We start from the raw sequence: 72089 nt of genomic DNA, 5'->3' as shown, positions 1-72089 counted from the left end.
ACCCTCAGGTGTGTAGCTAGGGTAAAGAACCATTCCTACACAGGACTTGGTGGCACATGCTAATAATTCCAACACTCTGGGAGTTTGAGGAAGGATGACTGCAAGTTCAAGGCCAGCCTAGGTAACTTAGTAGAAAAAAAAATTAAAAGGTTAGGGATGTATCTCTGCACCAGCACTCCCTGGATTCAATTGCCAGTAATGAAAATAACAAGATGCAAAGAAAGATCACTGGTAGTGCAGAATAAACTTTTCTTCCCTTTTTTGGCAGGGAGTAGGGAATGAACCTATATTGAACCCAAAGCCACTAAACCTAGAGCTTCACAATGATCTACATTCCTAAGCCTTTTTATTTTATTTTTTATTTTTGAGACAGGGTCTCATAAATCACTAAGTTTGGGGAAATTTGCAAAAGATGTATCAGATAAGGGCAAAAGATGTATCAGATAAGGGCAAAAGTTGTATCTGATAAGGACTGTTATTGAAAATATACAAAGAACTTTTAAAGTTCAACAATAAGATATGCATCTTGAAGTATAGCTCTTTGGCAGAATATTTGTCTAATATGTACAATACTTGCCTAACATGCCTAATATGCACAAGGTCCTGGGTTAAATCTCTAAAGATGAACAACAAAACAACTCACTTATAAAAAGGTCCAAGACCTTAACAAATATCTCAATAAAGCAGACAAACAGATAACAAATGAGTGTATGAAAAGAAAATACTCCATAACATGTTATAAAGGAAAGCAAATTAAAACAATAGCCCCCAAAGCCTCAGGTGTTTGGAACATGATTGAATTATGAGCATTGTAGCCGACTTGCTGTTGGGGAGTGAGGTCTGGTCTACAGAGGGAGGTCACTGTGGGTGGGTCCTGGAAGGGTGTATCTCCCCTCCAGGCTCCTCTCTTCAATTGCTGTTTCCTGTTTGCCATGCTGTGAGTAGCCCTCTTCCACCTCACCCCTCTGCCAAGCTGTTCTGCCTTGTAACTGCCTGACTATGGACATTTCCTTTGGTAAGTTGTGAGGGTCAGATATTTTGTTCCAGTAGTGAGAGAAATGACTAAGACACCACTATAAACCTAGTGGATGGCCAAAATCTAGAAAAACAAACACTACTAATGGCCAACAGGTATGTAATACTTTTCATTCTCTATTTGTGAGAACACAAAATGGTATGACCACTTGGAAAAGAGTTTGGTGGGTTTTTAAAAATAGAACTAAACATGCTTTTACCGGATAACTGTCAATTACATTCCTTGATATTTACCCGAGACAGTTGAAACCAAATGTCCATGCAGCAACTTGAAAATGAATGTTCATAGCAGCTTTACTCATAATTGCCAAAATATGGAAACCACAATATCCTTCAGTAAGTGAATAGATAAATAATCTACAGTACATCTGGACAATACAATATTATTCAGTACATTGAGCCTTACAAAGATGGAGAGGAAACATAAATGTGTATTATTAATCTAACTATATTGACATTTGGAAAAGGCAAAACTTTAAGAAAAATTAAAATACCCGTAGTTGCATGGGCTAGATGAGAGGGAAAGATGTATAGGTTGACTACAGAATTTTTAGACAATGTAAATGTTTTATATCTTATACAGTATCTAATGATACTATAGTAATGGATGTATGTCATTGTACATTCATCCAAGCCCATAGACTATTCAACACTAAAAATGAACCCTTATCTAAATTAGATTTTAGACAATAATGTTGTGTCAGTACAGGTTTACCACTGATAACAAATGCCACTCTGGTTGGTGATCCTGACAGCAGAGGAGAGCAGAGGATATACAGAAGTCTCTGTACTTGCAGCTCAGTTTTGCTCTGAACAAAAACAAATTTTAAAAATACAGTCTTGGGGCCAGGGGTTTAGCTCAGTGGGGTAAGTGCCTGCTTGGCAAACACAAGGTTGTGAGTTTGATCTCTGGCTCTAAAAAAAAAAAAAAGTATGTTTTATAAAGTTTCACTCTCTTAAGAAAAGAATCATCTATTTATCTAACAAGCTGCAGGAAACCTGCATACAAATGAAAATTTATAATAAGAAATTTATTCACATGTCTCTCCATCTTCTCTCTTTCTGCCAGCTATTTTTCTACCCTTTTCTTCCATTTTAATGAAATAGTTCATTTTATAGCCAGACATGGTGGTGCACTCCTGTAATCCCAGCACTTGGGAGGCTGAGGCAGGCAGATCGTTGCAAGTTCAAGACCAACCTGGGCTACAAAGTGAGCCCAAGGCCAGCATGAACCACATAGCAAGACCCTGTCTCAAGAAGACAACAACAACAACAACAACAACAAAAAGTTCACCATTAAGTCTCCCTTCATTCATTTATCTCTTTGTACCTTGTCTGGCAAAATCCTTAACCTGAAAAAAAGAGCTCCTTAGTAAATAAATCCAACTAGCTGCTCCAATCCTGTCTGTACAGCTGAGCACTGGTGATGAACATCATACAGCAGACTGACTGCACTACAAACCCATGATCACTGATCACAGTCCTATCGTTTTCATTTGAGCAATTCACCATCTTGTCTCTATGAGGCTGAGACTATTTCCTCTAATTTGTGATCCTCTCCATCTCTTCTGTGTCTCTCCAAAATGCTACATATGCTAAAGCTCTCTTTTTGCTCCAGCAACTGCTTCATGCCTTACTTCATATTCCAAATAGACATAATTAAAGACATTCCCTCTTCTTTCCATTTCTAAATATACACACTTATCTCCACCCCTTTCTGTATTCCTCCTGTTGCACAGATCTTTATACCAGGGTGGTCCTCTGTGCATCATAAGAATCATGTGAATCATCTCCTATCATTTCTTTTTCTAACTTTTTTAATAATGAAAATAATCTCTTATAGTGTTTGTACTCTTCTGTGGTTTAAATGCCTTTGAGTTTCTTGTATTCCATTTGGTCTGATTCCTCTGACTAAAAGTATTTATCAAGGAGAGAAGAGAAAATCCATACCCTTTCTTATATCTCTAAATTAGTTAGGAGAGTTGCTGTGTATAGGATAAAACAATCTAGGCTCAACCACTCCTCGTTTATCTCATCCTGTTCCTCAAGCCTCGGCCAATTGTTCTGTTACTTTTATTTTAACTGTGGATGGTGGGGCCAGAGCCTTGATAACATAAGGAAGTATAACATCCACTCTCACTGGAAGGTAAAGGATTGTCCTGGACTTTGCCTTGTACCCAGTTTCCTGTACTACCCAGTATTACCCCACATACAGCAGCATTTGGGCAGGCCTGCTACACAAAACATTTCTACAGCAAATAGCTTATGTAGGGAATGCAGGTTGGGTGTGGGTAAACTGAGGCAGAACTCTCCAGCCTATGTCCTTTCCTGGTTTTTAGCTTCCATCTACTCTATCTAAACATCTCCTTACCACCTTCTTCCTCGCCCCACCATGCATTACATACTCTGTGGGCCATTGCCTTCCACAGTTTAAGTGCTGGTGTTGGCATACACTACGTACTCTCTGGCTTCAGCACCAGGTCTATACTGGAGCTGTTGTTGGCTAGGAGTCACATCTTATGCTACTTAGACATTTACAGGCTATGTTACTTTATAATGTCCTATGTCTTAGTTCCAAATACCTTGTGAACATTTAGTTTTATCATTTAATATAATTCTATATCATAGTTGAAGTTCAGATAATTTATCTGAGGGATGCTCTCAGGAAACACATGCAATGAAGTGGTAAAAATGAGAAGGGGCAGAAAATCACCAAAGAGTACATTGAGGAGCCTCTAACTACCATGGACAATGGAGGCTCAGGCCTGCTGAGATTCTTCTGAGAAAACATGTGGGAAATACCTCTGAACATCAGCAGAGGAAGAAAAATGGAATGTTTATTCATTTATCTTCCCCCATGGTTTGTACCCTAGGACATTTAATGCCCGTACCACAAGTTAGACCTGTTGGCCAGGACTAAAGGTTTGTAATGCCATAAAGAGATCACAAATTCCAAATGTAAGAAGCACTCGAGGCAAGAATCTTCGTGTGCTGGAAACTGTCTACATTACGGACAGGAGAACTTAGTGAGTTGAGTGGGGCAAGGGATATAGCAATCATATCTGCTTACATCTCAGTGACCGAAATAGTGAGAGAACAATGTAAGAGAAGGCAAGTAATCAGAACTTTCATGTCTTAAAGATTAAGAATAAAAAAATGCCACTTGACTTTTGGATTATTCTCTCTCATGAAAAAGCAGACATGGTTTTAACATCACAAGGAAGCCAAAACTAGCAACCAGTCCCACTTGAGCAATGACCCAGCAGATACTGGGGATGTGCTTATTGTGAAAACAGAACGAAGCACAAAAAATTTCCCTCCAAGGACCATGAAGGTAGGATAAATTGGCTGGGTCAGCACTGCGGGAATGAATCATTCCTTTTCAAAGAATCATGTGTCCTGGGCAGGATCTACACCAAGATTAATGAATACATGACCTTAAACCAAAATTTTTTATTTTGAAATTGTTCTAGACATAGAGAAGAGTTGGATATACAGTAGAAAATGTGCTCATACACTTTATCAGGTTTACTTACCATAATGTTAACAATATCATATGTAAGCATAATATAATTTTTATAATTATAAAAATCATGAAATTAACATTGAAGCAATATTGACTAAATTGTGATCTCATTTAAATTTTTAAGTGTCCTCATTAACATTCTTTTTCTGACCCAAGATGAACAAGACATCTACTCATCATGTTTTCTTCTTCTCTTCTAACATGTGACTTTTCCTCAGTCTTCTTTTGTCCTTCCTAGTCTTTGATGAGTTCTTATAGCTCAGGGTTTTTTTTTTATTTGTTTGTTTTTACATTGTTCTTCAGTTTGAATTTGTCTAATGTGCTGCCATGCATAGTTAGATTGAAGTTAGGTAGTTTGGGTCCAAAAAAAAAAAAATCAGAAGTGAAATTGTAATCTTTACAGTGCATCATATCAGGAAGCTGTAGTATATGGAAAGTTTTTCTAATGTAAAGTTTCTGAATTTCTATTTTCAATTAATAAGTATCTTGGCAGGATGGTCTTTCAGACTGTCTTACATCTCAATGTATTTTGCACACTAAATTTAGTATCCAGTGATGGACTTTGTGTATCATTTTATTATTATGTTGTTTTCCTAAAAATAAGTTGAGTTGTGCTGTTATGGAAACAGGCTGATCACCGTAAAGTGCTGCTGTTTCTTTGTAGATTTGGAAGCTGGTGTATCCTGCTTCTGACCATTTAGGGATTGTGATGGCCATGAGGGTTCATGGATAGTAACCACATAGAAGTGTGCCCTTTGAATTATTTCATTTGTGTTTTAAGGTTTATGCCTATTAAAAAATAAAGATGGAGATGGTGCTTATAAAGATGGAGCTTTAAAGGGGACACTGAACTTCTTGCTAACAAAGCAATTAGAGAGCTGAACAATTAAACAAGACAGTAACCATGTTTAAACATGATTTTGAGCAGTGTATTTTGATTACACAAATTCTTATCTGTAAGACAGTGACCCTTTATTCAGTATTATTTGCCAAAAAACTATATGTGACCTCTTACTGACTTTTTTCTATATTCTTGTGTTTCTTCTTCTTGTTGGAGCACTTTGCATAGTGCTCCAATAAGAAGACCAGATTTATTGACTTATATTCTCTGTCCATTTATGCAGCTACATGAAATGAATGGAAAGAAAGCTATGTCTTTGAGCAACTACATTTAGAGAAATTTATTTACGTATGTCTTTATTCGAATTCTATGGAAATTCCTGCACCCAAGACTAGTTAAATTAAGCCAGTGATATTTCCTAACCAGCTGTGGAGCTATTCCTTTCAGTATATTTTGCTATTATACTCAGGACAACTGAATAATGTATTTTTGTGTATGTGTCTGTAAGTATCTGCATCTATTTTCCTGTGCTTACCTGTTTTTATTGCTACTATCACTGAAAAGCAAGTAGCCTCCAGAAATTGCACCCTCCTTTGTAGAGATCAAGCAAAAAGCTTCTGCTATTTTGTTTCTTTTATACATCCTGCTTTGGAATATTGGTTAAGGGGCTCCAGAGAAGATATTCCATCTCTTTTTCCTACTATGCTCCTGTCATCAATTCTAGTACTTCTAAACCAGATAACGTTAGAGAGTTAACATTTGTCTTAAGACTCAGACTGTTCCAGAAAGGAAGTTCTCTTTTGACTCCTGGTATTTGCATTTATTTTCATATGAATTTATCCTTTATATTTTGTGAATTTTATAACATGATCAAACATATTCACTTTGTGCAGTGTTGATAACATTATCTTTACAATTTCTTTGTTGTTGGATTTTTAAGAAGTGATTTGTGTGAAGAATTTTTTGAAAAAGTTCTACTTTTCAGAAGAATCTTTTTTTTTTAAATATAAAAAGCAAGGAGTTTTGGCCATTGGATTTTTGAGACAAGGTTTTTCTATGAGGTTCCTAACCTTTCACTCACTATTAAGCCAAGGCTGGCCTGGAACTCATGGTGATCCTCCTGCTTCAGCCTCTGGGATACTAGGATTACACTTGTGAGCACCACACCCCAATTTTTTTTATATATATTTTTTCTCTTTTTCCTTTTTATCGGTACCGGGGATCGAACTCACGACTGCCTGCTTGCAAGGCAGGCGCTTATGCCGCTGAGCTAAATCCCCTGCCCCCAGCCCAATTTTTTGTAATTCAAAATATTCCAATTGATTTTCATTGCTCAGCACATCCTCTTTTAATCTTCCACATGTTTACTTGAGATAGTTTTAAAAATATATACATGTTTGAAAGTACACATCTAAAAGTTTTATTTTTTAATAGTCGTAGATCTTAAAAACATGAATGCAATAATTCTAAGGGCACATTTGTATGTGATAAACTTACTGATCACCAGATGGCACTCTGGCTCCACACTATATGAAGGCAATGTCGAACCAGAAAATAGAAAAGATACAATGTAATACTGGTTTTGCGTGATGAAACATTTTCGCCAGCAGGGAAGATTTATATCCTCTAATTTATATTCTCTAATTAGGCAATAAAACATAAGATAGAATTCATCTTGAGAGTAGAAAGGAAAAAATGTTCTTGATTGGCTTTAATTACCAAAAGAACAAAGTAATTATTTAAAGCAATTACTTCATAGGTTTCATTTATATTATTAAATTTATGATGAAAGATTAAAGTATTTTCTTCTATGATTTGTTGGAACTGGTGACTTTAAAGGTAATTAAATACAAACTAGAAATTTTTTATAAATAACTTTAAATTATCCACCAAAGAAAGTTTAAGTACTCACTTTCTTAAAGGTCATTCTTTTCCATAGTTTATAAAACAATTGCATTCCATAAATAAGACACAAAATTTAACTTAAGGATTTATAGTTGAAACTATGTAATGTTAACATGTTATATTACATTTCAATTCTAGCATTTATTATGTACTCACACATGCACTGTATAAAGTACTGTTTGAATATTTTAACTTATTTAATTCTGTCAATAAAACTATGAGGTAGATACTCATCACTTCTCAGAAGTAAATAACCTATTATACCTAAGTTTGTGTTTTCAAACCCATGAAGCTATGTCATCAATAAAGTTTTGCAAATTTACAAAAAATGTTTTTTCTTTTTTGTTGTTCATTTTTAAAGTAAAATTTTAATAATTTTTTAGTACATATTTGCAATTAATGAAGTTTACAATCTTCCTGGAGAGTGGTTATGTGTGCATATTATAACTTGTTTCTTCTTTAATCTTCTTTCTTTTCCCTCCCTCTCCCTCTGGTTCCCCTGTCTCCTTTTTCACGCTTGTTGATATTTTTTGTTTTAACGCATACTATGGCATGTAGTGTTTATATTAATCAGAAGTTATTAGCTTCTTGCATATGGTGTATCTTTATTTTCTTTTCCTCTCTTGCTTATCCCTTGCCTTTGTTCCTGTGGGTCACTTCTCTATCACAAGAGATCCATCTCTTTGTTCCTTTCTATCCGTCTTTTACCATTTTCTTTATTTGTACTTTGCCTCACTCAAATAAGATATTGTATGATATTTAACCTTGTGTGTCTGGTTATTTCACTCAACATTATATTTTCTAGGTGCATCCATTTTACTATTTAATGTCTTAAATGCATCATTCTTTATAGCCAAGTAGTATTCCATTATATATGGATACCACATTCTTTATCCAGTTTTCTGTTGATGGGTGTACAAGCTGTTTCTAGGATTTAGCTATTAGGATCTGTTTTGTTAAAAATATAGGTTTGCACATATGAATGTAGCATGATGAATTAAACTACTTGGGGAAGATACCATAGTAGGGGGATAGTTGGTTGTATAGTTTCTAATACCAATTCTTTGAGAAATCGCCATACTGATTTCTACAATGGGTATGCTAGTTCAGTTCTCACCAACAACACAGGAGGGTTCCATTTTCACCACAGCCATGCAAGAATTTGTTTTTGTCTGACTTCCTAAAGATTGTCATTATTTCCAGAGTAAATTGAAAATTTAGCATTATTTTAATTTGCATTTATTTAATGGACATATATGTTGAGCATTTCTTCATGTATTTGTTGACCATTTGGATTTCTTCCTCAAATGTCTGTTCATTGCTCTTGCCCAGTTTTGAATGGATCTTCAATTTTAGGTGGTCTATTTTTTTTATTCTTTGTATATTCTAGATAATTAGTCCTCTAAGGAGTGGCTGGCAAATTTTTTCCCATTCTGTAGGCTGTCTCTTCACTTTACTGATTTCTTTTGCTTTAGAGAAGCTTTGTGTCCTGCTATAATCCCATTTGTTGACTCTTGCTGCTATTGCTTGTGCAACTGAGGTTCTGTTTAGGAAATCTTGCCTCCACCTATGTCTTCAAGTGTTTTACCTATTTTATCTTTCAGAAGGCTTAATGTTTCGTTTCAATGTTCAGATATTTAATATATTTTGATTTTAATTTAGTATTTGGTGACAGATAAGGGTCCAGTTCTATTCTTCTACAAACAGATAATACATTTTCCCATCACCACTTCTTTAAAAATGCTTTCTTCCAATATATACTTTTGGACTCTTTGTCAAAGATCAAATTGTTGAATATATCTGAGAAGGTTGCTGTATCCTAAATTTTATTCCATGGACCCAGGTGTCTGTTTTTGTTCTAGCATCATGCCATTCTTTTGATCATTATTGCTTTGTAGTATAGCTTGAAGTCAGATCTTGTTATGTCACCTGCTTTGCTCTTATTGCTCAAAATGATTTTGATATCTTATATTTCTTCTGGTTCCACATGAATTTTAAATTTGTTTCCTCTAGACCTGTGAAGTATGCTGTTGGAATTTTGATTGGGAGTGCATTAAATCTACATAACAATTTTGAAAGTTTGGCCATTTTGGCAATATTGGTTCTGCCTGTCCAGGGGCAGGAGATATTTTTCCATGTTCTGATGGCCTCTTCAATCTCCTTCTTCAGAGTACTGTAGTTTTCCTTGCAGAGGTCCTTCAGTTTGTTGGCTAGGTTAATTCCTAGACATTTTATTTTTCTTAGTGCTACTATGAATAGTATTATTTTTATAATTTCCTTCTTATCTCATTTATTGTTACTGTAAACAAATATTAGTGATTTTTTTGTGTTGATCTTGTATCCCGATACTTTGCCAAAGTTGGTTATTAAGCATAAGAGTTTTTTGATGGAGTTTTTTGGTTCTATATACAGTATGTCATCTGAAAATGGTGATAATTTGAGTTCTTTTCCGATATGTAGTGCTTTTGTTTCTTTCTCCTGCCTGATTGCTCTCTCTAATGTTTCAAGTACTATGTTGAAAAGAAGAGATGATAGTGGATATTCTTGTATCACTCCCAAATTTTGGGGGAAAGATTTTAGTTTTTCGACATTTACTACAATGCTTGCCATAAATAGCCATTTTCATGTTCACGTACGAACCGAGTTTCCGTAGTGTAGTGGTTATCATGTTCACCTCACATGTTCATGTATGGTCCTTCTATACCTGTTTTACATAAGTTTATATGAAGGTGTATTGAACTTTGTCAAAAGCCTTTTCCATATCTTTTAATATTATTTTATGGCTTTTAACCTTGCTCCTGTTTATAAAATGTATTATATTTATTGACTTATGTATATTTAACCATCCTTGCATTGCTAGGATGAAATTTACTGGATCATGACATACTATCTTTTTGATGAGGCGCTGCATTCTATTTGCTAATATAGGAGAATATTAGGAAATAGATTTTAGCATCTACATTCATTAAACACATTGGCCTAACATTCTCTTTTTTTAATTGGGGCTTTATCTGGTTTTGGGATGAGGGAGGTATTGGCTTCCATAAATGAATTTGGGTATATTCTGTTGCTTTCAATTTCTTTGAAGAGTTTGAGGAGTATTGGTGATAAAATACCCTTAAATGTTCTACAGTATTCAGCAGTGAATTGTTTTGTGCCATATAAACATTGCTTATTTGTGTTTTAAATTGTTTTATTATGTTTGATAAAATGTCTTCCATAATTTCAACAAGCATATTATGTGCTACCTTCTAGTTTTCCTTAACTTCAGTTAGCCTCTGATTGGCATTCTTATTCTCATCTAGTAGCTGCTAGATAGTCTTCCTTTGTTTTCTTATTTTCTTTTTGACTACTTGAGCTTCTTATGGTAATTCACTATTTCAATAGTCAATTTCAGACATCCTGTTTTTACTTTGCTCATTTCTGCAGTGTATAAATTGTGTACTTTTGTGTGTGTGTGTGTGTGTGTGTGTGTGTGTGTACTGTTTTTTATTTCAGGAATTTCTGTCTGACATTTTTTTTTCAAGAATTCCTTATCTTTGTTGATTCTGCCATTCTAATTTTGAACTGTTTTGGTTCGCTTATCTAATTTTTACCCAAAATTCGTCATGGGCATATTGGGTATAATTGCTGTGACCTTTGGTTCATTTTTTCTTTGAATTGCCCATTACAATTTATATTTTCTTTATAAGAACTTTTCATAAATTTCTGCTACTGGGCATTTGTTTTCTTTTCCTTTTACAATCCCTTTCTCTGCCTTGGGAGAGAGTAAGGGAGTTCACAATCTTCTTTTTCCTTATTTTTCCATTTTCCTTCTGGTATCTGTTTTATTTGTATAAACATTTCTGCCCGCTTCTTATATGTTTTACATCTTATTAGAGTACAGCTCCTTGAAGTAGGTATTGATGATCTTCTGGATTTCCTCAGGATTCATTTTGATTTTACCTATTTCATTCCTAACTGCTTGAATTTAAGGTTTTTCTTTCCTTTTTTGATAAGGTTGGCTAAGGTTTTATCAATTGTGTTTAATCATTCAAAGAATCAATTCTTTGGTTGTTAATTGTCTTTATTTTAAAATCTCAACTGCATTAATTTCTACTCTTATCTTTATAATTTCCTCCTCAGTACAAGCCTTAAGTTTGATTTTTCTAGAAGTTTGAGGTTCAACATCAGGTTGTTTATTTGAGTTTATTCTGTTTTCTGATGTGAGAATTCACTGCCATAACTTTTTTTCTTCAGAATGCTTTCATTGTATCATAAGTTTCGGTACCCTGATGGGCATTTTCATTTAATCATAGGTACTGTTCAGTTTCTTCTTTAATTTCATCTGTGACCCATTGATTGTTTGTGAGGCTGTTATTTAATTTCCTTGATGGTTTGTTGTGGTTGTTGTTCTTTGTTTGTTTGTTTTTGGTACTGGGGATCAACTCACAACCTTGCACTTGCTAGGCAGATGCTTACACCACTGACCTAAATCCCCGCCCTAATTTCCTTGTGTTTATGGAAGTTTTATGATTTCTTTTGCCATTGATTTCCATTTTTATTGCACTATTGTCTGACAATATGCATGAGATAATTCCAATTCCTTTGCGTTTGCTTATGTATGTTTTATGGGATAGTATATGATCATTTTGGAGAATGTTCAATGTGCAGCTGAGAAGAGTGTGCATTCCATGTTGAAGAGTGGAACACTCTGTAGACATCTACTTGAGTATGTTTGTTCATAGGTTTGGTTCAGTTCTGATATTTCTTTGTTAATTTTTTGTCTAACTTATCTGTTTACTTGTGCAAATGTGGTATTAAGGTTCCCCATTATAATTACGTTGGTGTTTATTTGGTATTTTTCATGTCCCATAGTATTTGTTTAAGCAGGTGGGTATACCAGGTACATAAATATTTATGATTATTTTCTCTTCTCCATTAAATTTTCCCTTAACAAGTATGTAGTGATTTTTGTGTCTTTTGATCAGTCTTGACTTGAATGAAAGACACTTTGTCTGCAAATAGAATAGCGACCCTTGCTTTTATCTGAGTTCCTATTGCGTGAAGTGTTGTTTTCCATACTGAATTTCCTTGTTTCTTGTATGCAGCATATTGATGGATCTTGTTTCTTGATCCATTCTGCAAGTCTGTTTCTTTTGATTGGTAAATTGAGGGCCAAGGATTTAGTTCAGTGGCTCACGTACTCACCTGGTAAGTGCAAGGTTATGAGTTCAGTCTCTGGTAACAGAAAAAAAAAGAATACTGATTGGTAATTGAAACCATTTATATTGATGGTTATAATTGATACATATTGGCTTATCCTTCTCAAATTACTTACTGTTATTGGTTTCTTTCTCTTCTGTTTAATTGCTTACCCTGCCTGACGGCTTATTTCTGTTTGTGCTCTTAGAATTGTGGTCTTCCTTATCTCTTTCTAAAAATATCCTTCAGAGCATTTTGGAGAATTGATGCATAAATTTATTCACTTGTTCATTGTCATGGTAGTATGTTATTTCTCCACTGATTTTGAAAGATAATTTTCAGGGTACAGGAATCTGGTTTGGAAGTTGTTTCTTTTAAGGCTTGAAATACTTCACTCCAAGCTCTACTTGATGTAATGGTTTGTGTTGAGAAGTCTGCTGTGATTCTATTGGGTTTTCTTTTATAGGTGATTTGTTTCTTTTCTCTAACCTCTTTTTTTCTTTGGTCTTTTTTGAGACGGGGTCTCGGGGTCTCGCTATGCAGTTCAGGCTGGCCCTTGAGCTCACTTTGTAGCCCAGGCTGGTCTCGAACTCACAATGATCCTCCCACTTCAGCCTCCCTAGTGCTGGGATTACAGGCATGAGCCACCACGCTGGCGTTTTTTTTGTTGTTGTTCTCTAACCTCTTAATATTTAGTTCTTGTGCAGAATTTCCGCAATCTTGACTAATACACACCTTGGTATAGATTTATTTTTGTCAAGGCTATTTGGAGTTCTATATGCCTCACTTATTTGTATGTCAAGCTCTTTTTCCATGTTTGGGAAATTTTCTGCCATTACTTCTATGAAGAGGTTTTTTAATGGCATTTGTGATATCTTGGACTTACTCATTTATGCTGATCAATGTTATAATTTTATACCATTGTTCTTGCTTCATCTTGCAGCTGTGGGGCTGATTTTTCATGGTCTTTTGTTACTTTTAAGATATCTTTCTTTTCCTGGTCACTAACTGTAATCCTGTCTTCTATAGCAGATAATCTATTTTTGCCTTCATTCAATCTCTTACATATAGTTTCAATGGAATTTTTAATCTCCTGAATATCTATTTGGATCTTACATATGTTGAGCATTTATGGTTTGTATCATTCTGCTAAGCTTTTTATTTTTATCTGTGTACTCTAGATTTTTGGGGCACGTCTCTCATTTTGATCATCACTTCTTTTTTTTTTTTTTTTTTTTTTGTCTGAGCGATTATTTTTTTCCATAACCACTTTCATCTGTTTTTTCACTTCTTCTGTTATTTCAGAAATTTTCACTTCCAGTTTCTTCTACATTATTGTGCTCTAGATTTAGTCTCAGGTGGGATCAAGTTCTGGTGTTGTATTTTGTTTCTATATCTTGTCATTTTCTAGTTTTTATTTTGTTTTATTTTCTGTGTTGATGCTTATATATTTCTTATAGTAGATTGCTTTATCGCTAGTATTAACGATTCCCTAGGAAATGTCTATTTTTTTCAGAGATGCCCTCTGGTGTAGATGGTTGTTGGTTTTTGTGTCTGTCCAAAAATTTTACCTTCCCAATTTATTAATGATGAAATTTTGCTATTTGGCTCAATACCCAGTTCTTATGAACTATGGTGATGGTTATGACCCCAGACAATAAAGTATTATCATACAAGGGAGAAATGATTACAACAGGTAGGACATCTTAGTTAGAGCAGTACAATTAGCAAAAACAATAGAATCAACCATAGCCTAGAAACTGACAAAATGTGGTAACTCAATTTGGTAACTTTAACCCTAGGAGCAAAAATCTACAGATGTATAATAAAACAACATAAATTGGGAACTTCTGTGCAATGAGTTTCTCTCAGTAGAGTGATTTTACCCCATACTGGGAAAATTTAAGAGGCCTGGAGGTCAAAACAGAGAGATAAATGAAGAGAGATACAGTCAAAACAAGGCTAGAGACCAAAAAATGATTATGCAAGCTTTGAGAAGCTAGAGAAGAAAGCAAAAGAGAAAAAATGAAGGAGAAAGCAAAAAACTATCAAAGCAAACCAAAAAGACTAGAGACAATGTTTACTTACCTGAAGATGTCATAAGATCAAGAGAGACAGTTGAGGAAAGAAAGATAAATAGAACAAAAGTATATGTATAAACCCCCTAAAGAAACAAAAAACAAACAAAAACTCCCCAGCAAACAAGAAAAAGAAAATGATATACACAAACAACAAACACAAAAAGAAAGAGAAAAAAACTAAAATTCCTCTGTTAGTGAGTGTGTTGTGTGGCAGTGCCCAAATCAGAGCCCCTCCAAACCTGCAGTAGGGTGAATGCTGGATAAGGGCCTGTCTTGCCTCCAGATGTGGGGGCGATGGCCAGTCTGTAGTGGATCAGCTTTCTGGATTGCCTGCCCATTTCTCTGTACCCTGTCTGTCTCTGTGTTGCTCTTCTAGTTACTGTTGCACCCTTCAGACAGAGATAGCCCGAGGGTGCTCTGAGTCCCATATGCAGTTGGCTCCTCCTGGACCTTGCCCAGCCTGCTCTGTTCCATTGGCTCCTCTCATGTGCTTCCTTCCTTGTCCACTGGTGGGTGCAAGTTGGAGGAAGTGCTGACTTCCTGGCCCACGAGTGCTTGTTCCTCTGGTTGCAGGTCAAGGAACTGCTAATTTCGCACTCCTTGTCCCCACTGCTGCAGATTGCAGCCTGACTGCAGTCCAAGTCCCACTCTTGTGCTGGTCGTAGGACAGGAGGAGTCATATTGTTTTATTAGCAATCTTCGAGGCCGTGGCTGGTCCTTAACCTTGCTGTTAAGAGGGTCCAATTAACAGTCATGGTGGAAAGAAGGTGGGTACAAAACAGAAGAAAACACAATAAAAATTTTTGAGCTCATCAGTGAAGTAGTAGTCACTAACTAGTCCTTGTGTATGCCAGCAAAATTTGTTGCCAGGCGGCAGCATTCTCTGTTTGCAAGAAATCAAATGACATGAGGGACCTTCTATTCCAGATATATTCTGTGTGGACTGAGCTTGCTGCACATTTTCAATCTCTTCATTTTGGGGAGAACTTGCTGGGATTGGCAGTTCCTGCTGTATTCCTGCCCGTGGTAAACCCACAGGCAGTCCTGGGAACTGGATTGTCATTTTATAAAGTCCTATGCTTATGTTTTGTTTGATCAACAAATCTTTTATTTCAGATTAGAATTAGAATGTAGATGCCTCCCTGACTTCCAATTATCTATGTTTTTAGTTGATTTTCTCTGAGAAGCTACAATGTGACACTTCCTTCCTTTATTTTATTTTATTTTATTTTATTATTTTTGGAAGGGAGGTTACTGCAGGTTGGTACTAGAGAAGTAAGGAGATTTTGTGGCTTATATGAAGATTTTTAATAGGAGGTTGACTGCCCATGAATCATTTGCAGCTTTGTAGGTCCAGTGCTAGTATGTACTCCTTGTTATTTAAAGTGATTTCAACTGTGTCCCTGTGTTTTGTTGAAAAATTTGCTTCTGTTTATAACATCACCCACAAATTCACCCTGATAGCACTTCTATATGATAGTCCTTGCAGTCACTCTTTCCGTTCCATTTGTCTATTCTCTGTGAACACTGTGACAGTTTATTATTTGTGGTTGCTGTGCAGTGAGGTAGGTGAGGTGGGGTAGTGAGAATGGGATGTGGTTGTAGGTGTAGAGTTTGGCCCTAAAGGGGATATTTGAAGGAGAGACTAGTGCTGGATGAGGTGAAAAGATTATGTAGATTCTGATTTTATAGTCCTCTTAGATGAGTTGAAGGTTTATTATTGGGGACTTTCAGAGGATATTTTGCAAAGGCAAGTATGAGATGTGGGAGAAAAAGGATTCACTTTGTGGTTACAGAATGCTATGTGGTTATCAGAAGTTGCTTATAGAGAAGACAATAAAATAAGTAAAATAGAGAAGAGCCTAAAGCTTAAGATGGGGAGGAACAAGTGAAGATAGACGTGACTATATTTAAAAATGTGGGAGGAGGACTTTACATGTTTTCAAAAAGAATAAAGAAATGTGCTAATAATATTGTCTCAAGCATCTGAGATGACATAACTAGACAAAGAGTGAGATGATGCAGTGAACCATGACACCTATTAAATCAGAACCAATGGAGGGGCAAATATACAAAAGAACATTCTAAAAAACACATGAAATCATAAAAGAACATACCCACACATTACTAAATAGTAAATGTACAAAAATTTAAACCAATGCAATATCTGATGGAAACACAGATTAGATATTCCTATGAGACATTTTATAGATGATTCCCAGGTAACTTCTTTGCCCAAGAGTGTAAGAGCTCAACCCCCAGTAATTCTGATCGCTTTACCACAACATGGAAATTAACTCACTGAGAATTTATTTCTTCCAGTTGCAGGCATTCTTGTAGAATGTGATTGAGTCTGAGTTCTTGGGCCAGGTACTCTTGCTGTCTTGCTCCCTACGTGTGATGTTGAATTTGGCAGACAAATTCAGTGGCATGAAATTGTCTACAGAGTCAGGATTATTCCTATGTAATCAATTAAACTGTAGCAGTAACAGATTAATCCATTGTGATATTATCTTTCAGGATTAATTGAGAACTAACACACCATAAGATCCTGTTCAGGTCTCCCTTTATCCTAGAGAAGAAATCCATAGCTATAGTGATAGCATCAAAACAACCCAAGTCTTGACCTATAGTTAATATGCACTAAATGGAATGGCTACTGGCAAAAAACAACATTGAGCAGTAATTATATGGAATCAGTTATCTAAAACCAAGGTGTATAGGGACCAGATAGTACCAGAGTGGGAGGACAAGAAACATGGGGAAAAAATTCAAGCCTTCTGCTCCGTGGTATGGGAAGTGGGAAAAAGGAGCACAGGGGCAAGGGCATCTATTGATATTAAGGGTATCTTGCTATATATTTAGATATATTTCTATATATTTAGAAAGGGAGAATGGGCAAAATTACGTACAAAATTGGTAGTGGGGGACGGGGATTGGAAAATATTCTATAATGAATATATATATATATATATATATATATATGTATATTAGAGAAAAACTTTAGAGGGGACAATTGAAAAGGTGAAGAGGAGAGAAAAGTAAAATTAAGAATGAATAAAACAGCAGAAAGAGATCCGTTAAACAGATATGGATAAAAGCAAGAGTGATATAAATGGACAGGAGAAAATCCCTTTATGCTGTATAAACTATATTGGGAGAATAAAAAGACAATAGCAAGTGAAGCACATGCACGTAGAAATGCTCTTAAAAATGTCAAATAATGGGATAAAAGTGTGGGAGGAAGTTTACAGAGGGAAGAAAATAGCAAAGCGTAGAAAAAACTTTAAAAAGTAAAAGAAAATTTTCTATTGTTTGGACACTTGGCTCCTTTCCTTGGGCTTGGGCTCGTATTCAGGCACAGAGATTCTAGAGGGTCGCTTAGGAAAAAGAGTCTCGAGTTCTTCCTGCTGTTTCCAACTGCATAAAATTCTCCTGGTGCCAGTCTCCATTTCCGTGTCGGTAGAAAAGTTGGTAGTAACACTTTGCCTCCCAGCTGATGGCTACACAGCTGCTGTCACAGCGATGCTGCAGGGTCCCTCTTTAGCAGCAGGTGTCCGTTTATTTCTGTGTCACTTAGTGTTATTTTGTTCTCCTCTGTCAGTTCCCTTGTGGTTCCCATGTATCCTCCACTCACTTATTGTTTTCCAGACTCTAACACTTTGCCAGGCGGAAGCTGAGTAGCTGCCACTCAATGCTCTACCACTTTCTTTCGCTCCACTAGTAAACTTTTTAAGATGTAGAACTTAAATTGCCATATAATACTGTATACATAGTTGAGCAATTTTAAGAGTGATTTTTAGAACTTTGTTATAGGTCAGAAAGTGCCAGGTTGCTAGAGAGGAGAATTCTATTTACAGCTGAGGGTTCATGCACTCTGTGCCCCAAACAAGTGTTATGGTTTGTATCTGGATGTTCCCCAAAGCCTCCTGCGTCGTGGGGTCAGGCTTCTAGAGTTTGTGACTCATTCATGGTCCAACGCTGGGACTATGGTTGTGAGTCCTACACTCAAGTGAGTGTGGCCTTCATACAAAATAAAGGAGAGAAGGCAGCAGGCACACTTTTCCTTTTGCCCTTTCTTTCACTCTTGTTACTTGCAGCCCCATAAACAGTTAGTTGTCCCTTAGCCAGGCCACCTTGACTTGGAGCCAGCTAAGTATGGGCTGAACCTCAAAAAACTGTAAGTTAAGTAAACTTTTCCTTCCTTAATTTGGGGTGTAGGTATTTTTTCCCTGCAATGAGAGAAAAGAAACCAAGACAGCAAAGGAGTGAGTAACCATATACTTACCTGAATGCTGAATGCAATGACTGAAAGCAGACTGCCTCTGTCTTCATTTGACTTCCAGAACACAAAAGCTTTCTATCACTATAAGAAAACACCTGAGAAAATGAATTTATAAAGAGAAAAGTTTACAGTTTACAGTTTTTTTTTTTTTTTTTTTTTTTTTTTACAGTTTTGGGAATTCTGGTGCATCAACTGGTCCTGTTGCTTTGGGCTTGTGTAGCAAGGCAGCATACTATGGTGAGGAATGCATGGCAGAACAGAATTCACCTCATGGCCAGAAAGCAAAAGAAAAAGGAAGGAACAAGTCTCACGCAATTCCTTTCGGAGGCATGCCCTAATGACCTAAAACATCCCACTAGGCCTTACTTCTTAAAAGTCCCATTGTCTCCCATTAGAAAGTAGAAAAGGAACCCTTTAACACATGGCATTCATGGGCACATTCAACACACAAACTATACCAACTAGACATTCACTCCTCCACTAAGTATGAGAAAATTATTGAGAATAGGAAGAAACACCTAAAAATATGAACACCAGGCTTTTCTCCAAAATGGTCCACCAGATAAATTTACAGAGAAGTTCGGAGTTGATAGGCCTCACATACTCAAAATTTCTAATTAGCTTCTTAGCCCCTTACTCAACCAACCACACACCATTATGTATTGCCAGGATGGCTGCTATAAAATACAGTGTAAGGACAACAATAATAGTAATAATAAACAGCAAGTTAGAAGAAACAGCTGTATAACTAGAAAAACAAAAAAAATTTTTTTTTTAATTTTTATTTAAAAGGAAAAAGAGAAAAAACAAAACAAAACAAAGCAGTGTAAGGGTACAAGTAATACAGAACTACAAAAAAAAAAAAACAGTAAGAAATCACCAGTTAATAGATGACACATTATCATCTTATAAATAGTTGCTCAAGTCACAGTATCCAAGCATACAAAGTGGACATTCAAATAGTGAGACTGTAAACATTTGTGTTCAATGATCCAACCAAAAACATTAATATGGTCATCTATTTAACACCCTAAACACACTTGCAGTTATCTCCTTTAGAGCACCTTTTTTCCCTCTCTTTTTTACAACACAATTTACACATGTTGGGATTTATTACTCCTTAGTTCTTATTACTTTTTTTTTTGGAAGAGAATAAAGTCAAATATGGCAAAACAAAGCTGTCAGTCAAAACCAAGAACAGACATAGCACATGATGTAAAAACACAGTACAAGATTATCAACAATGGTTACCGTAATGCCTCTTGCTTCCTTAAAAAGAATTGTCTATCTCATTAGGCATTATAAAGTTGAACAAAACAGTAGAGAACAAGACCAATAAAACCTAAACCCTGTAAACATTACAGGACTTCCAAAGAAGATATTAGTCAAACCAGAATGGGCATCATAGTGAATCTTATTGCCTTCAAAGTAGTTGCCTATATCCTCAAACTTGATACTATCATACAGAATGGAACAGAGTCTAATCAGTCAAAACAAGATAGTGGGAGTATTACAGGACTTCAAATCAAGTTAATAGGAAATCAAAAAAGTTACTATAATATATCCTGCTATTTTTTTATTTTTCCTCTTAATTAAAAAATCATAAAAATAACTAAATAATTTTTTAATGAATAAGGGAGAGATTGAGATAAAAGAGGACATAACAACATAACAATACAGGTCAAAGCAGGACAGTTTCAGCAACCTAGTGCTTCACCACCAAATAACCCGACTTAATAGTAGTTACCATAGTGTCTTTTTCCTTGAGATATTTGAATATAACTTCATATACTATAGCTTCAAATATATCAAGTCAGTGTAAAACCATTCAAGTGGATGAAAGCATTGTAGGGTATTTAGAACCAGCTAACAGAAAACGAACAATGGTTTCTATATTATATCTTTGCCTATAACAATTCTGAAAAACAAAAACTTTAAAAGCAAATCATACTTAATATCCTGTGAGTGATAAAATATTGCAACTACGAAACAAGGAAATAATTAAAGATTTTCAAGGCCAAAAAGAGTTTCGGAAATTAAAAATAGCAGCAGGGGCAAGATATTCAATACAATATTAGAAAATAAAATTAAGTCAATTCTCCCATTTTGAACAAATAACATGAAGGCATGAAAACTGGTAATGAAAGATAAGAAAATTAGAAGACTAATCCAGGACATTCAATGTCCAAATAACAGGAGTTCCAAAAGAGAGAGAAGAGAAATCTGAAGGTGGGAATACTGAAGGGACCCAGATGTTATCTAGCATAATGGATAAAAATTAGACCTGGAATGGAATGAGAGGATTGGTTAAAATACTTACTGTGGCTGATCCTATGAACCAGTTGAGATCCTATGTTACTGCTTCATCAAATGGAGGGGCTGCATCCAGGTTCATCTTCCCTTAAAATCAGTAACTTCTGTCCTTTGACAGAGAGGGTGTTGTGCCTCCACAGATATCTCAGATCTCTGGATATAAGCAGCTGGTGCTCGCATATTAACTGCAGCAAAAGATGTCACCCCCCAACCAAAGTAAGTAGTTGGCCCTCCTTAAATTGCAGCTTGGACATGCTTGCTAATAGAATGCATGAAAATGATGTCCTGGGATTTCCAAGGTTGTCATAACAACCCTTGCAACTTCAGCTGAGGTTCCTTGGAATACTTGATTTTGTAACCCATTTGACAAGCTGGAAAAGTCCCAGTAGCCCTGTGGAAAGGAACTGAGTTCCCCTAAAAATTTCATCTGGGCTTCTAGACAACAGCAAATACCAACTTGGTGGCCAAATAAGTGAATCATTTTGGAGGGTGATCTGCCAACACCAATCAAGCCACTCTAACTGAAGCTATGGATAGCAGAGATGATTTATCTCTGTCTCTAACAAATCCAGTCAAAATTACAGATCCATGAGCAAAATAAATGATCAGCACTAGTATGTTTTCCTTTTTAAAATGTGCCAATGTGGTAAATTGCGTTTGTAGATATTTTGACACTGAAATAAATCCTTTTTTAAATCCTGATGTACTCCCAGAATTCAAGCTCCTTACTGAGCTTAATCATGGAAAAAATAGATTTACCAAACAAATTAATTTAAATAAAATGCATAAAAATATTTCAGCTGTTGCAAAAAATTTCAGGCATTAGACTACAACATCATTACATTGTTCAGAATACTCCTAATTGGCAACACTGCAAACTAGTTTCCCTTATATTACATAATTAGATTTTCCTTAATTTAGAACACTTACTCCAAGGGAGCTAGTTTGTCTTACATCTTTTGACTTATTTTGAATGTTGCACCTGAAGTTCAGTTTTTCTACTTGTCCTTTTTATGATTCAACATGGGAACCTGATTAATAGCATTCCATTTAGAAAATAACTGAGGCGTCACTAATCTGAAATAATCAGATGTGGGTTTTCTCTCTTTTCCTTTTAGTTTCTCCTTATCTCTCTGTCTCTCTGCCTCTGTCTGTCCGTCTCTCTCTTTGTCATATCTCACTGGCTCTTTCATTTTCTGAATGTAATCACTATTTTTGCAAAATTTGGGAAATACAATTGTTATAAGCAGCTGAGTTAGTTAGAAGTATTACAGGCAGTCAGACAGGGATAGGCCCTCAAAGGAGCCAATACAGAAGGCCAGATACCTTGCAACCTTGGAGGAGACAAACATCTCCCTCTGTGGGCCAGATCTTAAGATAAAAGGCAAAGCAAATACACTCACATCCTAAGGATTGATAGTCTAATAGTTCTCTATCACCCTGAGGAAGCCTGGAGCTACCACCCCAACCCCCTACAGGAAGAGTCCCTGCTGTTAAGCATGTCCACTTGTTACGTGACTCGTTTCCCCATTTGTTCCTGATTTAATCAACTTTACTTGAGCAATTAATCTTACTGGTTGAGTTTAGACCTAACCGCACTTTGCAGTTTTGCACTATAAGTCTCTAGGAAAGACAGAGTCCTTGGCAACCCACTTGGAAACCTTTCTCTCTCTCCCAGATAGAAGCTTTCTTTCTCTTAATATATTCTGCTCTTAACTTCCATTGTTCCTAAAATTCATTCTTCAATTTTAGAGAACACAAACTCGTACCAGACATCCTGTAGGTTGGGAGTTTCATTCCCGTTTATCACAATGAGCCTCAAAGATTGAAAAAGAGAAAAAAACTCTAAAGGCTTGGGATTGCCCTAGTGGAAAATTATTACTCTGCTTTTCAGATACACTGTTTAGGAAAGAACCTCACATATATCCCCAGCTCCTTAACGCCTGTGCCCACCTCCACATACATGTTCTCCTAACTTCCCCACCCCCTTTCAAGTGATGCACTTTTAACCTGTTTCCCAGAGCTTTGAAGATAGAAATGGTGAGCCCTCCCTTTCTCCCACCACCTCAACAAACTTTCTAAGAAGAGAGAATATTCAAGCGGTAGCAAATTCTTTTAGGAAGCGATTTCATTTCTAAGGTTTTTCAATAAAAGTTTCCTTTAAAAGATTGCCTGCTTGGAAAAAAAAATTTACTGAAGTCCCAGGCAGTGAGGAAACAGCATTTATCACCAGAAATGACAGAAACAGAGAGTAAAGCTCTCAGCAGGGAAGCTGTCATTATGTAAATGCACCCATGTGATAGCTCTCTGAGGAGGACAAATGACTAGTCAGTGACTTCTTAATCAGCCTGTCTCTAGCAATAATAATCTAATCACTGGTCACCTAATTAAAAATGAAAGAAATTAGTGCCTTTTTCAAACACTAAGCTTGTAGAATCTCAGATTACAGAATGTCATTAAGCAAAGAGCTGTCAGCTGTTTGCATGTCAGATCACAGGCAGACCTTTGTGAGGTGTCTCAGGCTCACACCTCTGATTTGATTACTCTTGGTATCAGTTAATGTGTTGATCTGGATGATTTGCTGCCACAGGCCCTTGTTTATTTATTTATTCATTCAACATTCCTGCCACAAATGTTTATTGCTGGCTGCTGTGTGCCAGGGTGTATATCTGGGGATATAAAGACCAATAGGACACTGATCCAACACTTGGAAGATCTTACTGTGAGGAAAAGATATATAAATTTTTAATTATGATGAAATTTGACCAAGGCATAAAATGATGTCGTGTCAGCCAGAACCAGTCCGCAGAATTAAATATCCTTTAACTTGGGACTTGTGTTCTATTTACCAAAGGTGCCTCCATATCCTTTTCTTTTAAAATTAGTCTGATTCATTCATGTATGTTACCTACCTGTTCCCCGTAAGACTTGAACTATTCAACAGCATGCACTACTGCTAGTCCAGTCTTTGCCTCCTACATTTTCACTCACTGGGACCTCTTCCTCTTGATCTCAGGCATTTGCTCATGTACAGTGTACTCACGGTAATTTTAGTACTTCTAGGCTACACTTAGGCACTGAGAACTTCAGGATTCCCTGAAACTGATGTTCAGATTGTAATGCTAATTGTTTTGGGATTAGGAAACAGACTGTCTGACATGAGTTATTTGAAAATTGCTGAAATTGCCCTAAGACCTGGTTTGGGATTGTTTTTTATAATTATTTCATGAATAACTGAGAATGTATGTTCATTTTTATTCCTACATAGTAAGTTAATATAAACTTAAGGTTTTAAAATGACATCTGATTGCTATAACTTACAGTTTCTGTAAAGTGGGCACTGGTTGTTAGTCTCTTCAGACTGAAACCGAAGTGTGCACCAGCAGTGTTCTCACTGCAGCTGAGGATCTTCTTCCAAACTCATTCAGGTTGTTAGTAGTAATCAGCTCTTGGTGGCTGTAGAACTGATGAAATGCCCGCATTTCCTTCCTGGTTGTTGACAGTGGTTGCTCTCAGCACCTAGAACCCACTCTGGTCCTAGCCATGGAGCCTGTCCCAGATAGGAGTTCACTTTTTCAAAGCCATCAGGAGAATCTTTCTCCCTAGTCTGGTAAGATGGAGTCAGATGTAATGTCCAGAAGTGACTATCCTGTCATATTCAACTGTCCTGTATACACTCAAGGGCAGAGGGGTATAAAGGGCATGTACATCAGAATGCAGTTTAGGGATTATCTTAGAATTCTCTCCACCGCCAAAGGGTCTTCAGCATTTTAATTGCATTACCCAAGTCTATATTTTACTTTTTTTGTGTGCTTGATTAATTTTGATCAGTTGTGTTATTTTGAATTTATCTACTTCTTGTAGTTCCAATCTTACTTTTTTCTGCTCTCCACATTTTGAGAAGATTTTATGAGGTATATGAAGTTTAGAATTGTATTGACCCTCTTCAGTGCAGGTTTTGTCTGATATTAATATAGAAAGCTGAGCTCTCACTTCGTTAGTATTTGCCAATATATTTTAACTCTTTGCCTACCATGTGCCTTCACTGCTTAACGTACTGCTCCAAAACTTAGTGGCTTATCACAACAATAATTCAATTTGCTCACTCTTCTCTAGGTTAGCAGTATGGATTGAACATAGTTATTTTTGAGGTTTCAATTGGGTTTAATCATATTGTTACAAGTAATCTGGAAATTTGAAGCTAGATTATTTGAGATGCTCCTTCAGGTCTGGTGATTGGTATCAGCTGTTGATTGTGTCACTCTCCCTATATAGTCTCTTGGTGTTTTCAGCAGTGTGGTATGTGAAGACTAAGAATAGAAGATGCAAGGCTTTTTGAAGACTAGGAATCCCATAGTTTGCTTCTCTATTATCTCATTTCATCAGTCATTAGCAAAGAGTACATGAAAGGTGCTTGACCTCTGTGTAAACCTTATGGAGAATATAGGGGATATATCAATCAAGATGTTCTTACAGCAGTTCTCTGAAAAGGAGACATGAGGTGTGCCCTTCCATGGTCACCACATAAACGTGATTTGCTACAATGATTAAAACATTTCAAAAAAAAAAAAATTTCAGACGCTTGTTATTAGTGAGAACACATATTTGTCTTACATTTTGTGACCTTAATGTTTGCGTTGTCCTCTCACATGTATCAATGAAAACCATGAGGAAATGAGTATGTACCTAACGAACATCAATTCACCTATTTTTGTGGTGCAGGGGTTGGATCCAGGGCTTCATACTGGGACAGGTGCTCTACAAGTGGGCTGCATTCCTGGTTTTTTTCCTTTTGTTTTGAAATACAGTTTTGGGGGGCTGGAGATTTAGCTCTGTGGCATAAGCACCTGCCTTGCAAGCAGGCAGTAATGAGTTCAATCCCTGGTACCGATAAAAAGTTAAAAAAAAAAAAAAGAAAGAAAGAAAGAAAGAAATACAGCTTCTCTAAGTGCCCAGAGTAGTCCTGAACTTGTGATTCTCCTGTCTGAGCCTCATGAGTAGCTGAGGCTTTTACATCTATTTCATCAGGCCTTAGATTAACCTTTTAAAACCAATTGACATAGCCATTGGTCAATTAACATATAAAGAAAAAATTTTGTTTCTTGATTTAAAAAAAACCTTAAGTACACTATTCTTTTAAACAACTAACTCTAAATGGCTATCATTAACAAAATGTAATTATGTATTAAAGACTTTAAAAGTCATTAAAATAACAACTAGCTTCTGCTTAGCAATTCTGTTTTTCAGCTTAAGGGTATAGTCTTCGGAGTAATAGTCATCCCAATTTTCTCCTTTCTGCATTGCAGTCTACTGCCTCTCATTATTTGTCTTTCCTTTACTTTTTAGCTGGGAATCGATACCAGGAATGAGAATTAGGAATAGCTGATAATAAAGGGATATTGGTGAAAGTGATATTGTGACTTCCAGAAAGTATCTTTAAGAGAAAGTGAATGCTCATCTTCTTTTCACTGTCTAATTGTCTAGAATAGAAAGATGGAGCTAAAGCAGCCATCTTGGGTCACCAAGCAGTAATTATGTGATAAGATGGATGGGCCAGAAAGGTAAGAGCAACTCAATATGATCATTCAATCTAGATCACTGATCTGAACCATAAAAAGACAAAAAATGAAACTCCATACTACTTAAGTCATATTGTCTTGGGTCTATTTTCACTAGCTAGTAAAACTGATCCTAAATGTCTCCTTTTTTATTTGATTTGATTTGATTTGATTTGATTTTTTATACTGGGCATTGAACTCGTGACATCGTACTTGCCAAGCAGGAGCTTATGCCACTGAGATAAATCCCAGGCCCCTTTAATCTTTTTTTTTTTTTTTTTTTTTTTTTTTTTTGGTACGGGGAGCCAACTCAAGATCTTGCTCTTTCCAGACAGGCGCTTATATCGTTGAGCTAAATCCCTACATTGTTTATGCTCACTAAAATAAAATGTTCTGAGAAAAACAGTATTATGAGGGGCAACCAGTTAGCAAGATAAATATGACAGACCTTTTCCAGCCTAAGGAAGAGTGACATAAAAACATAGATCAAAATTAAGAGCAAAAACCATTTTGGGCACAAAACTTACACTATTAATTACTTGTTAAATGAATAAATGAATATAACAGGTGGCTTCCATGTTTTCTAATCAAATGTACTGCCTGTGTAGAGAAGGCAGATCCCTCTCCCAGCGCCTGCATCTCAAGATCCAGCTCAACTGTGACTTTTGTCAAGTTTCCCTCAGCTTCTCTAGGCCGGGGTAGTACCTGCTTATTGGCCTCCCTTGGAAATACCTCTGAGGTCATTATGTTGAAGTACTAGAACAACACCCCTGATTTTCTTATTTATGCTTATAATTCCTTTCATGGCATCTGGAAGGATAGAGGAAAAGCAAGGAAGAAATTCTAATCATACCAAATCACACAGGATTTTCCTCTGCAGTTTTTTTTTTTTTTTAATTTAGGAAATTTATTAGCCAAGCTTCTCCAGAGAAACAGATCCAATAAAATGAGTATATTGGTGGTGTCTGGTGACATAGTAACATTGTAACTGTCTTAATTTCTGCAAGTACACTCTACAATGTTTGCATAATGATGAAATCACCTAAATGATGTACCTCTCAGAATGTATCGATATTGCTAAATGACTCATGATTATATATAAGTGCATCTATGAATTGGGAGAGGGGAAAGGAGAAAAGAAAGAAGGGAAAAGATTATATGCATGTATATATATATGTATAAATATATATGTGTGTGTATATGTATATACAACATAGATAACTATACTACTAATCTCTATTAGTTCATCAGAAAGAACAGTTTTTGTTTTCACTGTTTGTTCTTTTTCTGTGTCTAAATCTAGTAATCTGAACAACTACTTTGCAGATAACAATATACGATGTATTGATCAGTGTTGATTTCCTATTACTTTATTTGAAATTCTGTATCATTTTTATCCTTTTTGTTTTTGTTTTTAAAATAAAAAAATAAGTGCATCTATGTAAGTATGTATTTGTAGAAAGATTTAATTTTTCAGGAAATGGTCATGCTGTTTTGGAAGCTATCAAGTCTGAAAGCTGTAGGTAGGTAGGCAAGTTGGAGACAGGACAGAGCTGAAGTTGCAGTCTATATCCAAAGGCCACCTAGAAGCAGAAGTCCTTCTTCAGACTTTCTCCTAAGACCTTCAGCTGAATGGATGAAGTCAACTCACATTATGAATGTTAATCTATTGGAAGTCTTTAAAAAATAACTCCACAGCAACACCTCAAGTGTTTGACTAAAAACTGGGTACTATGGCCTAGCCAATTGGATACATAAAATCATCACAGGAAGCACAAAGAGAAGTGAGGGGTTTTTTCCGTTTTGTTTTGCTTTGTTTTTGTTTGGTTTAGTTTTCTATTTGTTTGGTTTGATTTTGTTTCTCAGGTACTGAAAAAACTGTGTTTTTAAAAAGGTTTTATGAGCTGCATATAGTCGTGCACACTTGTAATCCTAGCTATTCATGAGGCTGAAATAAGAGGATCATAAGTTTGAGGCCAACCTGGGCAACTTAGTGAGTCCCTGTCTGAAACTTAAAAGGATCTGGAGATGTAGCTCAGTGGTAGAATGCTTGCCTATTGAGGTGTGAGATCCTGAGTTCAGTTCCAATACTACAAAAAATTATGTGCAGATAGTACTATTTAAATAACTTGCCAGAACATTTTTTAGTGCCCGTAGCAAATCACTATGAAGCCAGAAAAAATAAATATTACTTGTGAAATTCAGGGAGAAGTTATATAGAAAACAATTAGAATCAGATGTGTTTAGAATCTGTTTAGAATCAAATTCACCATTAATGTTTAGATGATTAGAGAAAGTTCATTCTCATGTAGTATTGCCATGTTATAAAATTAAGCTAACCTTATGTGAATCAAAAACTCCAGGAAAAAAAGAAAAAAAAAATACACATCAGCAGATTCATTTAAGGTTAAAAGATTTTAGTATTATTAATGTAGAATTTAAGTGTCCCAAAGACATGATACTTCTTTGCTCATAATGTCTTATTCATAACCCAGATGAAAACTATATACAGAAGGAAGGAAGGAAGTTGTCCCTAGAATGCATTAATCTAGATTAATGGTTCCACTCTTCAGTGTAGTAAATTTAACTCCTATTGCTGTTTGTGCACTAAAGGGTACTCAATTGGCCCAGAAGAATTAATGCAACTTCTAAAACTAGGCCAACTAATTTATAGGCAATAGCTTACATGCTAGGAAAAACCGGATCAATAAGTAATATTATATTTATTTCCAAGAAACCTAGCAATGTTTATGTCATTGAAAAGTGAGTGGAAATGAAACCAGCCCGAAAGTGCTTTTTCCTGAGGGTGGAGGATAAATAGAATGGACATTTTCTAGCTCGACAAAAGGAAGACAGAAAAGTCTCAGATGTTGGGTTAAAATTAAGGCCAACACCAAGAAAGATACAATAGTCTTTCTTGGTAATGTGAACACTAGAATCTCATACAGTCCTTGTTTTCTCCATTCTTTCAGCAATCTTCATTTATTTGACTATTTTTGTTGTTGTTGTTTGGTACAAGATCAAACTCACGGCCTCATGCCTGACAGGCAGGCATTTGTGTTGCTGAGATAAATCTTTGGCCTTATTTGGCTATCGTGTATGAGCATGTACTGTGCTACCGGCCAGATCTAGGATCTAAGGCTGTAATGCGGCAGGAGAATAAGGCAGGGCAAAGTGGCTGGCAATTGGGTGTGACCTGTTAATTACCGAGATGTTTTAATCATGGAGAAAGCCATTTTCAATTCTGGCCACAGCATCAAGCCAATCTGCACCTGATACCAGTCTTCTGGTACACAATAAAGTGAGTATTTAATGAGACAGCTTAGAACTGACATCAGAAGAGGGTTATAAAAGAGGGTGGCCATTAAACTCTGGGTTCCTGAGCCTTCTCAACAGCTGTGCACTGCTTTCCCTACTTTAACTGGCCAGCACTCACTCTAGAGAGAGGTTTTTTCAGAGTATTTTTTCTTCTTTTGCATTTTTTCTTTTGTCTTAAGTAAATATTAAACTTTTACCTCTTATTTATTACACCAGTTCTTCAAACAGAACAATAAGATCCTAGAAAGACCACTGCAACACCCAGTAACAATAGCAGGTGTAGACAGTGCTGCTCTTTCCCAGCCCACATCCATTCAGTTTTCTCTGGACGTTGCCCACACAATCTCTGCTCATGCCAAAGGTCTTTGCCAAGTGAGTGTGATCTCAAGGGTGGGAAGTGTGTTTGGAGGTACATTAATTCCTCTAAAGAGATCCTAGTCTAATCCAGTAAGGTATGGAAACTTCTCCATGTCTTACTGGACAATTCTGAGGCATGTTTCATAGTTTCTGAGAGGACTTCCAGGAGGATTGATGCCTGGCTTGTCCACAGTAGTGTACTTCTCATCAGCACTCTTCCTCATTCGCTTTCCTTTTTCCCTGTCTCATGAACCCCCTCCACCTCTTCCAGTGTTTCATAGACCCCGGCTTCAAATTACCTTTCATATAACCAAACCTGTACCTCGTTTGAAACAACAGGGAATGAGGCAGACAAAGTCCCTGTTCTTGTGGGATTTATATATCACTTGAGAAAGGCAACAATTAAAATAAGTATAAAAGTTATTGGGATAGAACTCAAAGAAAGTAACAACCATAATTGTGGGAGAAATGGAGAGTAGTGAGTCTTTTTGGAGTAAGCATGAGGGCCCTAAAGAGAATGTAGCTGATCTATTGGCTAAGGCCTGAGAGGAGGGAGCTAGGAGGCAGCTGGTCCCAGGATGTCTCGCCTAGAAACCTGGAAATACTGATCATGGGCTGGGAGTGGACAAGAAGTTATGCAAAAGAAAAGGAAAGGAAAGGAAAGGAAAGGAAAGGAAAGGAAAGGAAAGGAAAGGAAAGGAAAGGAAAGGAAAGGAAAAGAAGGAAAACAAAAGAAAATAAAGAAATAAATCTCTGCTGTGGTGAGCTCAGTGGTTACCAGGGCTCGCTGCTGTGCACTCCTAGTTCTTAGGTTCCTGGGGCCTCGCCTCCTACTTACTGGCCTGATGTCTACTATATTTGCTATGCTTGAACTTCAGAATTGATGGGTACCCTTCTCACGGTTCCTTGCTTAGCTTCTTTTTTTTTTTTTTTTTTTTTTTTTTTTTTATTTAAGAGGAAAAAGAGAAAAACACAAAACAAACCAAAGCGGCGTAAGGGTACACGCAATACAGAACTACAAAACAAAACAAAACAAAACAAAAAAACATAACAGTAAGAAATTACCTGCTAGTAGATTACACACTATCTTCTTGAAAATAGTTCCTCAAATCACAGTATCAAAGAACACAAGGTGGACATTCAAACAGGGAGACTGCAAACAGCTGTGTTCAATGTTCCAAAAACATTGATAAAGTCATCTTGCTTAGCTTCTGACTACTATTTCTGTCTTGATCACACACAAAGCCTTTTCTTTTAGGGAAAACATTTTTAGCACTACTATAAATGAATAAATGAATAAATGAATGAAATGAAGTGAAATGGAAAAAATGGAAAAATTCCATTACCATGAAATTCTTTTTTCCTCTACTAGAAGAAAGTTATTAGAGACCCTTCTCTTCCCAAGCTGCCTTTCATCTCCATAGGTTCCAAATGTACCTGATTGTGGTAGCATTCTTTGTTCTGGACCCTGGACTGTATCTACTATATGGGAATGTGGAGCACAGAGAGGGCTTTTGTGCTTGGCAGCCAGGCATCCACATTTAGGATCGTCCTGAAGACCCTGCCTTCCAAGAGAGATGCCTGAATCTCTGAATCCAGGATAGATGGGCTCTGCTATAGTCTGAGTTCCTGCTGTGGACCTGTAGGCTTTCTAGATCCATCCCTTTCCATTTGTGTACAACTAGCGTGCTCTTATTTTACCCTTTTTCCCTCCCTAGGAGGCTGGAATGAAATAGGGGAGGCCCCGTGCCCATGACTACTAGTGCTTCTCCCCTTGCTCTCTGCTGACCCTGGGACTCTAAACTAGAGTTTCTTTATTATGCCACTCTGGGTCAGTCTGGATAAAGGAGAGTATCTGAAGCCAGAGCAAAGGTATTTCTTAGCAACAGGCTTTTTCTTTATTCTTCTTTCCGTCAGTGGAGAGAAGTGTCAGCTTCTCAGTTATGTAGAATCTTGGAATCTCCCTAGGAGAATTCTGATTATTTCTACAAAATACAGTTTGGGGGAGAGGAGGGCAATAGTTTATTGAAGTTGGTAATAAAGGTATGATTTAATGCTGGGGATACAGCTCAGCAGCCTAAGCGCCTGCCTGACAAGTGCAAGGTCTGATCCCCAGTTTAAAAAAAAAAGACATGAATTTATTAGCTGGGTGTGGTGGCACATGCCTGTAATACTGGCTCATCATAAGCTGAAACAAAAGGATCCAGAGTTCCAGACCAGTCTGGGTAACACAGCAAGGCATCATTTTCAAAGAAAACAAAGTACAAACATTTTTTGACTTTATAAGGAAATGCTGTTGCTTCTTTTAAGAAAATTCCTTTCCATCTTAAAGAATTATATCAGTAGAGACTGAGGAGGGTTTTGCCATTTTTAACTCATAAGTTGCAATCTTGTTTCTCCATTTTAGGGCACACTCCAGGTTCCAAGGGTAAAGCCAAAGGCAGGAGTAGAGTTAGAAGTATAGACAGAACTCAAACTCGAGCCAACTAATGACAGAATGTTTTCATTTAATTTCTAGGTGATACTGCCTGTTAGAATAGACATAGCATCCATATTAAAAATATAGAAATATCTCATTACAGTAGAAAGATGGGATACCCTCTGCACACTACCCCCCCTTTATATTCTCCTCCAAGTTCTGGCTTCCAATCTCGAGACAAAGTGTGTCTGAATCTAGAGACTAGAACCTAGACTTGCATCTAGAGAGAAAACTTCTGGACTGACCAGCAGTCCCTCCTCAGAGGCTGGATCTCAACAGAACCAAGAACGTGAGCTCAGTGTTTGTTCCTAGGAATTGCTCATGCTGTATAACCACCAGGTTTGGAGGGGACAGGAGTGGGAAGGAGGTTGTTTTGTACTCAGGATGACTTTTGAACGAACAATTTCAACACACATACTAGTTTGGAAATGAGATAACAGTGTGTTAGGAAGGAGTGGGCAGAGAAGAAACAAAAGACAGAAGAAAAAGAACTTTCATTTGAGACCCTGGGAAGATTTTAAAAAGGGTGAGGGAAAAAGCCAATAAAAGAACAGCCATTGGAGGGATCGATGAGGTGAATGATTTTTTAAAAACTAATTTAGAGGGTGTCTGGGCATATTAAAAGGAGAGAGACTGAAAGAGGAGGGAATGACAATACTGGAAATTGGAGAGAACTTAAAAGAGGGAGCTTCCCCAGTGTCTCAGGCTCCGTCCTGTTTGTATTGTGGTGATGACCTGGTTCTCATCATTTCTTTTTCCTCTTTGTCCTTCACCTCCTTATCCTTCTCCCTCTGTTTGACTTGGTATCTCAGGACAGATGAATAGAGGGAAAAATAAGAACATATACTGTAAAGGGTAAAAGTCTCAGAACCTGCAGCCTACCCCTGAGATAATCGCTTTTGTCAACAATTCGATGAATACTTCTATAGATCTTTATCTTTGTGAATAGAAACTTAAACTATTATTTTTGCAATAATTTAGTTTAGAAATAGCAAATCATATCATTGTTATGATATTCTTAGCAACCCATCTTTCTACTGTAATGAGATATTTCTATATTTTTAATATGGATGCTATGTCCATTCTAACAGGCAGTATTACCTAGAAATTAAATGAAAACATTCTGTCATCAGTTGGCTTGGGATTGGGTTTTGTCTACACTGCCACAGGCAGTCCCGTCTCTGCCACAATTTTATTATATACAAATTTTAATTGTCATGCTCTAGTTAAATAACACCAGTCTCCCAGCAATATGGTTCTGATTTTGGTATATTAACTGTAATTGCATAACAAGCAAATGTTGTTCCCAGTTCTTTAAACCGCCAATCACTGCACAAATAACAAGTATACATCACCAGTGACAACGCATGAATTCTTTTAAAGTCCTTTGATGACTGATCACTGCCCCAATTCATTTTACACGAAGACAACAAATCTATCACCTTTTTTCTTCCATTGACTAACCCTATACCATTTTACAAAACCAGTGATTAAAAAAAAAAAAAGAATTGTTCTACGAAAATGAAAGAGCAGTACAAAGTCAATGCTGGAAGTAAAATTTGGGCAGAATTAAAAAAAAAAACTAGCATGGAAATCTTTATTCTGTTGCCATCTCAGGGACTGTAAGATAGGCTTACAGAGAAATGTGGGCAAGGTGCACTCACCCGTAAGAGGAAAGTGATTGTGAGAAAAAGATGAAGATGTCCCAGAGTGACCTAAGCAGAAACTTTGCATCATGGGAACTCTTAGAGATATTCCACAACATTAAAAGCACAAAGAAAAAATATTGGAAGATGATCCACACTTCAAAATAAGAGTAATGCCAGATGTGGTGACTCACACCTGCAATTCCAGCACTCAGCAGGCTAAGGCAGGAGGATTGCCGTGAGTTTGAGGCCAGCCTGAACTACGCAGCAAGAGCCTGCCTCAAAAACACACTAAAAACTTTTCAGATGGAAAAAAAAATGAGACATAGTGACTTGAAGCAACCCATTTAGTGTACTCAGCTAAACACAGGCAGTCCATACCTTACATAGTAGAGCTAGCCTGTAAAATATTCATGCTATGAAGTATTCTTAATAATCAGTGTGAAACTTATGCTTTATTAACTGTCAAAACACTCACTAAGGACATCTTGATCAACCAGGCAGAAAACTATAACATCATATTCATCTTTTTTTCTTCTCTTAAGAAACATGTTATTAGTCACAAGTTCCTACTGGTGCTTTTTTTTTTGTCTTTTTAATTTTTATTAATATAGTACATGTTTGAGGTATACAATGATTACATTCTTCATGGTGTGTTGGTGCATGTACATAACACATTTTAATTCTTTTTTGTCCTGTTTTCTTTCCCCTCACTCCATTTATTGGTCTCCTTCCCTTTTACAAAAGACTTACCTATTTCCTATTACTAATCTTTTATTTTACTCTTTATTTATGTTTTGGTTTTCTCATATATGAGAAATCATGTGATATTTAAACTTGTGTGTCTAATTCATTTCACTTAAATTATGGTCTCAAGTTATATCCATTTTCCTACAAATGGTTCCAGTGTATCCTTCATGGCAGAGTGGTACTCCATTGTGTATAAATACCACATTTACTTTATCCATTCATCTGTTAATGGGCATAAAGGTTTGCTCCCAACATTTAGCTATTATGAATTGTGCTGCTATCAACATGGGAATGCATCTATTTGCAGAATCTTTCTAATCTGTTTCTCTATGGTTCTTGCACCCGTCATAACTAAGCTGAGGTACTATAGTTGCCTCCTAACTAGTGCTCTTGTGTTGTCTCTTTTTTAGTCCATTCTGTGTATAATCATCAATACCATATTGTCTTCCTGGTATCAAGTGTCTTTCTCCTACTCAAAAATCCTACAGCTGGGCTTCATGTGTAGCTCAGCGGTAGAATGCTTGCCCAGCATACCACAGGCCCCAATTTTGATTGTCAGGCTTCCCCTCCAAAAAATCCTATGGAAGAGGAAAGTAGAAGTATATTAAAGTTTAGAATTTATCTATACTTAGAGGCAGATAAGAGCTACAATTTTTACAGAAGAATATTACATGTAACTATGACAATGTATTTGAAAATCTGGAAGAAACTGATGTTTTCTTTCAAAAACACAAATGGTCAAAACTGAACAAATAGAAAATTTAAAATAAGCCCATAATCACATAAAAGATGGGCAGTACTTACTATCTGAAAAAGAATAAGCTCTAGTGCTAGCTTTGATAGACTTTTAAGAAAGAAATGAATACCCTCTCCATTTGTAATGAACTTAACAGACCAAAAATGTAAGTCTTCAATACTGTAAAGTTTTCCACTAAATCGATCGGATTAGGAAGCAAGATCATGGGACTGGGAATTTCCTTTTGTTTCTTTTTCAAATAGAGGCTTCATAATTTTTTTTTTCTAAGTCACCTATAGTTACATAGAAACATTAAATAGAAACAGGCGTGTGTGAAGGGTGCGTGATGCTTTTACTCTGGAAGCCTCCAGATGGCAGTGTTTTACTTTGGAAGATCCTCAGTGCTTGCAGTTTACTTCCTGCTTTTCCATTCATAAGAGCAAGAGTCAGGCTGACAACAGGGAGAGGAGATGGAAAGCAAGGTGTTAGGTGTGTTTCAGAATAATCTGACCTTTCATGTTCTCCCCTAATCTACCATGCACAAAGGGCCCCTGTGGATTGGCAGTTAGGGTAGGCAAGTTCCCTAGCCATTATGGATATAGGAATTTTCATACTTGCTACATTTATATCATCCCAGTTAAATAGTTGATATTTCTGTATCTAACACCCCATTTACACAAAAACCATTTTTATTTTTTATCTTGGAAATTAACACTGAAAAGTCAGCATTACAATATTGCAGCATCAGACTCTTCCAGGGCTGCTGAAGTGGCCTCTCTAGAGCCTTTTCTCCAAACTGCTTTTATGTCACTGTCTTATTGCCAGTACTCTGCCTTCTCTTCACAACTGAACTGAGCCCAGAGTCCTTAAGATGGCCTGCAGAGCCCGATAGGATATAGCCTTCCCACTTCCTTCATCTCGGCTCCCATCATTCTCCCTCCTCCCCTGCTCACTTTTTTCTAGCTACTGTGATCTTCCTGTTCCTGAGCACAGAGGGTTTGTTCAACCTCAGGGCTTTTGCACTTCCTGTCGTTCTGATTTTTGCATGACTTATTTGATCATTCAAGTGTCTTCTCAGGTGTCACTTCATCCTAGAGCTCTTCCCCTCTTCTCTTCAAAAGTATCATTATAAACAAGTGGCCAGATAAATGAGAGCAGCTAGAAAGCTCTAACATTTACATAATTTTTAAAACTTGAAATTAATATCAGATTATTCTACAAGAGATCTGTGGAATCAATACTAAATGAAGTTCATTTTACAGGAAAGTTATGCATGTTACTAAAATAACTTGTCATCTTTGTCAAAAGAGCATCTACATTAATAGTCCTGGAGAAATTTTGTTAGCAAAAGAGCTCTGAGGCATAGAATATTCAGGCTGAAAAGAGAAGAGTGTAAATAATTAAGATGTAAGCTCAATTATAACTGTGTCCCTAATGCAATTCTTTTTTGGTAATAGCAATATTTTCAATTTGTAAGTGGAATTATATCCGGATTTAAGCATGTGGAAAAATAAATTCTGGAAATGAGTACTTAAATATTATTCCCATTTATATGATTTTAGTTATATGAGCAATAGCTGATTCAGTTTTGCAGTTATATAGAATCCCATAGTTAAATTATAATAAATGATACTCTGACAGATTAAAATAACTTCCTAATTTCTTCTCTAGTAACAATAAATAATCTTTAAGATGAAACATTAAGTATCTTTTAAAATTATCAAAAATTTAACTTTTTATAACACTTTACTGAGTGATTCTGTCATTTGAAGTGCCCATTAGCTTATCATTTTTTATTTAAGTTATTTTGATTATTTTATTTACGTTTATTATACCATAACTAATAACAACAAATATGATCCACGATGTTTTAAAAATGTGTTTTATACATTTTTACTCATTTTACTCAGATTACTCATAGGCTGGTCTTGGAACCCAATAAGCTTTTGTAGTCAGTTTTTACTGAGAAAATAAGTTTGAATTTTTCAAACACTGATCAGCAAATGAAGTTTCTTAAAGTGGAAACCTATGCAGCACAACAAATTTAATTAGAGTAATTTATGTATGCAAGGGAATACTAAGCTGTTTCATATTTTATCTTCAAACAGTATTCTTGTCACTTAAAGATATTACTGTTGGCAGCACTGTTCTCAGCAGACTGGCAAAGCTACAAACTCTAGTGCATGTATGGCTTGCAATTACTTTTCCAGTAGGCACAGTATATGTGAAGTTCATCTCTAGACTGGTGTGGCAAAGTGGTTTCATAGCAATGCTCTACCCTGTGTGCTAAAAGGTTATCTTTGCCCAAACAGCCACATCATTTCTGATTGCCACAGTCTCTGAGTTTTCTCCTGCTGATACTGCATTGATGTGATTCACTGACATCTCCTTAATATTCTTTGGCCGATCTTGCCTTAGTTAACTCACCACGGGTTAGTTCACTCTAGAGAAGTTATTTTGATGAAGAATCCCAAATCTCCTTGATCATTTTATCCTTCTGCTGCCAAGGTGGATATAATAGACATCTGTACTTTCTCCCTGCTCAACATGTATTTCCTTATTTGTGGGTAAAATCAACTCTGTGGAGAGCCACCCTTCTACAATGGTTCACTGAAGGCCTGTGCTTCAGCTGGGATGAAACTCTGCTCTCAGACCAGTGGTTCATACACACTAGTTGAGAGTAATGTGCATCCTGGCTATGGAAACTCATTCAAGAGTAGGCCTGGGGCCCCAGCGGGCTGATCATTGCCCTGAACATCAGGTGCAGCACTGGGAAGAGAAACTCTAGACTGGCTCATAGCCATTTTGTTACCAGTTGAAGCCAGTTTAAAATGAAGGGAGTATGGGGAAAAGCCAAGCTGGGAGGTGAATGACAAATACATTACATAGTGTGAGCACCATGTAGCTTTATTTTAAGGTGAGGGTAACCTCCTAGCATTTTTAATTATATTATCGTAAGTTCATTGAATTGGTTTCTATCCATTGCAACCAAAAGAATCTTGAGCAACATACGGAAGAAGTCCACAAATCTCAAGTATGTTATATGGATATATTTGCCTACCCAAGAGTGTAAACAGCCATATTGAGGATCTCTCTTAATATTAAAGATGCTGGACCAGGCATTTAGCTCAGTGACCTAAGCACTTGCTGGTAAGCACAAGGTTGTGAGTTTGATCCCTGGTACAAAAAAAAAAAAAATTAAAGATACTAATATTGATATAGTACTAAGATCAGCAAGTAGGCTGTAGGTTGATGATTCTTTCTGTTTTGAAATTCTACTTCTTTCATAAAACTGGAGTAGCAAAGAACAATGCTGGTACCACATCGTCATAATGACAGGATACCCCAACTGAGGTACCAAAATTTCTGATAGGAATTTAGTCTTTGCATCTTTGCTTTCCAGTGTGTTTGTTTGTTTGCTCAGTTTGGTTAGGGTTTTTGTAACAGGGCCTTGCTCTGCAATTCAAGTTGGACTTGCACTTACTGTGTAGCCTAGATTCACCTCAAACTTGCAGCAATCTTTCTGTTTCATCCTGAGTGCTGGGATGAGTTAAGGCCACCACACTCAGCTGCTTTCTAGCTTTGTGATCATGGTCAAGTTCTTCAACCTCCCAGCCATAGTTGCATCTTATTTAGAACAGGAATAATAATAGCCCCAATAGGGCTTTAGGAAACCAGTTTAATTTACTGAGCTAGCTTAGAATAGTGACTGAGCATCAGGAGTGCTCAATATACAGTTATTATGATTATTATTCCTTGCCAATTTTAGCATCATAACATTTGTTCCCATAAAGGAACCCAGATTCTCCCACCATGACACCATTCTCATCTGTTTTTCCAGCCACATTTAGAAACAGCCCTAGTGGCCTGAGGTGCAAACACAAAGCTCTGTGGGCCTAGCCCTTTTAGTTCTTGTGGGTTAACAGTTAATACAGAAAGGCAACCCAGTATGACTGATATATCAGGGTTGCACTCAGCCTTAGGCAATTTCCATTTTATATGCTCACTTAGACCAGTTTGTATGATATGAAATCAATGAGAAGAGATCTGTGTTAGCAAGAAACATGACTGGTTTTAAAAAAGACCTTTTCTTCATTTGCCTTTAAACATTTTTACTTAAAAAATTTTTGTATTTCTGTGAAATGATGTGATTGTAGTATTACAAGGAATATATTATATTCATACAATACCCTTCATTCAATTCTCATGAAGCAAATATTATGCATGTCTTGTGTAATAATAACCACACATTATATTGGGAAATTCAGAAAAAAATAATGCAGCATGTGAAACTGGTCAGAAAATCAGAGTCTTGCCTTTTTATAAAGTTTTAAAGCTATTCTGTGTAGTATCACATAAGTTTGCTATATGGACAAGATTACTAGAGATAAAGTATTAAATGATGACTTTTTTCTTACTAGGATAATTGATCTCAATTTCAAGTAAACAGTTACACATATCCTTTAACTTGTGGCTGCTTTTTAATACTTTTTCTGTTTTCTTTGCCCTTGTTAGCTATCATATGTTACAACTGTCAAAAGTGCCTGAGTAGATGCTATGCCTTTTAATTTCTTGCTTCTAATCTGCAATAGGGAGGGAAATTTGATTTTCCTCAGAAATAAGATTAAATGGGCCATAAATGAAAGTCAGAATTTTCATATGGTCAAAGAGGTGACCTATGTATAAGGATTTGTCATTTTTCTCCTTCAGTACTCAGAGGCTGCTTTTTCCTTACTACTCGTTTTTATAACAGTGTCTACATGACTGTGCCTTTGGGTTAGGTAAAGTGCTTTCGTAACAAAATTTAAGGGACTTTTTATTTATTAAAATTTGCACTTACACATGACTTAATCTCCTTTATTTGCAACCCCCAGTAGGGACTATTTAAAAACAGCAGCAAAAAAAAAAAAAAATTTAGATTTTATATTTCATATGATTGCTCTTCTAAACCGGCCTGCACTTCATTCTCTTGATAATGACAACAATTGGTCTTATCTTTGTTTTCCGAATATATGGATATATCTTCCTTACTCTTAAACTAATGCAATCTTTTAAACTCTTGCTTTGAGTTAGGGTTAAGTGCAAACTCTCTTCATTTGTTCATGTTTCCTAAGCCATCACATATACTTCCCACAGTCTAAGCCTGGGCTGGGTGAACTACTTCCCATTCTAATGGCCTGAAGCTACGTAGTCCTTCTCATGTACTAGGGCCCTCAATTTGGGGGTGGAGGTACTTGATATTTCTAAGTATGCTAATATTTACTTGAACAAATGCATGGTTTTTCTTCAGTATGTAGAACAAAATGACATTATTAACATCCCTTTTATATTCTTCCGTCACGTCTTATGTCTGGTAGAAATGTAGTAACATCTTTTCAGTCAGTGATGACAGAGCAATCCAAGAGGGCTAGTGATGGGACCAAAATTGATTGTCCTTCTTTGTATATACTTTTGTTTCTCTTTGGATAAATCTTCTGCGTATAAAGATGTTTGGATATTGCACATTACATTGAAATGGGCAGGAAAACATAATCTCTTTGACATTAATGTACATCTGTGTGGGGCTTTAAAGGAAACTTAGGTCCAAAGGATTTAGTTGTGTTCCCATAATTGACATAACACGGTCACCTGTAGATCTTAAATGGTTTCAGGAATTTCTTTCAGGCAGAAATTTTCTTGTCTCAGACATATCATCCAGATATATGACTAATACACTCTGTAATCATTAGTATTTATAGTACCAGTTCCATAAGAACAGCTTTTTATACTTCTGTTATTTCCTATCTCAATTTCTGTTTTGTCAAAGGGGATATTTTCTAATGGTTCCTCTCTGTTCTGAAATCATTCCAACAGACATTTTGTTCTATTTTTAAATTTCCAGATGAAGGTTATTTTACAATTAACCATTTGTTAATGACTCACATAAATCCCTTGAGTTTTTTTGACCCAAATTCTAAGTGTTTTTTTTTTTTTAAATCTTCCAACGTGGTGAACAGTCACTAGAGATGAATAAAATCCTTCCTGAAAAGAAATGAATACCATTAAGTGAACCAGCCACCTTACTAATTCATAGACAGCAGCAAAGTATTCAAGAGTATTTGAGTTGTTTGTTTACAACAGAATGCTAAAGATGGTGCAGTCAAAAGAGTCTCATGTCCACCCAATTAAATTAGTTTTATGTTGAGGATATTTCTACTCCGAGTGTGTATCCTGTTCACTCTAGGCAGACATCTCAATGATCTACTTGGTGCATCAGGAAAAGGGAAAAATGGAATGGCAGCTTCAATACTGTGAACAAAGTTTCAGGAATGAAAAATTCGCATTCCCATAGCTGCAGTGTCAGGGTATCAAATCAGTTATTTATTTATTTATTTATTTACAGATAATCTCAGAAATTAAAGATAATGCCGTACTGCAACTTTGTGTGGACCTGCCATTTCCCTCATCCTAGTAACTAACTGGCTTATAAAATGACACCGAGTATCAACCTGTCATGATTTCATTACCTGTACTCCTACTCCTTCCCTGAAGCTTATTATAAAGAAAAGTTAATTACAGAGCAGACTAACCACAAAATTTGACACACATAACATGTAAAAAGCCTTTTATTGCCAGATAAATGCTTTCTCAGCTGAAATTATACTGAACAGCAAGTGGTGATACCAAGGATGGCTAATAATGGGTCTGATTTCCAGTGTGTTATACTAAGGTTGTATCCTGGACTCCACCTCTTACTTCAATGCAGCAGCATGAATTTGAATTAGGCAAAACTTCTTTAGGTGACATACTTATTACATCTGAATATGTACATTTTATGACTCTAAGGACAAATGACTAGTATATACTATGTTTTATATTTCAAATACATTAAATAACAGAATAATGGTGACATTAGACATTCCTATAGCTTTATATAAACAGATTTCTGATATTCCTTATTTATTTCCTATCACTGTCTCATTAATATATTACTTCATAGGTTCTTGGATGAGATTTGAAAATTTGAAGCAAAAATGTAGTAAGGATTTAAAACAAATCCAAGTTTTTATTCTGTTACACTTCTAAGAAGGCTTTGGGATCTGATGGTTCTTTACATGTATGCTGAAGAATTACTGCTCTTAACTATAGTGTTCAGATCATTTGTGTGCTCATTTTCTGTTCCACAGGTATCGTTGAGTTGCACATTTATTTGTCATGGTTCAACAGTTATTCAGAAGGTCAAGTTTATTGTAATATCAATTTTAAGTGTTGCATACTAATGGAAGTTCTTTCAAAGAAAATTTGTATACTTTGTTAAGAGGAAGATCTATTTGTTAAGATTATTTTCTCTACAATTTTGGATGTCCTGTTCACCCTAGTAATTCTTTTTTTTTTTGGTCTTTTTGAGACAGGGTCTTACTATGTAGTTCACGCTGGCCTTGAGCTCACTTTGTAGCCCAGGCTGGTCTTGAATTCACAACAATTCTTCCTGCCTCAGCCTGCAGAGTGCTGGGATTATAGGTGTATGCTACCCTGTCCAGAAATCACTCTATTCTTAAATTTTAAAAAATACATTTATTTTAATATATAATAAATACATAAAATATTTCATGAGTTATGAAAACCAAGTTTTCACCTACTTACCTCTACTCATTACAACAGTGACTGGCAATCACTACTACCAATAATTTTTATATCCTTTTAGAGATAACTTATACACATGTAAGAATATAAAAAAATCCAACAACTTTTACACATAAATTTGCTTTTTCAAATAACAATGTATCATATTCAGTTATTTTATTGTCCTACAGCTGTGTAAGAGTCTATCACAATTCTTAAATACACAAAGAACCTCTGAATTTTAGGATACATTTAGAACGGAAATGCATTTCTGTTGGGCGCAGGTGCTCAACATACCATACCCCACCCGGGACTAAGGACCACGCCAGCTTCCGCAATGCACTACGTCCCTCTCCAAATTAGCCACCCCGTACTCACTTTGTATTTACCACAGCTGAGTATATTAGCCAGAGCCCGCGTCTCATTCCAGCCCTTCCTCCTCATGGCAGCCCTCGTGGCAGCCTGATTGGCTACAGTTAGATATATAAAACCAGAACCCGCAACAATAAAGTTGGCAGTTCCTGTTACCCACCTGAAGCGTTTCCTGTCTCATTGGGGAGCTGCGCCGGTCAACTGGTGGCCCGTACGGGGAGCGCGACAGTACGGGGAACCTCTCCCTCCGACGGAACAGAGACGTTAACAGGTAAAACCGTCAAGCGCCGATAGCGGGGGCTACTCGGCGGGCGGGGGCTGAAAGGTTAAACTGTTCAACAGGCATCGAGTGCTGCTGGGCCGGATGGCGGGGGCTATTGGGCAACCTTGGGTGGACGCGTCGCAAGGGTCGAGGAGCTCGTAAAGAGAGTTCTGGGGGCCGTAAAGAGGCCGGATTGAGGAATTCGTAAAGAGAGTTCCGGGGGCCGTAAAGAGGCCGGATTGAGGAATTCGTAAAGAGAGTTCCGGGGGCCGTAAAGAGGCCGGTTTTAGGGGCGCCGTAAAGGGGCGTGGGGACTAAGCTGTCCCTGTTATAAAAAAAAAAAAAAAAAGGAAAAAGGAAACAAAAAGAAATAAAAAGAAACTCTTGAAATTCCGATTAACATGGGTAATAGACACCACCGAAAGAGGGGAAGTCACACACACACAGTCGAGAGGGCCCTACTCTGAGGCCATACACATGATTTCTCAGAGTAAATGGGTCAATGAATCATGTTTACCCGAGACCCTGCCATCAGCTATGTAGCTGCCCGCAACGGGTCCAGGCGTCCTCTGGGACATTCCAGGAAGACCTATGGCATCAAGTCAAAAGAGAGGACCCAGGAGGCCTGGGCCATTTTCTCCAGGTTTTCCGGTTGCTGTAGATGCTCAGGGAAACAGAGCCCACCTACCTGTAGATATAAAAGCGATAAAGCACCTTAAGGAGGCCAGCACCATGTACGGTGTTAACAGGGCATATACCCTGTCCCTAGTAGAAGCCCTGGCAGGAAACGCCATGACACCTGCTGCTTGGGCCAGTTTGTGCAAGGCGGTGCTCAGCCCGGCCCAATATCTTGATTGGAAAGCTTGGAATGTTGAACTTGCCACAGAACAGGCCCAAGCTAATGCCCGGAACAATCAGGCCGCCTGGAACACGGATATGTTATTAGGACAAGGGCAGTATCTCAATAACCAGCTGATATTCCCGCAAGAGGTGTATGCACAGATAAATAGAATAGCCATACAAGCATGGAAACGGGTCTTGGCTAGGGGAGAAGTCTCAGGCCACTTGACAAAAATTTTGCAGGGCCCGAGTGAGCCTTTTTCAGATTTTGTGGCCCGCATGATGGAGGCGGCAGGGAGAATTTTTGGGGGCGCTGAGACAGCCATACCACTCATTAAGCAGCTCATTTTTGAGCAATGTACTAAAGAATGTCGCTCTGTCATTGGTCCATACAAAGATGGGCCCCTTGAGGCATGGATAAAACTCTGTCAGGAGATCGGGGGGGCCATTAACCAACTCAGGTTTGGTGGCCATGTTAATGAAGCTAACTAAAGAAGGTCAGGAAGGCAGAGTGGTGCCACAGAATGGCGCCCGCCCGAAGGAGGGCTGCTTTAAATGCGGCAGACAGGGACATATAAAAAGAGACTGCCCATTTTGGGGACCCGGAAGAGAACATCTCCCTTAGGGGCAGCCTTAGGGGCAGGAGACCGCGTCGCTCAGATGCTAGTTTTACCCAGCCGTCATGGGGACTATCCATCATTGTCTGGTATTAGAGGAGACAGAGGAAAGTTAGGCCATATCCAACCCTCAGACATGGAATTCCCTATAATCCTCAGGGCCAAGGCATAGTTGAGCGTGCTCATCAAACGCTCAAGTCTATTCTGTTTAAACAAAAGGAGGGTATTGCCCAGGGCATGACACCTAGGGCCAGACTCCAACTCCCCTAGTTAGTAGCCTCCTTTTCCCCTCCTTCTTGTATCTCGTACGGCCCTTGCAGCCAATGACTTTTCTAAATTGCTCCACCGCAACCTGTTACGTGTTACAATGTTGGGATAACAGTGCACTTTCAGCTGTCGTTATGCAGGTACTCCAGTTCATACCGATTCCAGCTATGGCAGACCCAGATGAGTTTCCTGTGATCCAGCTCGTGCGCAATGGGGGAGATTTTGGAATCACGGCCACGATAGTGAGCTACACTTGCCGCATTCGGCAGTTTACTTCTGCTCTGTCGGATTCGCAGACAAAGGAATAGGGACAAAGCAATTATCAAACAAGCATTGCTGGCCGTAGAATCTGGTCAAAGCCCGGCAGCATGGCTCGCCATGCTGTGGCGCAGGTGTGGAGCAAAGCATTGCAGGGGGTGTTGTTCTTGGCCAGGAGACACCCCGGTCCCCATGTCGGCAAGCATGTGGGTTGGGCTCATAAAATAATACTCCCGCCCCCTCCAAAAGAGCACCAATGGGTAGTGAGGTACCGTCATGACTGCGCAACATGACGCCTCACGAGGGGCGCCGACCTCTGGAGACCCTGCGTCAGTTATAAAGAAAGGGGGAGATGTTGGGCGCAGGTGCTCAACATACCATACCCCACCCGGGACTAAGGACCACGCCAGCTTCCGCAATGTACTACGTCCCTCTCCAAATTAGCCACCCCGTACTCACTTCGTATTTACCACAGCTGAGTATATTAGCCAGAGCCCGCGTCTCATTCCAGCCCTTCCTCCTCGTGGCAGCCCTCGTGGCAGCCTGATTGGCTACAGTTAGATATATAAAACCAGAACCCGCAACAATAAAGTTGGCAGTTCCTGTTACCCACCTGAAGCGTTTCCTGTCTCATTGGGGAGCTGCGCCGGTCACATTTCCTTTCTTGGCAATCATAATATGATGGTTTATCTTCCTATTCTAATTTAGAATATTTTGTGCAAAATAAACATAATATTTTTGTTTATACAAATGACATGTTAATGTAATACTTGCTGTTTTCAAGTACTGACACTATAGTTTAGTGACTTTAATAAGTTAACTAACATACGTAAATCTACTTTTTCCTTTTATAAAATGTGGTAATATCTGTTCCAAACTATTATTAGGTAGGTCAGATAAAGTAGGGACTATTGCCACATCTAGAAAGTTTACATTAATTTATACCAGTATCTCTATACCTGTAACTATGTTTACGGCTACCTTTGTCCATGTGTAGGTCTGTATAAATGTCCTTATGTATGAAGTTAAAATTAAGATGATTACCTTATCTAAAACTATCACAATGACTCTGTATTCCTTTTCCATGTGTCTTAGTCTGTTTTGTGTTGCTATTACAAAATATCAGAAGCTGGGCACTTTATTTACTTCCTTATTTTTCTTTTTTGAGATGTGATTTTGGTATGTTAGGCTAGCCTCAAGCTCAAAATTCTTGTATCTCAGCCTCTAGAGTAGCTAGGGTTACAAATATGTGTCAGCACATCTGGCTAAGGCTAAGTACTTCATAAAGAAAAACGATGTATTTAGTACACGATTCTGGAGCTTCAATAACACGGTGCCAGCATTCGCCTGGCTCTAGTGAGAGCCTCAAGGCAATGGTACATGATGGTGGGAGCACATCCAGAAGAGCAGTAAAGGACAAGTATGAGACTCACATATAACCTATACTCACAGGAACTAATCTAGTCTCACAATACCTGATCCACTTTTGAGAGATAGCATTAATCCATTTATGAGGATGAAGCCGTACATGACCTAAGTACCTTCCATTAGGCCCTACTTCTTAAAATTTCTACCATCTCAGTGCTGCCAAAATGAAGACAAAGCTTCCAGCAGATCCATTTGAGGGAAAATAGCCAAACTATATCTCCATGTATTTGTTTTCTTCATAACACTATTGACTCCTGATATAATACATTTATTCGGTGTCTATTTTTCTTTGATTTATACTCCACAGAGCAAAGATCTTGTATGTTTCGCATATGACTGATCCTTGATGACTGGTCCGATAAGCTAACACAGTGCCTGTCATAGTAGGTGCTTAATAAATATTTGCTTAATCAATGAATAAATATTTATTAAATATCTATATTGAATCCATTAAACTTGATGTTAAAATGTATGTTTTCTAATTTTTAAAATTTTATCAGTACATGTTCAAGGTACATAATGATTGCATAACACAACACTAAACAGTTTTTATCCTGTTAAGTATGATCCATATGATAGAATAGTATAGAATCTTAGAACCAACACAATATGATGTGTATGATATCCACTATCATTGCTCCTGGACAAGTAAGTAAGATACTTAGTATCTTCATATCAGATAGCAGGAGTGAAAGAGGTCTAAGTGATCATGAATCTATGTTTCACAAAGAGATTCAGCCCAAGGGGAAAAATCTTGAATTAAAAAATGACATTTCCTGACTCAGGTACTTTCTACCATACTAGTTGGCCTCTCAAGTGTCTATACTCTATGTTGGGAAACCAGAGGTATAAAACAAGATCTCTGACCTTAGGGGCTTTATTGGAGAAGACAAGTTTAGCATATAGAAACCATGAGAATATATCAGGAAACAGGACAATTCTGAGAACTCCAACTAATGCAGAGAAGTGTTTCGGCAATAGTCGAGGAAGGGAACATGGGAACAGTAGGATAGTTAACTGGGATGTCAACTTGAATAAGAAATGCCAGGTTGATATGGTATGGGTGGTAGACTTCCTGAAGAGAGAAGACTCACCCTGGGTGTGGGTGGCACCAACCAATAGGCTTGGATGGAACAAAAAGGAAAAGAAGAACACACTGTTTCTTCATAAGAGCTTTAGTCTTCCAGCCATTGCCTTTGGATGTCCATCTCCAGCCTTCCAGTACAGACTCTTCAGTCTTTCAGCTTTCTAATATGCCCTAATCTTCCTAGTATAGACTCACATATGATTTTTTTTTTGAAGGTAGTAAAATACAACAGAACAAGACAGAATAAAGCCAATCAAGACAATGCAATGAAATTGGTACAGCCGGTTACCAGGATACCATAGTATATCTCATTATCTTCACAATACTTGGCCTTTCAATGAGGTATAGCAAAATCAAATCAAATACAGGACATCATAAAACCTATCAAAACAGAGCATTGAATAGAGAAATACAATTAACTTAAGCAAAGCAAAACAGTGATTACAATATTTGCCTTCAAAGAGATGGTAGAAGGAAATCCTCCATATTTGCTATATTGCATAGGATAATCCTCCCAAGAGATGCTCAGACCTCTGGCTCCCATTTGCTAATGGGGAGAAGGGAGAAGGGATGTTTGATTCTCAGCCTGCACTGGTAGGCTCATAGCGACCTACCAGGAAAACAAGCAGGCTGCTTTGCTGCCCAGTGCCCTAAGTTCTAACGTGGCACAGGTCTCAGGAGACACTGCATAGCCGGTTCTCTCCCTGGGTTGCCTGCTGCTCGCTGGAGCCATGGCTCTCCCTTTCCACTTTTAAGTAATCATATCTCACACATGACTTTGAAGTGAGCTCCAGGCCTTCAACTTTTGACTGGAACTTTTTATATCCAATGCCCAGATGGCACTTTTGCATCCTTCCATATCTGACTCTGGAAGTGGTCTTATAAAGCCTACTTTGTAAATATATATATTAAATCTGTTCCTCTAGTGAATACTACTTGATACAGGAAGGAAATCTGAGAGAAATGTTATAGACATGGAGATCACTCGAGAAAATGGGAGTGATTATAATGATTATAAATGTTTATGAGTCAGAAAGAAAAGAAGCAAATGACCTATGGTAACAATCAATGATAGATACATGGTGGAAAATGTTGGACAGGGAGGGGTAGGTAAAATTAATGGTCCTTAAAATATTTATTTCTTTGTGATGTAAGAGTTGAAGCTTATTATTTCAGTGGCAAAGAACTGGAAAAGCTGGAAGAATTTGTTTTTTTCTTGAAAAGCTGGTGTTTTAAAAGTAATATTTAAAGCCCAAAGGTATGATGTTGGGGTGCTGAATTATTAAGGTGAAGAAAGCCTGGGTTTAGGGCAGCCATGTATTAGAAAGAAATATTATTGTCTTCTTGCACACTTTTAATAGTACTTGCATCTTGGAGGGACAGCTACATTAACTCCTCACTTATCCAATTCCTAATACTCCTCCCCAGTAACTATATCACTCGTTGCTTCCATAGTGACATTATCTCTGGAACTGTGAAGTTATTTACTATACTTTAAACTTTTTATACTCCTTATAGTTGGATACTTCATGTCAAGTACTATCTATTATATACTAAATGGGATATTGTTATTTACCAGTTTTATCCTAAACATTATATGCTCCTTAAATTCATACTGGATCTATCAATTTATGCCTGATACAAAGAGTTATAAAAGTTTATTATATTTTTGCATTCTTTCTACCTTCAGTCCCCATGAGTGATCTTGGTATGTACTCATACACTTCAGTCATCATACTTGTTATAATATCCCTATTGTCCTTGGATCTAAATCTTTTACCTGGTCCAACTTAAATTTTTTACCTACTCCAAGATTGTTCACTGAACTGGATTGGTTCCCACTGTTAAGTGCTGGACATTTTCACTGTATGATTAGAGCATCTTATTGTTTTGTTTTCTTAATGCCTACTCCCTACCACTCTGTCCCTAATTTACTTCTGCTTTACTTCCTTGTGGTGGAGACTCACAATACATATGTTGTAGTTAGTGTTTACAAGGGAATGGATTTAATAGAGGGCGCAATTTATGGGATTATTTTATAATATTCACACAAAGAGTCAAATGCAGAAGAATACGGGACATCTGTCCACACACTAGAGACCCAAAGAATCCAGCTGAGGGTCTTGCTTCTATGACAATAACCTGCATCAGTCCAGCTAAAGATAAGAACCCATAACAATATCCTCGATGAGTCAAACTGAAGGCCTATTGCCCATGACAATGTCTCATGCAAGTCTTATCAAGAATCTTCCTGGGAAGGTACAAAGGTCAATGGTGCAAGCTACAGTCTGCACCAGTGGGATGAAAACCCTGTGCCAACAGGCTGAGGGATCTGTAATGGAGCTAGGAAGCAACATTTTCAGATAAGGACCAGAGCTCCCTCAAAGAGAACCATAGTCATCCTCAGTGACGTCAAAAATCTGAGCTCCTCCAATGATGAGAACATACAAGTTCTTGTCGGGAAAGCCAGCAAAACATCTCTCTTCAGGAGATTCAATATTGTACCAGCTTCCCCTCCAATTCTCTTTTCTTATGCTGTTGGCAACAATCCTAAGGTACCATGCTGATTCAGTTCAGCTGGGTGTTACAAGTTCACCATTAGTTAATCTACAACATATAAATATTCTTTTGGCCTGCTGTTTTCATTATAACACCAGGGAAAAAGCCATACAACTTGGGTTGGTAAGGAATTTCTACAGATTCTTAGCCTCCCATGTATGGTGATCTTCCATGATGCCTAGAATTTATCTCAGGTCTTCAAGTTAGCTGTCTTTATACCTTTGATGACTATTCCAAGTCCTTATTATTTTCTTGATTCTTTGTAATCTACCACTGCTCTCAAGAAAGGATTTTCTTTCTGACTTCACACAATTTCTTCCAAAATATTTATCAATACAATTGCAATCCATGTTCTGAGTTAATCCCTCTACCTCTGCTCATGTCATGTTCATTTACTTCTCAGTCAATTGCAATTTATTTTCTCCCTAATATTTAACCCCTCAGCCCTACAGCCCTACACAACCACTAAAATTTGTCTTTATTTATAGTACCATTTGTATAATTTATAGAATTAGTACCATTTATATAATTACTAGAGTTTTTGGATAAATTTTAAGTTTTTAAAATCTCAGTTAGTCTCTTGTGTTTTACGCTGACAATTGTGCCCTTAGTTTGAGTAGTATTTGTTTTCTTCCTTTCTTTCTGATTACGTCCTATGATTACTTTATGCACTCCTCTCTTTTTTTTTTTTTTTTTATTTAAGAGGAAAAAGAGAAAAACACAAAACAAACCAAAGCGGCGTAAGGGTACACGCAATACAGAACTACAAAACAAAACAAAACAAAACAAAACAAAACAAAAAACCATAACAGTAAGAAATTACCTGCTAGTAGATTACACACTATTTTCTTGAAAATAGTTCCTCAAATCACAGTATCAAAGAACACAAGGTGGACATTCAAACAGGGAGACTGCAAACAGCTGTGTTCAATGTTCCAAAAACATTGATAAAGTCAGCTATTTAACACCCCCAAACACACTTGCTGTTATATCCGTTAGAGCTCCTTTTCTTTTTTTTTTTTTCCCTCTCTTTTTTACAACAAAATTTACACATCTTGGATTTTATTACTCCTTAGTGCTTATTACTTTCTTTGGGGGGGGGAAGAATACAGTCAAATATGGCAAAACAAAGCTGTCAGTCAATACCAAGGATAGACGTAGCACATGGTGTAGAACAGAGTACAAGTTTATCAACAATGGTTATCAACGTTGTCCCTTGTTTCCTTAAAAAGAATTGTCTATCTTATTAGATATTATAAAGTTGGACAAAACAGTAGAGAACAAGACCAATAAAACTTAGGCATTGTAAACATTACAGGACTTCCAAAGAAGACAATAGTCAAACCAGAATGGGTATCTTAGTGAATCTTATTGTCTTCAAAGTAGTTGCCTATGTCTTCAAACTTGATACTATCATATAGAATGGAACAGAGTCTAATCAGTCAAAACAAGATCGTGGGAGTACTACAGGACTTCAAAACAAGTTAATAGGAAATCGAAAAGAGTTACTATTTATATATCCTAATTTTTTTGAATTTTTTCTTTAATTAAGACAAACATAAGAAATGACTAAATAATTTTTTTTTGAAACAATAAGGGGGAGATTGAGATAAAACAGGACATAACAATATAACAATAGAGGTCACAGCATGACTGTTTCAATAACCTAGTACTTCACCACCTTATAACCTGACTTAATAGTAGTTACCATAGTGTCTTTTTCCTTGAAATATTTGGGTAAAACTTCATATACTCTAGCTTCAAATATTTTCATATCAAGAAGCCCAGAATAAAGCCTTTCTAATTAATGAGTTTAAACTTTATAAGGCTTCAAGGCCACCTAATGGGGAATCATGATTACCACATATTTTTATATATTTGAATCATTACTTACATTAGGGAAACTATTCGGTATTCACACATGCGAGATTGATTTATTTCACTTATGAGTATGGTCTCAAGCTGTGCCCATTTATTGATAAATATCTCAATGTGATCCTTCTTTATAGCTGAATAATACTCCATTGTATAGAAATACCACAACTTTTTTATCCATTCCTCAGTTGATGGGCACTTGGGTTGTTTCCAAGATCTGGCGATTACAAATTGTGCTGCTATAAACATAGGTGCACATAAATCACTGTGGTATGATGCTTTCAGTTCTTCTGGGAATATGCCTAGAAGTGGAATAGCTGGAATAAATGGGATTTCCAGTCCCAACTTTTTGAGAAATCTCCAGACAGATCTCCACAAAGGCTGTACCAGTCTACACTCCCACCAGCAGTGCAGGAGAGTTCCTTTTTCCCCACAGCCTCTCCAGCATTTGTTGTCGGTTTTCTTGATCCTGGCCATTCTTTCAGGAGTGAGATGGTATCTCAGTGTGGTTTTAATTTGCATTTCTCTAATGACCAATGATGATGAGCATTTTGTCATGTATTTATTTGCCATTTGCATTTCTTCATCTGAGAATTGCATATTCATCTCAGATGCCCATTTTTGGATTGGATCTTTGAATTTCGGAGGTCTGAGTTTCTTTAATTCTTTGTATGTTTTAGACAAGAGGCCCTTGTCTGAGAGAGAGTTCACTAAAATCTTTTCCCAGTTTGTGGGTTTTCTTTTCACTATGCTGGAGATTTCTTTTGACATGCAGAAACTTTTTAATAAGAAGTGGTCCCAGTTATTGATTCTGGGAAGTATTTCCCGTGCGGTTTGAGTCCTGTTCATGAATTCTTTACATACTCCTATGTCTCCAAGGTTTCTACCTATTTTGTCTTCCAATAGATTTAGTGTTTCTGTTTTAATATTCAGATCTTTGACCCATTTACATTTTAATTTAGTACATGGTGATAGTTTTAGGCAAATGGAGAGCCAGTTTTTCCAGCACCATTTATTAAAGAGACTGTCGTTCTTCCAGTAAACCTGCTTGGCTCCTTTATCAAAAATAAGGTGGTTGAGTGTGTTCGTAGTTGTGGTTGTATCTTCTAATCTATTCCACTGATCTTCAGCTCTGTTTTGATTCCAATACCATGTTGATTTTACTACTGTTGCTTTGTAGTATAACTTCAAGTCAGGGATTGTGATGCCTCCTGCTTTGTCTTTGCTGCTTAGAATTGCCTTTGCGATTCTAGGTCTCTTCTGGTTCCAGATGAAATTTAGGAGTGATTTCTCTAGATCTATAAGGTATGTTGATGGTATTTCTATTGGGATTGCATTGAATCTGTATAACAGTTTTGGGAGAATGGCCATTTTCACAATGTTTGTTCTTCCTATCCATGAGCAAGGGATGTCTTTCCATTTTCTGAGATCATCTTCAATTTCCTTTTTCAGTGTATTATAATTTTCACTGTATAAGTCTTTCACTTCTTTCGTAAGAGTAATTCCTAAATATTTCATTTTTTTGCTTGCTAATGTAAATAGTCCAGTTTCTCTTATTTCCCTCTCTGTAATTTTGTTGTTCGTGTATAGGAATGCTATTGATTTCTGAGTATTGATTTTATATCCAGCCACATTACTGAATTTATTTATTGTATCTAAGAGTATTTCAATGGAGTTTAGGGGGTCTTCTATGTAGAGTATCATGTCATCTGCAAACAATGATAATTTAACTTCTTCTTTTCCTATCTTTACCCCTTTTATTTCTCTTTCTTGCCTAATTGCTCTGGCTAGTACGTCCAGTACTATATTAAATAGGAGTGGTGATAAAGGACATCCTTGTCTTGTACCCGATTTTAAAGTAAAGGCTTTCAATTTTTGGCCATTTAGTATGATGCTGGCTGTTGGTTTGTCATAAATGGCCTTTATTATATTGAGGTAAAGACCATTTATTCCAATTTTCTGTAAAGTTCTTATCATGAATAAGTGTTGGACCTTATCGAAGGCTTTTTCTGCATCTATAGAGATGATCATGTGATTCTTATTTTTGGCTTTATTGATATGGTGGATTACATTTATTGATTTGCGTATGTTGAACCATCCTTGCATTCCTGGGATGAATCCCACTTGGTCATGGTGTATAATCTTCTTGATGATTTGCTGGATCCTATTTGCCAATATTTTATTGAGGATTTTTGCATCTGTGTTCATTAGGGAGATCGGTCTATAGTTCTCTTTTATAGTTGGGTCTCTCTCAGGTTTTGGTACTAGAGTAATATTTGCTTCCAGGAATGACTTAGGAAGGATTGCTTCCCTTTCAATTTCATTGAATAGTTTGAGGAGTGTCGGCATTAGGTCTTCTTTATATTTCTTGTAGAATTCTGCAGTGAATCCATCTGGGCCTGGGCTCTTCTTGGTGGGCAAGGACCCAATTACATTCTCAATTTCCTTAGCAGAGATTGGGTTATTCAACAGTTTTATATCCTCTTGATCTAGCTTTGGTACTTCATATGCTTCTAAGAATCTGTCTATTTCTTCTGTGTTATCAAATTTTTGAGAGTAGAGGTTTTTGAAATAGGTGTTGATGATCCTCTGTATTTCTATTGGGTCTGTAGTGATTTCTCCTTTTTCATTTCTTATTGCATGAATTTGAGCTTTTTCTTTCCTTTTTTTAATAAGGTTGGCTAGGGGCTTATCGATTTTATTTATTCTTTCAAAGAACCAACTCTTTGATTCGTTGATTCTTTGGATTGTTTTCTTAGTCTCTATTGCATTGATTTCTGCTCTGATTCTTATAATTTCCTCTCTTCTTTTGGCTTTGGGCTTGACTTGCTCTTCTTTTTCTAGCTGTTTGAGGTGTAGCATCAAGTTATTTACTTGTATTCGTTCTGTTTTCCTGATGTGGGAACTCAGTGCAATAAATTTACCTCTCAGAACGGCTTTCATTGCATCCCACAGATTCCGGTAAGTTGTATCTGCATTTTCATTTTCTTTTAGGTATTGTTTAATTTCTTCTTTAATTTCTTCTGTGACCCACTGATTACTCAAGAGTGTGTTATTTAGTTTCCATGTGTTTGCGGAATTTTTGCAGTATCCTTTGTCATTAATTTCTAATTTCAGAGCGCTATGATCCGATAATATGCAAGGGATGATTTCAACTCTTTTGCATTTGCTTAAATATGTTCTGTGAGCTAATATATGGTCTATTTTAGAAAATGATCCATGTACTGCTGAGAATAATGTGTATTCTGATGTTATTGGGTGGAACATTCTGTATATGTCTATCAAACCCATTTGTTCACAGGTGTGATTCAGTTCTGTTATTTCTTTGCTCATTTTCTGTCTGGTTGATCTGTCCCTTGGTGTCAGTGGTGTATTAAGGTCTCCTGTTACAATTGTGTTACTGATAATTTGAGTTTTCATTTCTGTTAATAATTGTTTTATATAACTGGGTGCTCTGGAGTTTGGTGCATATATATTTAAGATAGTTATCTCTTCCTCTTGGAGTTTTCCCCTTACGAGTATGTAGTGACCTTCTTTGTCCTTTATGGTCATTGTTGGTTTAAAGTTCACGTTGTCTGCAAACAGAATGGCTACTCCTGCCTTTTTTTGGATTCCTGCTGCATGAAGAATTGTTTTCCATCCTTTGACTTTCAGTCTGTGAGTATCTTTCTGGGTTAGATGGGTTTCCTGTAAACAGCATATGGTTGGATTTTGTTTCTTGATCCATTCTGCTAGTCTGTTTCTTTTGATTGGTGCATTGAGACCATTTACATTCATGGTTATTACTGTTAAATGCTGGTTAATTGTAGGAATGTTATCTCTCTGCTGTTGCATCTTTATCTTTCGGTTCTGTTTAATTATTTGCTTTGCTTAGTGGTTTTTTCCTTTGTGTATCTAAACTGTCTTTCAATATTTTTTGCAGGGTTGGTTTGGTGTTCATGAATTTCTTCAGCTGTTCTTTGTCATGGAAGTATTGTATTGCACCATCTATTTTGAATGATAGTTTTGCAGGATATATCAGTCTTGGTTGGAGATCATTTTGCTTTAGGATCTGGAATACTTCACTCCATGCTCTTCTTGACTTTATCGTTTGTGATGAGAAGTCTGCTGTGATTCTGATAGGTTTTCCTTTATAAGTGATTTGTCTTTTCTCTCTGACAGCTTTTAATAATCTATTCTTGTGTTGGATTTCTGGGATGGTGACTATTATATGTCTGGGTGTAGTTTTATTTTGGTTATGACTGTTTGGAGTTCTATATGCTTCACTGATCCTGATGTCAGTTTCTGATCTCATGCTTGGGAAATTTTCAGCTATTACTTCTCTAAATATCCTCCTGACATCCTTCATGTTGTCTCCCTCTCTTTCATTAATCCCTATCATTCTTATGTTATTCTTCTTTGCATCGTCTTGCAGTTGTTGAATTGTTGTTTCCTGGTTCCTTGTTATTTTCAAAAGATCTTTCCTTTCCTGTTCACTAGCTGCAATCCTGTCTTCAAGGTCTGAAATTCTATCTTCACTTTCATTAAGGCGGTTTTTACAACTTTCAGTGGAGTTTTTTATTTCCTGTATATCTCTGTGCATCTGCATTATGTATTCTGTTTGTTTCTTATATTGCTTGTCTGGGGATTCTATCTTTTTGTTTAGTTCCTCCAATTTTTTATCTGTGTTTTCTTTAGATATATTTAGAATCTCTTTCATTTCTTTTATCATTTCGTCTTTTATCTGGGAGATTATTTCGAGTTTGAATTTCTTTAAAGCTTCCTGGAGTTGCTTGTCAATTTCAGTGGCTATTGTGTCCGATATATGAGGTGGATGGGATATATTTTCTTCTATATACATCGCTCCTAGGGTTTCTTGAGATGGGCTGGAGGTTTGAGGTTGTAATTTGGTCTTTCGTTTTGTCATTTTCCTATATTTCTGTGTTTCAAGTGTTACTTGAAAGCTTCCTCAGGATCTGTTGAAAATCCCCTTCTATGTTTGGAGCTACTGGGACTCTGGCGCCCTGCTACTCCAAGCCATTAGGCCTACAGAACCAGTGGCCCTCCTCTGCCTGCTCAGAACTCCGCAGTTCCAGACAAGCTGGGCCTCAGGGACACTGTGCGCCCACCTGCCCCTTGGAAGCTCCACAGTTCTTCAATCGCAGCCGGGTTAGGGTACTCACCACAGGCTGCAGTGCTTCAGGAACCTGTGGACCCTCCCTGGTTGCAGAGATATCCACAGTCCTCCAGACACGCAGAGAGGCCAGTGAGGGCACCCCAGATCTGCCCAGCTCCTCCTCTGCAGACCTGTGGCCAGGCGCGGCAGCTAAACAGGCTGGGCTAGGCTGGTAGTGTGGGCCAGCCCACCTATCGGGAGCTCAGCAGGTCTCCAAATGAAGCCGGGAATGGGGAGGCTGATGTGGAAGCCTTAAACCCACCTCTCTCCTTCACTGCACCTGGAAGCCTGAGGGAACTCCAGCAGTCTGGGCACAGAAATCCAGAGTCCTCCAGACACGCAGAGAGGCCAGTGAGGGCACCCCAGATCTGCCCAGCTCCTCCTCTGCAGACCTGTGGCCAGGCGCGGCAGCTAAACAGGCTGGGCTAGGCTGGTAGTGTGGGCCAGCCCACCTATCGGGAGCTCAGCAGGTCTCCAAATGAAGCCGGGAATGGGGAGGCTGATGTGGAAGCCTTAAACCCACCTCTCTCCTTCACTGCACCTGGAAGCCTGAGGGAACTCCAGCAGTCTGGGCGCAGAAATCCAGAGTCCTCCAGACACGCAGAGAGGCCAGTGAGGGCACCCCAGATCTGCCCAGCTCCTCCTCTGCAGACCTGTGGCCAGGCGCGGCAGCTAAACAGGCTGGGCTAGGCTGGTAGTGTGGGCCAGCCCACCTATCAGGAGCTCAGCAGGTCTCCAAATGAAGCCGGGAATGGGGAGTCTGATGTGGAAGCCTTAAACCCACCTCTCTCCTTCACTGCACCTGGAAGCCTGAGGGAACTCCAGCAGTCTGGGCGCAGAAATCCAGAGTCCTCCAGACACGCAGAGAGGCCAGTGAGGGCACCCCAGATCTGCCCAGCTCCTCCTCTGCAGACCTATGGCCAGGCGCGGCTGCTAAACAGGCTGGGCTAGGCTGGTTGTGTGGGCCAGCCCACCTATCGGGAGCTCAGCAGGTCTCCAAATGAAGCCTGGAATGGGGAGGCTGATGTGGAAGCCTCAAACCCACCTCTCACCTTCACTGCACCTGGAAGCCTGAGGGAACTCCAGCAGTCTGGGCTCAGAAATCCAGAGTCCTCCAGACACGCAGAGAGGCCAGTGAGGGCACCCAAGATCTACCCAGCTCCTCCTCTGCAGACCTGTGGCCAGGCGCGGCAGCTAAACAGGCTGGGCTAGGCTGGTAGTGTGGGCCAGCCCACCTATCGGGAGCTCAGCAGGTCTCCAAATGAAGCCGGGAATGGGGAGGCTGATGTGGAAGCCTTAAACCCACCTCTCGCCTTCACTGCACCTGGAAGCCTGAGGGAACTCCAGCAGTCTGGGCGCAGAAATCCAGAGTCCTCCAGACACGCAGAGAGGCCAGTGAGGGCACCCCAGATCTGCCCAGCTCCTCCTCTGCAGACCTGTGGCCAGGCGCGGCAGCTAAACAGGCTGGGCTAGGCTGGTAGTGTGGGCCAGCCCACCTATCGGGAGCTCAGCAGGTCTCCAAATGAAGCCGGGAATGGGGAGGCTGATGTGGAAGCCTTAAACCCACCTCTCTCCTTCACTGCACCTGGAAGCCTGAGGGAACTCCAGCAGTCTGGGCGCAGAAATCCAGAGTCCTCCAGACACGCAGAGAGGCCAGTGAGGGCACCCCAGATCTGCCCAGCTCCTCCTCTGCAGACCTGTGGCCAGGCGCGGTAGCTAAACAGGCTGGGCTAGTCTGGTAGTGTGGGCCAGCCCACCTATCCGGAGCTCAGCAGGTCTCCAAATGAAGCCGGGAATGGGGAGGCTGATGTGGAAGCCTTAAACCCACCTCTCTCCTTCACTGCACCTGGAAGCCTGAGGGAACTCCAGCAGTCTGGGCGCAGAAATCCAGAGTCCTCCAGACACACAGAGAGGCCAGTGAGGGCACCCCAGATCTCTGAGGGCACCCCAGATCTGCACTCCTCTCATTCTCCTTTTACATGCCACTAGTCTTTGAGCCTCTCTTTGTTACTTCTTTCCCTTTCACTTCCCTCCACCCTTCATCTTTCCTCCCTTTCACTTCTTTTGTCTTCATGATCTATGCATGTTATCTAAGTGATATCATCAAAATCCATGGCTTCAATTACAATAGCTGCTGACAAATTCTGTAAATCTACCCTAAGATTTCCTACTAAACTAAAGAAAATGTAATCAAGGGAACATTTATTGCCTCACCAAAACAACAAACTCAACCTGTAAAAACTATATTCATCTTTCCCAAACTTCCCTCTTTTTTTTCAGCTTTATTTGGCCCCCTACAAATTTCAAAAGTTATTCAAGACTTCTCCTTCCTCTTTCCCAATATTGAATCAATTTCCAAATCTTGCCAATTCAAACCCCAATATCTGATCAGCCGTCTTTATATTTTTATTGCCACTGATTTAGTCCTGGTTTAAACAATTACTGAATTAGTACAGCTTACCAATCAATCTACTGATTTCAACTGTGCTTTTCTAAACTGTCAATGTCTAAAAAGAAAAAGTGCCAATGTTCCTCTTATGTTGTCCCTCTTATGATTAAAAGATTTCATTTGTTCCCTCTCACCATCATGATAAACTTCAAATTATTTTTTACTTTTTATTTTATTTTAAAAAGAATAAAACAAAACAAAGCAAACAAAAACAAAAACAACAAAACAGATCAGAGTAAAGCAATGCAAATAAGACAGGACTTCAAGGCAAGACAACAGGAAATCAACAGTGGCTACCATAATGTCTCTTGTTTTCTTCAAAATAGTTGTCCATACCTTCACATACAATAAGTTAATACAAACAAAATAGTATAAAAGCAATCAAAACAAAAGAATGAGAACCTTATAAGTCTTCAAAAGCAGACAATAGCAAATAAACAACGGCTTCTATAATGCCTTTTGTTTTCTTCAAAATAGCTGTCCATACCTTCATACATATTAAAGTCAAATAATTGAAAACAGGCTAAACCCAATCAAAACCAAGAATAAAAGCATTATTGGACTTCAAAACCAAATAATAGGAAATCAGCAGTGGCTACCATGATGTCTCATTAACCTTCAAATTTCTTGAAATGACAATAATAAACACTTGATGATTTGACTACAGACTCTCTACCTTGCATTTCATTCATTTATTAAATGGCTTGACATAATTTGCCAAATATTCTGCTAGGTAATGGAGATGCAAAGAATATGAAGTATACCTTTCCTGAGTGTAGGAAACTTGATTGTAAACAAGGGAGAATGATATATAAACCATATGTAGAAAAAAGAAGTAATGAAAATAACATGAGAGATTAGCCTTGGTTTATTAGTCTAATTTCAGACATTATTTGTACATTCTCAACTCTAAACCATGGCCTTAAAGCAGATTGCAATTGACAACTCAAGTGCTGAATCAAGTCAGAAGATAACGTTAGTTTCCTATGGCTGCCATAGCAAACTACCACAAAATTAGTGGCTTAAAACAACACATATTGATTCCTTTAGAGTTCAGGAAACCATTAGTTCACAATCAGTTTTGCTGGACTACAATAAAGGTGTAAGAAAAACTGGAATTTTCTAGGTGAATCAGGAGAAAATGCATTTTCTTTCTTTTCTACCTTCTGGAGCATGCCAGCACTCCTCAGTTCATGAACCCTTCCTTGTACCATCTTAACCTCTCCCTTCCATATCATGTCTCCTATTTTTCTTTTGTAGCCGCATCTCCTTCTTCCCCTTTTTACCAGGTGTTGGCCTGCTCAGGGTGCACAAGGAAGATTTTCACAAGGGAGCTCTCATAGTTAAAAAACACATATGTGCAAGACATCAGCAACAGCAGCAGGCAGATGGAACAGAGCAGAGACCCAGAGCAAGAGAGCAGGAACCACCTGTGTCTTTATTGTATAATTCTTACACAGGTTGTTATCTCATAGTTACATTCTTGCATAGTGCTATAACCTGCACATATGTATTTTCCTGTGCTGTCACAGTTACATGACTATATCCCACTGTGTGCTTGTGCTACACAAGCAGGGTCACATCCTCAAGTGTCTTTAGATTCTCCTGAGCTTGGAAGCAGTCTGAGTGTACCCCACACCAGAATACTAAGAATTATATCTAGATAATCCAAGATAGTCTTCCCATCTCCGTATTCTTAATCTTAATCTCATCTACAAAGTTCCTTTTGCCATTAGGTTAAGCTATTCATAGGTTCAGGGAGCTGGGGTCTAGATACAGGGCCACTATTCCACCTACTGAAGAAGACATATTTTACTTAGTCTACACAGCAGCAATTAAAAAAATACTTGCTAGCCAGGAAAAGTTTTAAGATACTACAATAAAACCCAGGTTTTTGGCTTTTAAGAAATAAGGAAGGATTGGCCTGCTTAGGCTTTGTGCTCTGTATGGCACTATAGCTCAGTCCCTCTGAAACAGGCTGCATGCACTGCACAGTGAACATGAGCTCGGTGTCTTCCAGTCCCTATTACCCTGCACCCAGCCTGATTTTCTCATCCACAGTGACTTCTGGGTACCGGGAGACACTAGAATTTGTAACCCCTGCCATGAAGTCATTTGCTTTTTTATAGCTGTCCACCTTCATATATGTTAATCTTCTACTGGAAGTCTCAGTCTCCCTGCTTGGCAATCACCTCAGTACTCCTACTCATCAGTCAAAACTTAGTTGAAAGTGCACCTTCTCTGGAAGCCTCCACATCTCCTGTCTGTGTGGGATGGTACCTTTATTTATTTATCTTTAATCTTTGGTAGTGGGGATCAAACTGACAATCTCACACTTGCCAGGCAGGCACTTACTCCACCAAGATAAATCCCCGGCCTGGGATAGTTCCTGTGTTAATCCTGTTTTAATATACAGTCTACTTTATCTGTCATCTCCTTGGAGGCAGAGCTTGTGAGGTCTTTTTCATTCTATTTTTACTCCAATGCCATCAATAGAAGCTTCAGTAAAAGTGAAACTATACAATGGATGAAAGTGGCAACACGATTGAAAGGAACATTTATTATAAAATAAAACACTATAAAAAGAAGAATTTTCAGCTATAAAAGAGAATAATTTAAATATTCTACTATAGACAGATTAAATGAGATCAGATACTTCTGAGTGAGAAGGGATTTGACTCTAAGGAGAGTATTAAAGAATATGGCGAAGAACCAGGCCAGATTCAAGAACTGTGGGAAGCTCTGATGTCGCAGAGCCAGCCTGGGATCTTGCTTTGTTCCACCGGACCTGGTAATGCTCTGCTTTGTATGAGGGACAGAACTACAAATAATAACATCAGAGGAGTTGACGTCCAGATCATTTCAGTTCTAGCATGGCTAAAGTGCTCTAAAGAGTCACAATTTGAATAATGAAATTGGAAATCTTGTGGAAGACACAGGGGAAATGGGAAGCTTACCTGAATCATGAATTATTCATGCTTCACTGGAGCACAATGAGGCAGAACTTTGGCTTTTATTACTGATTCTGATACAAAGTGATTAGTTTTAATTTTAGATGATTGAACATGCTTATGTAACAGACTAAATTCTATTTGAGCATTAACATTTTGTTTTGACCATTCCAATTTGAGACAATTTACTTGAGGTTATGATATTGTTTCTAATGACTGCATTAGAATTGAATATTAAAATATATGGAAGACTTCTTCCCAGTCCTCACAGTTAATCAAATAAAGTAATTTTTGTCTTTGATGCAGAACCAAAGATGAATGAATCTTTGAACTAAAATTAGATTAAACTGACACAGTCTTCTGAAGAACAGAAATAGATATATATATACTCTTTGCTAGTATTTATTAGAAGGGAACATTTTTGCTTTCTACTATTGATCACAGAGTTATACCATAACAGTTAAACTGAAATCTGAAATTGAAGTCATTTAACTGTTGATTTAACTGTTTCTCCACAAACAAGACTATTAACTAAGTAGTAGAAAATTTTAACATTAGAGTTATTTACCATAATCACATGAATTTTGCCACGGATACTATGCTTCATTTTGACTGTTCAGTACTTACCAGCTTGGCCATCTTTAATATTCTGCTTGTTTTCAAGCTTTGAGAAGAGGTAGTTGTGGATCTCTTGTGAAATTTATTCTTAACTGTTGGTATTTTTATTTCTGTTAAAGTACTTTCATTTATATTATTTTATACATTCATAAAAAACTAGTTTCAGTGAAAAAATGATAGTTCCTCTGGTGATCCATTACTTAGTGAAATCCTACTTATAATATTATAGGAAAGTCAAAAGAATGGCTTCAGTAATTTAAAAGACAACTGGATAAATTATTTTCAGTTATTCAAAAGTTACAGATAGAAATTTATCATTAAAAATCCCGGACCAGGCATGGTGGCCCATATCTATAATCCTACCATGGAGTCTGAGGTAGGAGTATTGCTATGAATTTGAGGCCAGACTGGGCTCCATAGCAAGCTCATGATCATCCTGAACTACATAGCAAGACTCTATCTAAAAAAATTTTTAAAAATAATAAAATATCAATTTTAAGTATTACAATGACAATGACAATTAATTTTATGATCAAAACTTAATTTAGATTCTCAGGCAATTAAAAAATAACACTTCTAAATCCCTTTTAGCCACAGACTGCACAGGATTCTCAGGATAGAGTGAATCTCATTATGAGTGTTTTTCATGAATTCTTGTGTAGGCCTGGCTCTGAAGAAAAGTTTTAGTGTCTGTATTTTGGCATGGAGAAAGGTTTACTACCTTAGATTGCATAAAATAACCTTTTATTCATCTTAACATCATGCAATTGTAGAAATAATTGTATGCCCAAACACACTGAGATCCTCTGTTAATTCCTTCACTATTTTCTCTGAAGTATTTGGGAACCCAGGCCCTCATTTGAAAATTATTGTCATGATTTAATTGTACTTAGATATGATAGAGATAAAACTGATTCAGCATGCCTGAAACATAATAATCCTTCTGGACATATAAGGTTGAACATTCATTCCTACTCTTTCAAATGATTTGCTAAAAAAAAAATCCTTTTGCTAAAGAACTCAAGCCAATAACCTGTATTTACTGTTATTGTTTATACTTTTTTGAAATTTGTATTTTTATTAATATGTTTATAGTAAATGGTAATTACGTTCATTGTAGAGAGTTGGAATATGTGCATAACACAGATTAATTCTTTTTATGTCCTTTTCCCTACCCATTTCCGTCTCTTGGTCCTCTTACCAATTGTGAAAGATCTATCTCCTTGTTTCCTATAGGAAAAACAGAGAGACAGCCTATATATTAGTTGGTTCTAAATACCCTGTAATACTGTCATTCTCTTGAATTACATATTGTTATCTTAGAAATAGTTGTTCAAGTTACAAAATTAAAGCATATAAAGTGGACTTTCAAACAATGAGACTGCAAACAGTTTTGTTCAATGATCCAACAAAACTCAGTAATATGGTTATCTATCTTATACACTTAAATATACATGCAGTTATATCCTTTAGAGCACTTTCTTTTCCTCTCTTTTGTACAATGACAATTACACATTTTGAGTTTTATTATCCCCAAAGTTCTTATCACTTTTTTTTGAAGAGAGTAAAACCAAATGTGACATAACAGAACAGAGTCAGTCAAATCAAAAAGATGGACATAATAGATAATGTAAAAACAAAATACCAGGTGATCAACAATGGTTTACCGTACTGCCTCTTGCTATCTTAAAAAGAATTGCCTATATCATCAGTTATAATAAAATTGAGCAAAACAATAAAGAATAAAACCAAAACACTGGAGACATTACAGGACTTTAAAAGAAGATAATAGCCAACCAGAATGGGCGTCATAATGAATCTTATTGTCTTCACAGTTGTTGCCTATACTTACAAACTTGGTACTATCAAGAAAAGCAGAATAGGGGAAAATCAGTCAAAACAAGATGTTGAGGGCAATACAGGGTTTCAAATCAAGTTAATAGGAAATCAAAGTGGGTTACTATAATGTATCCTGCTATTTTTTATTTATTTTTCCCTTAATTAAAAAGATAAAAATAACAAAGTAAATAATTTTAAAAAGGAGATTGAGATAAAAGAGGGCATAACAACAAAACAGTGCAGGTGAAAGCATAACCATTTAAGCAAAATAGTGTTTCACCACAAGATATCCTGACATAAAAGTAGTTACAATAGTGTCTCTTTCCTTGAAATCTTTGAGTATAACTTCATATACTGTAGCACCAAACATATCAAGACAATGTAAAACCATTCAAGAGAATGACAGTATTACAGGGTATTTAGAACCAACTATCAGAAAATGAACAATGGTTTCTGTATAATCTCCTTGTTTCTAAAAGTTTTTGCTTATATTATCACATATAATAAAATCTGATAAGATACAACCTGTTAAGACCAATGGAGACAGAAGAATAAAAGCTTGATGGGACTTCAAAACAAGATGATACTAAATCAGCACTAGCTATTATAATGTCTTCTTTTCTACAAAATAGCTGTTCCTACCATCCAACCTTCTCTGCCTCATTTCTGTTGAGCTCTTTTTCTGTTGTTTGTTGTCAGTTTGTCTTCTTCATTTTGCTTTCTGCTCCATTCATTGTGGCCTCTCTGCCACTGTTTCTGGAATCTTGGTATTTTCCTTTTTTAGAATATCCTGCAGTATTCTCTGTAGAATTGAATTGATGGTTGCAAATTCCCCTAGTTCCTCTTTATCCTGGAAGCACTTTGTTTTTCCATCAATTTCTAGGGACAGTTGTGCAGGTTATATGAATCTTGGCTGGAGGTTATTATCTTTCAAAGCTTGAATTATTTCCCCCCACGCTCTTTGTGATTTGATGGTTTGTGCCAAGAAGTCTGCTGTAATTCTGATGGGTGTTCCCTTTTAAGTGATCTGTTTCTTGTCTTTGACGGCTTTTAATATTCTGTTCTTATATTGAATTTCTGGAATTTTGATTATTATATGCCTGGGTGTAGTTCTGTTTGGGTTGTAGGTGGCTGGGGTCCTGTATGCCTCATACATCTGAGTATCTTTACCTTTTGCTAAATTAGGGAAATTCTCTTGGATTATTTCTGTGAATAGCTTTTGTAGTTCATTTGTTTGTGTCCCTACTTCTTTTATGTTCTTAATTCTTAAGTTATAGATCCTCTTATCATCTTCTAGCCTTTGTATTATTGCTGCTTGTTTTCTTGTTATTTTTAAGAAGTTTTTCATTTCATGCTCCCACATTACAAATCTTCCCTCCAGTTCAGATAACCTATCCTTAGTTTCTTTCAAGCTGTTATGCCATCTTTCGATAGAGTTTTTAGTTTCCTGGTAATCTCTTGGAACCTGCTTCATGTATTCTATGTTTTCTCTATTTTTTCCATTAAACAATTCTCCCCTTTTTTTCTGTTCTTCCATTCCACCATCTGTTTTTTCTTGGGTGGTGCTTAGCATTTCTCTAACTATTCTACTTATATCTTGCTTTATTTCATTAGATACTTCACTTTTGAACTTGTCTATGAGGCTCCAGAGATATCGCTTTATGTCTATTGGTGCCTTGTCTGATATTGCATTTTTCTTTCCTCATTCTCCTTTGCATTCACCTTTCCTGGATCAGTGTTCTCAGGATTGGGGACTGAGGACCCTATCTTGTTGCTTCTTCTTTCCATACTTTTTGTTCCTTCCATACAAGCGAATATAGGAGGCCCAGTTTTTTTTTCTCTTTGTCGGTTACAATTTGTTTGAATTGCACCGGTTAGGTGTTCCTGCCCACTGTAGTATACTAGGGAGACACAGACCTGGGCAGCCTCTACTGGGCTCACCCCTCCAGGTCAACCTACCGAAGGCTCCACTGCTAGGGTGCACCTCCAGGCACTGGGACCTGGTTTGGGCTAGCGTACTGGGTCTTAGTGGTGTCATCCAGGCCAGGCACTCCCCACCAATCCCACTTGAGAAGAGAATATGCCACTAAAGTTACTGCAGCGTCCTGTTCCAGCAAGTCTGCCTGGTCCCAGTATGTCCTTTGCTGAAGCCTCCTATTCTATGGAAGTGTCCCCGTTCCACTCACTCACCGCAGGTCGATTCAGGGCTCCCTGCCAGTCCCGTTCTCAACTCTGTTCACCGATTCCCACTCTCAGAGTTTTCGCGCATCTCTCTCCCTGCCATGTTGATTTGGATGCAGCAGCAGCAGCAGGAAATTCAAATCACAGCTTCCAATGGCACGGGATCCAGCTTCCATGCTGAGATTTTATCTGTTCCTGTTATAGCACCCAGATTGCATTTCCAGTTGGTTTCTCCTAGCTTAGTTCATTCCTGGGTCGGCGGGGTATATCTCCCCTTGCTTAGGACTCCTTGCACCGCCCCATTCCTGGATTATAAGTGGGGTATCTCAGAGAGCCTCTGTAGCTGCTGCTATCTATCCACCATGTTCTCCCGGAAGTCCTCCAGCCTATATATATATATATATATATATATATATTTTTTTTTTTTTTGTCTTTTTTCGTTTTTATCGGTACCAGGGATCAAACTCACGACTGCCTGCTTACAAGGCAGGTGCTTATGCCGCTGAGCTAAATCCCCAGCCCCTCCAGCCTATATATTTTAAGATCAAAGGTGACTAAGAGTCACTTTTTTAGTTTCCTTTAGGATGCTTCTGGCCACCAGTGTCATATCTACTCTATTTTGTTCTTGACACTTTGAGTGTATGTTTTTCTCTTCCTTTGTCTCTCTCTCTCTCTATGTCTCTGAATACATATATATATATATATCTGAATTATAGACAAAGATATATATTATAGAGTCTGTTATATAGTCTATAATATAATATATAGTATATAATATGTATACATATACACACACACACACACACATATATATATTCTATAATGTTTTAAAGTACCTGGATTATAAATGCCACTAAAAAATGAGTCTCTGAATTACACTTATAACTTTCCTGTTGAAATAAATTAAATTATCAAAAGGAATTTTAGAAGATATTTGAAAATCTAATAAAGGAATTACCAAAGAAATTTGGAATGTTATTGAAAAGCAACCCTAAATTACCATCAACTCCAGATGTTCTCACAGAAGGGTTCAACTTAGCCTTCAAAAAATGGATAGTTCCAGTACTACCTCAATTCCTACAGAACATAAGAAAAGAAGTACATCTTTTAAATTGTTTTTATAAAATGAGAAAACATTGATGCTAGAATCCAAATATGACAGAAACACAGAAAGATCAATCTTTCTCATGAACATCTGTTATAAATAAGATATTAACACACAAAACTCAACAGTACATTAAAAGAATAATAAATCATGACCAAATGGCATTTTATCTTGAAGTACAGGAGGAATTTTACATCAAAAAATATTAATGCAATTTACCATATTAATAAATCAAAGTGGCAGAATAAGAGCATCTTTGAAGATGATGAAAATGCATTAATACTACTTAATATCCATTCTTCATAAAGAATCTATAAATAAAACAGAAATCAACAGTTAGTTGGCTAGTTGCTTTATGTTAAAGAACCCACTTCTACTCAAGGTAACATCATGTTAATTTAAGACTTTATCCTGGCAGTAAAAAATGATACAAAGAAATAAGCTTCATGAACACAGGTAACAACTAAAGCTGTGAAGCCCACTACTAGTAGAGAAGGAAGAATTTCCAGTAATACATTTGGGACTTTTTGTTTAATGTACAGGTACAGTTCAGAGATGAGTTTTCCAAGTCCATAATCTGATTTTTGTCTCTGGTGACTTCTAGAATTTTCGCTGTGGCTTTATTAATTTCAGTTTTGCTATGATTTTGTTAGATAGTCATTGGCTTATTTGTTCTCTTTAGAACTTAGTATTCCCTTTCATTTAAAAATTGTCTCTTGGTGGAGCTAAAGATGGTGGATCAGTAAGTAGTGAAATAGGGAGCCTTCCTGCAAAAAATAACTCAGATGCTGGCTGGAATAAAGCATCCTAGAGAAGACCAGATGGGGAGAGCATCTATCTTAGGAAGTAACTTAAGGGAAAGGAGCCAGTCAAATGAGCAGTCATGGCACTCTCACTGTGGCCCACTCAGACTTGTAGTCACTGCATTCTTGTGGAGCTGTAGTTGTGCTGAAGTCGGGGGTTGGTGAGCCCAGTGGAGAACAGAGCCTGTGTGGAAACCTGCACTAACCCTCACAGTGAGTTCTTGGAATCTGACCCTCACAAAGGAAAGGGGTAACTGACTGGATGACATATTGGTATTGGGCAGGACAGGCTTGAACAAGGAATGGCAGTGACTTCAATTGGTTGTTCCTTGCCCAGAGCAGATTGGTGGGATCTGCTTGGGCTGGGACATGCCCATGGTTGGGACCCAACTTGTCCCCAAAGTTGTCCTGAACTGGTTCCATCCATGGGGCACATACTAAGTGCTGAAGACCCCCACTGGTTGACTGGGTTAGAGGGGAGGGTTCAGCCTGTACTACCCCTGCTTGTACCTCAGTGACCAACAGCAAGTTGGAGAGGGCAGAAATCCCTAGCCAGCATGCTTCAGAAGAACCATAACTAACAAGGAATGGGATTCAGACCTCCAGCATATACCTGTATGGAAGAAAACAAGAAACACGATAAGAGAAAGAAACAAGAAAAAGCTCCCAAAACCCGTCCCAGGGAATATCAGTCTAACAGAGGTAAATACAGAAGAGATTGAGGGCAATATCAGATATGGCATGTAATATTGGACACAGCATCAGCTGACATAAGGAAATATCTTCATGACATCATAGGTGATCTCAAAACTGAAATGTTTTTTAAAATTTTATTTAAAGAAAGACTAAGCAAAGCAGAAAATAGGTACAAATAATACATACATTCAGAGAAAAAAATAAACAGTAAGAAATCACTAGTTGATATTTACATATTGTCATTTTACAAATAGTTGTTCAAGATACAAAAATGGAAAATGTAAAGTAGGAATTCAAACAGCAAGACTGCAAACATCAAAACTGAAATATTAATAAAAGTAAAGCAAGATATAAGAAGATTAATAAAAGAAACGCTAAGCATTTCTCAAGAAGACACAGATGGAAAAATGGAGGAACACAGAAGAAGGAGAGAAACCTTCAATGAAGAATATTTTAAAAACCTAGAATACATGAAACAAATTCAAAGAGATTACCAGAAAATTAAAATCTCCATTGAAAGCTGGCAAAATTGCCTTAAAGAAACTAAAGATAGATTAACAAAACTTAAAGGTAGGTTTGCAATGTGTGATCGCAACAAGGAAGATCTCTTAAAAATAACAAGGAAACAGGCAGTAACAATACAAAGGCTAGAAGATGACAAGAAGATCTATAACCTAAGAATAAGAAATGTGAGTGAAGAAGCAGGAGTAAACACAAAGGAAATACAAAGGCTATTCACAGAAATAATTAAGGAAAACTTCCCAAGCATAGGAAAAGGAAATGATATTTAGATGTATGAGACACACAGAAGACCAGCCAGCTACAACCAAAATAGATCTATACTCAGACATTTAATAACCAAGATCCCAGAAATTCTTACAAGAACAGAATATTAAAAGCCATCAGAAAAAAGAAACAGATCACCTATAAAGAAAAATCCATCAAAATCACGACAGACTTCTCAACACAAACCATCTAATCAAGAAGAGCTTGGAGCAGAGTATTCCAAGCCCTGAAAGAAAATAATCTCCAACCCAGATTGATGTATCCTGAAAAACTGTCTCTCAAAATTAATGGAGAAACAAGATGATTCCATGACAAAGAGGAACTG

This window comes from Cavia porcellus, unplaced genomic scaffold (genome assembly GCF_034190915.1).
Source record: "Cavia porcellus strain 051 isolate PalLab524CR breed Dunkin Hartley unplaced genomic scaffold, mCavPor4.1 scaffold_27, whole genome shotgun sequence".
Taxonomy (NCBI): Eukaryota; Metazoa; Chordata; class Mammalia; order Rodentia; family Caviidae; genus Cavia; species Cavia porcellus.
This window is presented reverse-complemented; position numbering follows the sequence as displayed.